This window comes from Chenopodium album, chromosome 15 (assembly GCF_948465745.1).
Source record: "Chenopodium album chromosome 15, dcCheAlbu1.1, whole genome shotgun sequence".
Classification (NCBI taxonomy): Eukaryota; Viridiplantae; Streptophyta; class Magnoliopsida; order Caryophyllales; family Amaranthaceae; genus Chenopodium; species Chenopodium album.
The window spans coordinates 23844889-23916977 of record NC_137848.1 but is presented as its reverse complement, the minus strand read 5'-3'; the positions used below and the strand labels follow the sequence as shown (position 1 = coordinate 23916977).

General features: G+C 35.4%; 2 protein-coding genes across 2 annotated transcripts; one reads left to right on the top strand and one right to left on the bottom strand.

Moving 5' to 3' along the window:
- Window positions 1-29893: 29893 nt before the first annotated feature.
- On the top strand, window positions 29894-31743 carry LOC145581005 (protein FAR1-RELATED SEQUENCE 6-like). The gene is made up of 2 exons (XM_081638080.1): window positions 29894-30183; window positions 30585-31743. The coding sequence occupies exons 1-2, from the start codon at window positions 29894-29896 to the stop codon at window positions 31741-31743; spliced, it is 1449 nt and encodes a 482-aa protein (XP_081494206.1).
- Window positions 31744-54993: 23250 nt separating this feature from the next.
- LOC145581004 (uncharacterized) lies at window positions 54994-55995 on the bottom strand. The gene has a single exon (XM_081638079.1). It carries the CDS (start codon window positions 55993-55995, stop codon window positions 54994-54996), a length of 1002 nt encoding a protein of 333 aa, XP_081494205.1.
- Between the last annotated feature and the right edge of the window lie 16094 nt (window positions 55996-72089).

Below are 72089 nucleotides of genomic sequence, written 5' to 3'. Positions count from 1 at the left end.
GTCTTTTCTTCAACCAAATGGGAACTGTTTGGGTCTTTTCATAACTGATGCCCTTTTTCCTTAGTCATTGACTCATTCTCATTTCCCTTGTTTTGGTCCGTGGTGTAGTTTTTTTTTTATGATGTTGGGCCCTCATTATTGTTTGTATGGGGCTTGGTGCCCTTGGCCCAATAATGAATAGTGCAGAGGCATTTTTACCCAAATCAGTATTGATGAAGACAATGCTGATTAAACTGAAAGAGTTCTATAGCATCTGCCAAATAATTTTTATCTAAATTTAGTAGATTACAATATAAATTTTTAAACATGTTATTAGATACATAGTAAGAAATATTTACAATATAAATTTTAAAACATGTTATTAAATACATAATTAGAAAATAGAAATGTAGAAAAATTGTTACTTGTATGACATTTAAGACATTATATTAGTCTTAATCACTAATTAACAAGTGGATTGTAATCCAAAACGGGCGAGAGGATCCATTTATACATTATCATAGGGAATACTCTAAATTCATATATGGGTAATAAGCAAGATAGTATTTGATGTAAACTTAGACATGGCTAATACATATATGAAATAGTTGTATTGAAAGAAGTGGATACTCAGTGCATTCTATTCTAATTCTATTTTGATTTTTAAAATGTCTAATTATGACTGCCTTGAACATACATGAAGCATCCACTTAATGAATGAAACATAGACAAGGTATAGTGGAATCAAGAAACGGATCAAATGCATGCTTGTAAAATAAGCATAAACTACGGAGTATATAATCTTCGTTGTTCATAAACGGAAAGATCTATGACATGTCTAGAATCATCAATGGAACTAGGGAACATAAAAACTAATTAGATAATTCTGATAAAAGTTTACAGTTTTTTTTTTTTTTTTTTTTTTTTATTTTTATTTTTTTTATTTTTTTTTTTGGTAAATAGAAATTTTATTACCAAGAGAAATAGATACATCTTACAATCAAAGCTAAGACGCAACAACCCCAAAACACCACAAGATCTAAAAGGTCCAATCAACAACAACCAAGACAACACAAACCCCTGACAGGGCAACCAAACAAGACCAGAAGCAAGAGGCTACCCTAGCCACCTTCTAGGATGGGTTCCAGGAAGCCCCCAACCCCCACCTTTTCAAACTTTTTATCTATACTGATGAAACCTTCCAGGAAGGACCCACCAGAGAAGACAACAAGTTAAAAAAAGAACCAGAAAGACAGTAAAGAAAAACAGAAGAGATAGAGAAACCAAACCTAGCCTCAGAGTCAGCTAGCACTGACTAGATAGCAGGCTTACTCACGACTAGAACAAAGCTAGTTTAGAAAAACAACTCTAATCAAGAATAAGCAGTCTTCTATCAGCAGCAGGGCACCTACAAGAAACTGCAAACAAAACATCTCTAAACACCACTTCAACAGGTTTAATCACCAGTAAAAATCAGGGAATTTCTCTAAAGCCAAATGTTGTAAACTGTTTCAGCAAAACACATAATAAGAAGCTTGTATTTAGCACCAACTTCTCTATAGACTTTAGCAAGCCACTGAGCTTCAAAATCAAATGAACAAACAATTCTATTATAAAAAAAAAAGATTCAACACCCTCTGCCAAATACCCTTAGCAAAAGAGCAACTAAAAAACAAATACTGAACAGTTTCAACTTCTAGAGAACAAAGAAAACAGGTAGGATCAATTTGGATATTCCAAGTTTGCAGTCCGTCCTTAGTGAGCAACCTGTCTCTTAAAGCCAGCCAAGTGATAAAAAGACTCTTTGGAGAGGCAGGGTTATTGCAGATAATTCTTTACCATGCAACTTTGAGCATCTGCACAAAGGTTTTATGATAAACCTTTTTAATCTTTATTTTACTAGAATGCATAACTATATCCTAACCTCCAATTTTCTCAACAAGATCCAATTTTCAGCTGGATGGCAACAAGAAAACCTTCTTCGATGCTCGACACATCATCGAGCACAACTGGAGCCAGCAGCTGTCTAAGTCAGCCTCTACATTAAGCTTTCCAGACAGCTTCAAAAATACATCTGCAAGGAATTCTCAATCCTTGCATGAGAGCCATACAGGAGGCAAGTACGCCCATACTGGCCCTCAGATGATTTGACCAGTCATGTATGTGCCCCACATGCCGTACGGGGCAGTATGTCCTACCATTCATGCAGCCGACCCTCTTTGGAGGTCAGGTGGCACACAATGTCCAGCCCCTGGACTAGCAGCTCCGTCTGCTCAGACTTGGTGAAGAAATCTCTGCGTTCATCAAGAAAATAACCGAGGCAGCATAGCCGGCCAAGGTTAAGAATGTCTTGGTTGGTGCCTATGATGGTACCACCAACCCTGAGGATCACCTCATGGCCTACACTAACCTTATGCACATGCAGGGGTTGGAGGATTTTATGTGGTGCCGATGCTTCCCGGCTACCTTGAAGGGCATAGCCCAACAATGGTTTGACAACCTTCCAGTCGGATGCATCATTAGCTTCAGGAGGCTTCCTCCAACTTCACGATCAACATCCCTGCTAAGAAAACAAGTCTCGACTTGAGCACCATACGACAGGGAGATAGAGAAGGACTTCGCTCCTACGTCAGACGGTTCAATCTGGTGAGAATCTAAATACAAGGGTTGTCTGACGAGTTAGCTTGTACAGACTTCTTCAAGGGTTTGAAGGATGGGTCAACCTTTAAGTTTGACCTCGTCCGGAAGAGGGTCTTCACCCTATAAGAGGCGTTGATAGAGGCGGAGAGCTTTATTCAAGCCACCAACCTCTACTCGTCCAACCATCAGTCAGACTCCAAAAAGTCTTACAAACAAAAAGACAGTCGGTCTGCTCAACCGGCTCAGAAAGCTGAAGAGAGAAAAAAGAGGAAAGAAGTATGGGCAATTGATGAATCTGATCAGCCGACCCAGAAGAAAAAGAAAGAATTCAAACCGTACGTCCCAAAGTACGAGTTTAATAAAGACTGCTACTCCATCCTCATGGAGATAAAGGAGCGGCTGACCATTGAGAAGCCAAATCCCATGAAGAGTTCCGTCCAGTCGTGGAACAAAAATAAATACTACCACTTCCATGAGAAAGTTGGCCATGACACCAAAGACTACTATAGCCTCAAACGGACGTTGGACCGTCTGGCTGACAAGGGGGTGCTGAAATCTTACATCTTGAAGTCCAAAGCGACTGTCAAGACGAATCCGGGACAGTCATCCAAGACTGTCCAGCCTGCTAATACTTCGGACACTGACAAAGAGCCGGTCTACACCATAGCAGGCGGATTCGCAAGCGGTGGCCCGACTATCCGAGGCACCAAGGAGCATTTGAAGAAGATGATCCATGCTGTTGATGAGGGTCAGGCGTTTGCCAGCGGTACCTTCCCAAACGTCCTCATCAATGAGAAGGATCGAGGCAAAGTCCGCCGGCCGCATGACGACCCGGTTGTCATTGAATGTAAGATCGCCAACCAACTCGTTGGTCACATCCTTATAGACACGGGTGGCTCCTCTAACCTCATCAGCTACAAGTGTCTGTTTAAGCTAAAGTACAAGCTGGATAACCTGTGTGACGTCTCCTACCCTCTAGTTGGTTTCGGGAGAGGGGTCGTGCACCCAGTCGGATAAATTACCCTACCATCCGGCTGGGGGAGAAGGGAAAAGGGCGACATATGATTTCGGTTTTTGGTGGTTGAAGAGCTGACCGCCTATAAAATCATTCTGGGTCGTCCTACTCTGAACGAGTGCAAGGCCGTCATCATCCCAGCTCTCACGTTGCTAAAATATGAAAAGGATGATGGCTCTGTTGGCTCCCTGAATGGGGATCAAAAGATGGCTAGAGTGTGCTACCACTCAGAAGTCAAACCAACGATTGCAGCAGCCGGTCTTGTAAAGGAGCCAATAGATCTTGACGATGTCAAGGACTCTGACCCAGCCCCACCAGCAGCCGGAAAGAAAATAAAAGTTGATCAACTAGTGGAGGTGAAGAAAGAGAAGAAATAACAATCACAGACCCGGGAACGGTCAGATGAACTCCGTCCCCAGCCGGCTGGTGATCACATTGATATTCCTCTAGATGACAGTCGTCCGGAGTGAACTTTTAAGGTGGGGACGACTGCTTTTGAGAAGTTGGGTGCGGACTTGCACCTTCTGCCAAAGGAATTCAAAGTCATCTTTGCCTTTGAAATGGAAGAGATGCTAGGCATTAGCCCGGATCATGCTGTCCACAAAATCGTCATTGATCCTAAAAAGAAGCCCATCCGGCAAAATTAAAGAAATCACGGTGAAAAGAGAAGTTAGACGGCAGCTGCCGAGGTCAAAAAGCTGTTAGACGCTGGGTTCATTCGGCCATGTAAATTCCCTGATTGGGTTGCAAACGTTGTGCTTGTAAAGAAGCCGAATGGTACCTGGCGCATGTGCGTGGATTACACTAACTTGAACAAGGCATGTCTAAAGGACAGTTACTCGCTTCCAAAGATCGACAGATTGGTCGACTCTACAGCCGGGCATGCCTTGATGAGTTTTATGGATGCCTACTTAAGTTTCCATCAGATACCCCTGTGGAAAAAAGATCAAGAGAAGACGACTTTCGTCACCGATCAAGGATTATTCTGTTATACTGTGATGTCGTTTGGCTTGAAAAATGCGCCTGCTACTTTTTAATGAATGATTAATACTGTCTTCATTAATCAGATTGGGAGGAATGTAGAGGCCTACATTAATGACATGTGACAAGAGGAAAATGTAGGTCGTTATCTACCTCTCCCTAGAGCCAAACCTAATTTGTAAACACTCGACCAACCTAATACAAGTATATGGTAAGTCAAGGGTTGAACACAAAGGAATGAGTAGGAACGATGCTATAGCCTATGTCAAGCTAATTCGAAAAATATAAATGGTTGCGGTTGGTAACTAAGATGTCAAGAAGCTAGGCAAATCAAAGAATTCAATATGCTAAACACTAGGGATATAGGTTCCACATGCAAGCTCAATGATTATGCTAATTTATAGATCACTCAATCGATTCAACATCACAAGGGAAAAACAATAGTTGCAATCAAAGGAATCCAAAAGTTATCTCCTATAAGCCAAGCTAGGGTTCACTATGAATGGCTAGCAAGGAAATTCACAATCAAATTCAATCAATTAAAGCAATTCTCTAATCAAGGGTTCATGTCATTGAAATTTGCAATGCAATCTAGATTAATCTTATAGGTTGATCACTCCTAGTTTAATTAATCACATGCACAACTATGTCAACCAATTTAATTGCAACAATCCAATCAATTTAGTATCATCAACTAGCAAAAATCATCAATCAAGCATGCTTCCCCTTCTCACTAACAACTAATCTACTCACTAATCATGGTGAAATTAAGGAACAAAAAAAAATCAATCAAATTCATATTCATTTAAAGCTTAATCAAAAGAAAATCAATCAAACAACAAATTCTAAAGCAAGGAATGTAATCTCAAACAAAATTCAAGAAACTAGAAAGAATTGCATTAAAAGTAAATCAAAGGAAAGAAATCTTACAAACTTTCATTGAATTGAAGAAGGAATTTCAAGATCCAATTGAAATCTAAGATCAAATTCAAGTTTAAACAAGTAAATCTTAAGCTTCTGTGTCTACTTTCTCTCTCTATTATTTCTGGAAAATTATATCTCAAGTACAAAAGTTAAGCCGTAAAAAAAAAAGAAAGTCAAAAGCTATAAATAGAAAAATCGAGCGAAGGGGGCTGCACAGGGCCGTGCGCACGCACCGACCAGCCGCGCGCGCGCACTCCTGTGTGGTGCACGAGGCCTTGGCTCCTTCGCTTACTTGATTAAACTCCGCGCTCCCGAGCATCCTCATCATCAGTGCACTCGCGATCATGCCCGCGAGCAAGGCAGTCCCAAGTTGAGCAAATTGACTTGATTATTCACCTACAAAACACAAATGAAACAAAGAGAGAAAGCATAACAAAATAAAACTGAAACTAAAACTATGAATTATCAACTAAAAATATGAAAAACTCGTAAAAACTAATCGAGAACCAAAGTGAATTATAAAAATGGTAAATCAAATAAAACTAAGAAAATTATATGAAAATGATGAAAGAAAATAAAGAAAATGAACCTAAATCTTATTCTTTTAAGCCCCATAAACAACGCTCATCAACATGATAATCAAATTCAAGCAACAGACGGATCATCTTTCTGACCTCTGAGAAACCTTCACCACACTCAGGCGACACAAGGTCATGCTCAATCCCAAGAAGTGTGTCTTTGGTGTTGAGTCTGGGAAGTTTCTCGGATTCCTGATTGATCAAAGGGGAATAGAGGCCAACCCGGAGAAGATACATGCGGTTATAGACATGAAGTCACCCCGTACTGTAAGGGAAGTCCAAAAGCTAACCGGTTGTCTGGCGGCTTTGGGGAGATTCCTTAGTCGGTCAGGTGAAAAGTGTCTCTATTTTTTCCAGGCGATCAGAAAGAAGATAAGGTTTGAATGGGGGGATGATGCTGAGGCGGCCTTTCAGAGATTAAAAGAAAATTTAAACTCTTTGCTAAGGCTTGTTAGCCCTCTTCCTAAAGAGACGTTTTACATGTACTTAGCTGTTTCAGATCATGCCCTCAGTGCTTTTCTCCTTGCAGAGAGAGACGACATTCAGCTCCCGATCTATTTTATTAGCCATGTACTCAGAAATGCTGAACTGTAGTACCCCATGGTTGAAAATTTTAACCTTGCTCTTTACATGGCTGTCAAGAAGTTGAAACCTTACTTCTTAGCACATTCGGTAGTGGTCTATACTGACCAACCTCTCAGGCGGCCAATGACAGCCTTGGAGTCATCCGATAGAATGCTCAAATGGGCTATTGAAATGCAAAGTCCTGAAATCACTTTCGAACCGAGAAAGGCAGTGAAGGGTCAGGCGTTTGCCAACTTCATTGTCGAAATGACAAGGCTGGTTGCTCTGGACAATCCTTATCAGGTTTGGAAAGTATATGTAGACGGGAGCTCTACCATGAACGGCTGTGGTGCAGGCATAATCTGTCAGTCTCCTAAGGGGGACAAATACGAGTATGCACTACGGTTCAAGTTCCAGGCCTCAAAGAACGAGGCAGAATATGAAGCCCTGCTAGCTGGTAAAGCGGCAGGGCAACAAAAATTGACGCCTACTCTGATTCACAGTTGGTCGTAAGCCAATACCATGGTGACTATGGAGCCACCTATCTAGAAATGATCAAATACCTTTAGGTGGTCAAAGCTGAAGCTGGGACACTTGAAGAATTTCATCTAAGTCAGGTGCCTAGGACTGAAAATAATTAGGCGGATGCATTGTCAAAACTGGCATCATCCGCCTCCTGTGATACGCCTCGGTCAGTCTTCTGGGAAGTTATGGAAAAACGAAGTATTGCTGAAGAAGAGCCCATTAGAGTACTTCACCGAAGCTCTACCTAGATGGATGGCATCCGGGCTTACCTCCAACACGGCACGCTGCCTAATTCACCACAGGATACGACTGTCTTGAAAAAACGAGCTGCAAACTTCGAGATAAGATACGGAGAACTCTTTCAGGCAGGTTTCTTAAAGCCTTTGTTGAAGTGTGTTACCCTAGAAAAGGGGCAGGAAGTTCTCGAAGTGTTACATGCAGGATACTACGCCTCTCACATAGGCGGCAGATCCTTTGCTGTCAGGGCCAGGCGGCAGGGTTACTTCTGGCCCACTCTTGAGTCAGACTCCATGGAGATGGTAAAAAAAGTGACAAGTGCGAAAGATTTGGGAAGCTCATCCATCAACCGGCCACTGACCTGACAGCAATTCATAGCCCAGTCTCGTTTGCTAAATGGGGCATGGACATCCTAGGACCGTATACGCCTGCGCCAGGCGGAAAACGGTACATTCTGGTGGTTGTGGATTATTTTACCAACTAGGTAGAGGCAGAGGCAGTTAAGAACATCAAGACAAAGGATGTCATCACTTTCATCTTGAAGAACATCATCACCCGGTTTGGAGTACCTATATCTATGGTTTTTGACAATGACCCTCAATTTGAGACAACTCAGATTAAAACTTGGTTCGGAGATCAAGGGATCTCACATTGCTTTGCATCAGTCGGTTGACCCCAAGCAAACGGCCAAGTTGAAGTCTTCAACAAACTCATCTCAGACGGCATTAAAAAGAAGATTGAAAGGGCCGGTGGCTTATGGGTAGAAGATTTAATGCACGTCCTATGGGCCATCCGAACAACAGAAAAAAGGGCAACTGGTGAAACCCCATTTCTCATGGTTTACGGTGCTGAAGTCATCTTTCCCATCGAGCATTATGAGCCAACTCTACGACTCATGCTATATGATGAAGAGGCAAACTAGGAGGCCATGCGGCTAGCATTGGACTCACTCCCGAAGCACAGGGGTAATGCCGCCTTACGTTATGAGATTTATCGTCTGAGAATGACTCGTGCCTACAAAAAAAGAGTACACAAACGACCCCTGAAAGAAGGTAACTTTGTGTTACAGAAAATGGAGGCAACCGGTAGGGCCAATGAGCAGGGAAAGTTAACTCTTAAGTGGGAAGGTCCCTACCGGATTTATGAGGAAGTGAGGAACGACACCTACCGCCTAGAGACCCCAGGCGGTAGGCGGCCGCCCATAACTTGGAATGTAGACAACTTAAAAAAGTACTACTTCTAAGAATTGTAAATTTTTGTAAATAAAAAGCCTACCAATGAAAAAAGTTGCTTTTCGTTTTCAATTCTGCTATTTATTTATATACATGCGTAATGTTTCAAACACCGCCTAAACGATGTATAGACGATTAAATTTCACGAACTAGATTTAAACTATGTTGAAAACTCAGTAGCTAATGTCCAAGAGACATGAGGCCAATGGTCAGATGATAAACTAAGGTAAAAACTTAGTAGCTAAATAAATGTCCAAGGGACGCGAGGTTAACGACGGGATGATAATTAATTTTATAAATTCGTCTGCTCCAACATGAGTACGGCGTCCGACGACGCCTATCCGGGTGGAATCGTCGCAAAGAGTATCTCCCATCCGGGTGACAGAGTGCTCTACAAACGCATACAGACGGCAAAGATTGAACGACCTAATTGGTCAACTCATAGCCGTCTGACCAGGATAATCTAAACAACGACTAAGTTTACAAAAATCGGATGTCCAAAATGATGCGCGTCATTTATGGCGCTCAATAGAATAGTTTTTAGTTCCTTTTTCTATATTTTCTTGCTTAATTTTCTATAAATCTTCTAAGTTTTCTTTTATTTTCCGTCTTAATAACTCATTTTGGTTTTCCAATTACTTTTATGAGTTTTTCATGATTTTAGTTCTTAATTTGTGATTTTAGTTTAGTTTCATTTCATTTTGTTTTCTCCCTTATTTTTACATGTAATTTTGTAGGTGAAGTTTCAAAGTTTAAGTTGTCGCGCTCTTACGGCTGCGCTCTAATTGATTTTTGGTGATGAACACGCAATTATGTGAAGAACAAGGGCTGCCCTACTCGTGAGCATCATCATGAGAGCGTCGTCGATAAGGATGCACGAGAGCGCTAGGAGTGAGACTTCACACAAGGAGCCACGAGCTAGCAAGAGGAGCCACACGTGCTGCAAGAGTGCAGCAGGGGTGCGCGCGCGCAGGACCCCCTGTGCGTGCACGCAGACCCCTGCGTGCTCGTGTACAGGGCTGTTGTGCGCGCGCATCGCCGCCTTCCATCCCCTTATGTTCGTTTTACTATTTATACCCCCTTGACTTTTCCTTTTTTGGGGATGACGTTTTACTTATACTTGAGACATTTTTCCAGATTTAGTAAAGAGAGAAACACTAGATTACTTGATTTTTACTTCAAATTACTTCTTTAAGCTTAGATTTCTTCATTAATCAATGAAAATTAGTGAGAATTTCTTCCCTTGAATTTACTTTTTGCTTAATTCTTCCTTTAATTCTTGAATGTTTGATTTGATTGTTTATCTTTGGTTTGAGAATTTGTTTGATTTGATCTTCTTTTTGATTAAGCTAGAAATGATGATATTTGTGATTCAATTTTCTTTGTGTTTCAATTTCATTATGTTTTGTGAGTAGATTAGTAGCTAGGGAGAAGGGGAAACATGCTTGATTGATGATCTTTGCTAGTTGATGATTCTTGGTTGATTGAATTTTTGCAATTAAATTAGTTGACATAGTTGTGCATGTGATTAATTTGATCAGGAGTGATCAACCTAGATGATTAATCTAGATTGCATAGCAAATTTCAATGACATAACATGAACCCTTGATTTGAGAATTGCTTTAATTGGTTAAATTTGATTGTGATTTTCCCTGTTAGTCATTCATAGTGCACCCTAGCTTGACTTATAGGAGATAGCTCTTGAATTCTATTAATTGCAACTATTGTTTGTCCTTTGCAACGTTTGAATCAATTGAGTTCTTCATCGATTGGCATGATCATTGAGCTTGCATGTGGAACCTTAATCCCTAGTGTTTATCATATTGATTTTCTTGATTTTTTTAGTTGATTGAAACCTTAGTTACACCTCAATTTAACTCTCAGTCTTCGAAGTAGCTTGACCATAGGCTATAGCATTCTCCGCCTCATTCCTCGTGGTTCGACTCGGACTTGTCTTATACTAGGAATAAGTCTGATTTTCTTAATTGTTTGATTGGTGGTGCTTTAGATTTCAACGGCCTAGATTACCATACATCACAAGTACATTAGCCGGTTGCCAACCAAAGTTCTAATTTAGATTATTTTCCGAAATTATGCAAGTCCTCCCGATGGGGCAAAAGGACATTGAGCGTAATTGGATTGCAAATATCCCAGGCGGAGTAGAGGAAGTTCATTATAACTATTTCACCGCATGGGCTAACGACTGCTTTCTTGTATGATTAGACGACTGTGTACTTGGTTTGGGGCAATCACTACTGTGATTGATTGACTTAGGAACAAACCTATACTCCTTAAAGTATCAAAATTTCCCAAGTCAATCAATTAGCAAAGTATTGAAACCAACCACACAGCCGCCTAGGGGCAAGTACAGCCGGTTTGTCATTTGCCGCATGCCATTATTGAGTTAGGAAAAAAATTCAAGTATACATATGCAAAATTTAAACTCAAAAATTGAAATAAAACTTAGGAGTAATTGAACAAAATCGACTCAGTCGACATACTACATAGATTTAAAACCGACCAAATTGTCGGGTGATAGTGTTAACTGGATATGCATCCGGCTAAAAGCAAAAAATAAAATTGTTGATTTACTCGACTCCTTAGTTGGTAAAGATACATAGACACACGACACACAGGCAGGAGAAAATACTAATGGCATACTATCGCTGAAAAAACTAAGGCTGCTGAGTCTGCTTCGTCTGGGTTTTTCCTGTTGGGAGGTTTGCTTTAGTCTACTCGGGTTGGACCAAGTTAGGGTCAATCGGGGCTTGGGGCTTGATCAGTCTGATCCCCCGCCTTCTCTTCTTCCTTATCAGAGGCAACCTCAATGCTTTGTTCTAAGGCCCATTCCTTGAACGGAGGCGGTTCCTGCTCCTGCAAGGCCTCAGCATCATACACCGATGTGGCGTATTCATACCTCAGGCGAAGATACTCAAATTCAGACCTTGGGTGAACAAGATCTTAAGCCAGCTTGAGGTGGACCTCAGTATCTTTCTCGTTCTTAAAAACCAGCCGGTTTTGCTCCATGGACAGCTCCTTCTGGTGATGGTTCTTCATTACAACCATCTCAATTTTGAGCCGGCTGTTCTCTTCCTTCAGCTGGAGGTTCTCCTGGTTCGCCGCCTCCAAAGCCTTCAGTTTAGACTTAGCACTTTTTAGTTCCAACTCTAAGTTGGTGGCTTTGGTGTTAGCTTTTTCCACTCTTGAGCTTCAATTTCTATTTCACTCATTGTATTTTGATATTGAGTAGAGTTGAGAGCATCCTCGGCCCTCTGTTTAGCGTCATTTAGCTCCTCCTACTTTCACCTAAACGGAGTCTTGAGCCCGTCCACCCTCAGCATCGCCTGCTCGATACAGACGGCAAATCAACTAACTCAAGTAAAATCAAATAAAAAGAATACGGAAAAACTTAAAATAAATTCTAAGTTACCTCAGCCAGCAGGGCAAGTATCTGGTTAAAGTTGACCACCTCCAGCCCAGGCACTTTGTCCTTCTCTAACCTAGTGAGGGTCCTAAGCATCCTCTTGGTGAACTGCTGGACATAAGGTCGGCTGCTGGAGGCATCTGCACCACAAGAAGTACTTGATGAGAGGGCAGCATAGACGACACCTATGTTGTGCCGGCTGCTAAGTGAATCTCCAGCGGGCTAGCTCGAGTCTTGACTCTCATGAAGTCAAGCGGCCAAGGGGGTTCAAAGCAGTTATTCTTACCTTGGTCCCTAGGTTGGGAAGTTCCTCCTTCCCCAACCGCTACATTACCGTTTACAGCTTCAAGTGGCACACCACTCTTCGACGTCATAAAGGCATCCGACAATTTCGCAGTCGGACCTGAGCTTTCGCTCAAGGCCTTAAGTATAGCCGGGCCTTTACCACCGGTTGTTGGGTGTGTAAGGTTTGGCTGGGTAGAAAAATTTAGTCGGTGGGGGGGGGGGTTTATTTCCCCACCTTAGCCAGGGTCTTCTTTAACTCATCCCCAGGCCGCTTGAACATCTTGCTGATGGAGCGGGGGATGGGCTTACTGCCACTCTGTAAAACAAGAAAGGGCTTTACAATCGACAAATGAGAATAATACAAGTCAAATACAAGAAAGCATGGCAGGCGAGACTTACCCCATCCTGTTTGGCGTCCAAGGCCGCCTTTCTCTTTTCCAACTGCTCTTTCCTCAGTTGAGCAGCCGGTTTAGCAGGCATCTTGTTAACATCAACCATTTCTAAAGCTTCTTCTGGAAAAGGCAACCGGCTGGTTAATTACTTTACAATAAGTTTGTTAAAAACAAAAATTAAGAAAATAGCAGCCAGAATGAATTACATACGTCTCTCAAACATGGTACTAAGACCACAGGCGAAGAGAAATGCCTCATCTTTCAAAAGATCCGGGTGAGGTACCCAATTCTTGGGTACAATTATGTGAGTCCCATCATCTAGAGGGGTAGTGGTGGTCTCAAAAAACCCCGGCTCTATTATTTTCTCCCAAGCCTTGGGAGGAATGTGAGGAAGGGCGCACTTTTTACCCAGCAAAGCCGGGTCCTTATTGTACCGGTGCAGGAACCGGTTGTGGCCCAAAGTGGGCGAAGAGATCAAGTAGAACTTCTCCTTCCAGCTGATCTACTTAGAAGGCTTGTCCAACGTCATCATATACTGCGGATGCGTTGTCATAGTGTACCATGCCCCCCAACCGCCTAGAGCCAGCTCATGTAATGCATGTGAGCAAAGGCCTCAAAGCTAGGCTCAATGTTTTGGAACTCACAGGCGGCAATGTAACTTAGGATATTAATCCATGAATTGGGGGTGAGTTGTCAGACACCTAACTTATACCCCTTTAAAATCCTTTTTATTCCCTGTGAAGAGGGAAGCGGAGGCCGGCTCTAATCACATCCTTGTAGCAGCCGAAATAGTTATCGGCATTGGCAATATCATCGTCCCAGGCCACCGTCGCCTCCTTAGGCGGTACTACTATGTCCCAGCCGTCCCCTATTGGGTGTTTATCTTTAAAATCTTTAAAGCTGCCCTTCAAAGTAGCAATGTCCTTAAGGGACATGCCCGCATGTGTGGGGTTTGTTATAGATGGCCCCCTAGCCGCTTGCTGATACGCAGCAGCAACATCTTCTTGGTTGGAGTTGGAAGCTTCTGAGCCAGATCTATCAGCGTCCTCTTCGCCGTGTGACTCGTCATTTGGACCGTGAGCCGGGGCGGATCCTTCGCCATCTAATCCCTTAAGATCCCATCACTAGGGGTGGTCGGGGTGCCAACCGAAGAAGATCTTGCTTGCTCATCCGACCCCTCAAACTCCCCATCTGGAGTAACTTTGTCGGCAGGCACTTCCAGAGCTCGCCGTCTTCTTGGCTTGATAGCCATCTGCTTTGTTTTAGCCATTGTGTCCTGCACAAGCACAGAGAAGGAGGAATTCGAGGATGAGCAAGGTAGGTCCAAATATCCAGAAAAGGCACCCCCGGTTCTAGACTCAACCGTATTAGGAGACCGGCTGGTTGACCTAGGCAGTGCCGTGTGTGTCGATGGAGAATCCATTTTATTTAAAAGCCTTATGTATACAAACAGAAAAAGTGTGAAAAACTTGAGAAGAGAAGAGGCGGTTACCTTTTGTTTAGCTTTAAAAAATTCTAAAAACAGCCTCAAACGGTGACCAATTGTGTCCACTAAAAAGGCAGAAGGAAGCTTGATAAATCAGCTACAGGCGGAATTAGAGTCTCTCTCGTTAGAAAAATGCTCTCTTTCTCTCTCTAGACTTGAATAATGGTCAAAGATGGGGAGAAAAAGGGGGGGGGGGGGTAAAACCTTATTTATAGAATGGGCATCCCCATCACTCTACCAGAAGGTGAATAATCTTTTAACTGTTCACCATCCACAAGGGGACGCGTGTCACAGGTGCCCCTTGATCTGCCACGTCACCCCTGTGAAGGGCAAATGTTTAGGGTAAATATACCCTAGACACGTGGCCTGATCAGAGAGGGACACGTGTTAATCCTGGACAGGTCCAACATGGGCCACTCACCATATGACACGTGTCAACCTCAGATAACAGATCGAATTGCGGCCTTCAGGATCCAATTCCCAATAGCGCCGCAAAATGGCATAACTCATTAGGTCATCTTGACCTAATGAAGGGCACTTTTTCCAATGACCCTTTTCCCTATTTTTGGGAGACAATTCATTTATTACAACCCTACATTCTCTCACATCAGAGAAAACACCTGATCTCGGAATCCGAGAAGATCTCACTTTTACCTTTTTTCGCACCTTTTCGTATTCTTCGACTGATACAAACTTGGTTGCCGGAGGCGGAGCTCCTACCAACCGAATTCTCCGTGTTTTGCAACTACACATCGCGCCGGACCAGTCTTGGTGACGTAACTCTCTTGAGGGACAAAAGCACCCAAAACAACTCCTATACTTAGGGTTGGGTTTGGTTATAAATTTGGTTTTAATCGGGGATACTTAGAAATCAACGACCTAGGTTTTCCTCGAGTTAAGGGGGACACCCAGGTATCTAAAAGGGATAGTACCAGTAGCAACCCCAAGCAAACCTCTAAGGGAATCTTGATATTCAGAGGGAATTCCACCAAAATAAACTTTACTCTTGTCAAGATTGGCAGCCAACCCTGAAGCCTGAGAGAATTTCTTAAAATCTTGGAAAAGTAAGACAACAGACTTAGTGTCAGCCCTAGCAAACAGCAACAAATCATCTACAAACATCAAATCAGTCAAATGAAGTTTTTCACATCTTGGATGATACTTGAAATTAGGATTCAAAGAGGGATCAGCAAGGCATCTAGTGAAATACTCCATTCCAATAGCAAAGAGAAAAGGAGACATGAGATCACCCTGTCTAACACCTTTTTTGGCAGGAAAAGGCTTTGAAGGAATGCCATTAATGAGGATAGAGAAGGAGACAGAAGTTAAGCATCCCATAATCCAACCAATGAATTGAGCAGGAAAACCAAGCTCAGCCATAACAACTTCAAGAAAACACCATTCCACAGAGTCATAAGCTTTCTTGAGGTTAATCTTCAACATGCACCTAGCTAGGGGTAATATTCTTATGATTGTACCCTTTTATGAGTTCAGTTGCAAGAAGAATATGAATCCAATATGTTTTCCAGGGATAAAACCAGCTTGAGCATCATCAATAACATCCCCCATAACTCTAGCAAGCCTAGAAGTTAAGATCTTCGAAACCAGCTTATACAGGACAATACAACAGGCAATAGGCCTGAACTCTTTGGCATGAGAAGGGTTCTTAACTTTAGGGACTAGAGTGACAGTAGTGCAGTTCCATTACTTCACAATTCTCCCAGAAGAGAAAAAAATCAAAGACTCGAGCATAGATATCAAATTTTACAATATCCCAAGTTTTCTTAAAGAAATAGGAATTAAAACCATCTATCCTAAGAGCTTTAGAGTTATCAATACCTTTAAGAGCCAAATCAATTTCCTCAATAGTAAAAGAAGCAGTCAGAATCTGCTGAGCTTCTCTAGTGAGCTGTCTCCCCCTTCTCATAGTAGAAAGATCAATACTAGGGAGGGAGGTAGCTTTAGAACCAAGGAGATTTTTGTAAAAGTTAGTAATTTCAACTTTAATGTCATTAGAGGTCTTAACTCCTTGATCATTTCAGATAGAATTAATTCTATTTCTGCTTTGCCTATGTTTCATCATAGAAAAGAAGTACTTGTTGTTGATGTTTCCAAGCTGAATCCAGTCAACTCTAGACTTTTGCCTATATATGCTTTCTTGAATGCTTAACTAGTATTTAACTTGAGTTATAGCTTCCATTTCCTGAGAAATAAGAGCTTCATTATTCAGGTCACTAGAAATCTGGTTTTGAATACTATGAAGATGATCTTGAGCTGCATCAATCTTCTTAGAAATATCACCAATCTTCTGAGTATTCAAAGCTTATAAGGAATGTTTCACACATTTAAGCTTTAACCAGACATTATCCATAGCATTCTCAGCCCCAAACTCAGACCAAGCCTTAATAACAGTGTCAGAAAAAGAATCATGATTAACAAGGAAATTAAGGAATCTAAAGGGCCTACCCTTTTCTGGCTTAGAAGCACAAATATCAAACAAAAGGGGACTATGATCAGAAAGAGAAGAAGGAAAATAGTAAGCTTCAACATGCCCATAACAGTCAATCCACTCCTGATTTACTAGACCTCTGTTAATCCTAGAGTAAGTTCCAGGACCCGTATGAGGTTTGTTGCACTAAGAGAAAAATGAACCTTTACTCTTGATCTCAGTCAAAGCTAAATCATCCATAAAATTATGAAAATCCCTAGTCTCATAATCTATAACATCAACCCCATTCATTCTATCATCAGAAGAAAGAATAGAGTTAAAATCTCCAGTATAGAGCCAGGGGTGAGATATACCAGACAAATTTTTAAGCCCATTCTAGAGCTGCAACCGATTAGAAACAGTATGCAAACTAGAGACAAAAGTAATAAACAATTGAGTCTACAAATCCTTAGAAGAAATAAAACAATTAACATATTGTTCGGTAGAGGACAGAACATTGAGGTTTATGCAATCAGCCTTTCACCCTATCTAGATTCTACCCTTAGGAATATTAGAATAATTACAATGCCAAGACCAAGCAACCCCAAATTTCTTTTGCAACAAACTACTCTTATTCTGTTTGACTTTAGTCTCCAAAATACAAATAATATCACAATGAGAACTAGAAAGCAGCTTCTTAAAATCAGCTACTTTCCTAGGGTCATTAAGACCCTTGATATTCCAAGAGAGAACAACCATGACCCTAGAGGGGGATTACCATTACCCTCGACAGGTTCAGCAGAAGTTCCCTCATTACCATTAGCAGTTAAAGCAAAAAAGGGGTTAGAATTTACCACACTAGGTACAAAATAGGAGGAAATGTAACTTTTATGCTTCCTTCCAACAACTCTCCAATCCTTATCTGAGTTATTCTGTTGAATATTTGGAGCATGAGTAATAGTTGCAACACCATGAATAGTAGCATCACTAGTAGTATCAGTAACAGGATCAGGGATAACAGCAGCCACACGCTAAGCCTTAGGAACCCAAATCCTAGTTTGTTGTTTCCTAGTCTGCTTCTGCTGTTTTTCTTGTGCTGCACATTTAGCAGGTTTGTCACAATCATGACCAAATTTGCTGCACTTCTTGCAGAATGGAGGAGCCCATTCAAAAATTATTTTCTACTCAACTAGATTTCCAGCAAGGCTCTCAACCCACACAGTAGTAGGAAGAGGTTTAGTAGCATCAACTTCTATAAGGAGTCTAGCAAAAGAGACCCTTAACTACGTAGATGTGCATTCATCTACACAGATAGGGACGCCAATGACACTGCCAAGTCTACTGAGGGTCTCAACACCCCAGCAATTTAAAGGAAGATTTGGGAATTTGACCCAAAGGGGTATAGTTCTCAGCACTTCATCATGAAAGTTAAATTTCTCACACCATGGTTTAACAATAGTAGGTCTACCATTAAACATGTGAGGGCCAGCACTCAATATGGTATTCAAATCATCACCATTTTTCAACTTAATCAAGAAGTAACCATCATCATGCACTAGTAGAAAAAACTAAATGGCAAGCGGTTCATACCCCCTAATGGCAAGCGCTTTTGAACCGCATGCGCTTAGGGGGCTTGCCATTAGCCTTTTAAATGGAAAGCGGTTCAAAACCGCTTGCCATTAGTAGAGAAAAGGCAGCGGTTTTGGCCTCAAACCGCTGCCATTTGCACTTGACATAATATTATGTCAAGTGTAATGGGAAGCGGTTTTGGTGCCAACCACTTCCCATTAAATTTTTTTTTTCCAAATTATTACTAATTAATAATAATAGTATTAGTGACCTGTTTTAATATAAATAGTTATCTGTCTTAATTATAACAGTGACCAGTCACAATAATATTAATATTATGAATTAACAATATTATTAATATTATTAATTAATAATAATTAAAATATTACAAAGAATAATAATACAATAACAACATGAAATAAATATATATATATCAAAAGTAACATCAATAATATATTTAATTAACAATAATATGTAAGTACACCAAAATACACAAAAATAACACTCACAAATACTACGTACTAATTATAATTAATATAAATATATATATAAAAAAAATATTGTTCATAACAACTAACCTCAAGCTCACTAATTAATTTGGTGTGTGTGCACCCACTCTGACAATTCTGGATGCCATCAAATGTCACGATAAAAGCCCACATGTCGCGAATTTCATCAATTTCTTTGTTTGTTAACGGGCCTTCCCTTTGAATCTTGCAAACCTTTAGGAAAAAAAAAATAAAACATTATATATCATGCGAATTACAAAAAATTCAAACCAAATGTATGTCAAATATTTCAAAGGCTATATATATATAAGTTTGTTTCTTTCACAAAATGGCCCAAATAAGGCCTACATGACTTCTACTTTGCCCATTTTCTACATTTTCTATCAAATGAACTATTTCTCTTCACATAGCATGCCCATATTACCTAGTCTTAGGTGTCTAAGGTTTGAAATCACACCAAAAGAGCATTTACTAAGTTTTAGGACGGTTTTTATCCAAAATGTCCCAAATAAGGCCTATATGACTTCTACTTTGCCCATTTTCTACATTTCTTATCAAATAAAGTATTTCTTTCTCATAACATGATATTACCTAGTCTTAGGTCTCTAAGGTTTGAAATCACATCAAAAGAGCATTTTACTAAGTTTTAGGACGCTTTTTATCCAAAATGTCCCAAATAAGGCCTATATGACTTCTACTTTGCCCATTTTCTACATTTCTTATCAAATGAACTATTTCTTTCTCATAACATGTCAATATTACCTAGTCTTAGGTCTCTAAGGTTTGAAATCACATCAAAAGAGCATTTTACTAAGTTTTAGGACGCTTTGTATCCAAAATTGGACAAATGAGGGATATATGACTTCTACTTTTCCCATTTTCTACATTTTCTTTCAAATTAACTGTTTCATTCTCATAGCATGACCATATTACCTAGTCTTAGGTGTCTAAGGTTTGAAATCACATCAAAAGAGCATTCTACTAAGTTTTAGGACGCTTTTTTTTTCCAAAATCGGATAAAAAGGGATATATGACTTCTACTTTGCCCATTTTCTACATTTTCTTTCAAATAAACTATTTCTTTCTCAACGCATGCCCATATTACCTAGTCTTAGGTGTCTAAGGTTTGAAATCACATAAAAAGAGCATTTTACTAAGTTTTAGGATGCTTTTTTTTCCATAATCGGCCTATATGACTTATTTACCAAATTCACTAACAATTACGCACCAAGTTCACAAAATTTTACCAAATTGACAAAATTTACCAAAATTCAACATAATCCGCACTATCACCATGGCTCGGCTACTCCCCGGGCTGCTGCCATGGCTGCCTGGGCAACTGCCTGGGCTGCTGCTGTAAATGAAACATCTCGTTCTTATGGGCATCAAAAATGGAAACTCTTTCATCCCACATCTTTCTCAAATCATCAATAAGGGGCTCAAGGTAAACATCAATGTCGTTTCCAGGTTGCCTTGGCCCCATTATCAAAAGTGTAAGCGTTATGTATTTCCGTTTCATGCACAACCACGGAGGCAAGTTGTAAATCACTAAAAGTGCCGGCCATGTGCTATGTTTGGTACTAAGAGTGCCAAATGGATTCATACCGTCCGTGCACAGCCCAAGCCTTAAATTTCTAACTTCATCACCAAATGCCCTAAACTTCATATCGATGTTCTTCAATTGTGGAGAGTCAGCCGGATGCTTCAACAAACTGTTTTTCTTTCTTCCCTCTGCATGCCATCTCAAGTTCTTAGCATCTTTTGGAATTGAAAATAGACGCTTGAACCTTGGAATAATGGGAAGATACCACAACACCTTGGCAGAAGGTCCCTTCATACCAGCATTGCAGCTTGTTCTCTTGTAACGTGACTTACCGCAACGTGCACACTCCTCCAACTCTTCATATTCATTTCTATACATAACACAATCATTAGGACATGCATGTATCTTCTTATACTCCATACCAAATGGACACATGATTTTCTTTGCATAATAGTAGGAATTAGGAAGTTCATTCCTATCTGACAACATGTCACATAACGCAGTCAACAAAGAGTAAAACTAGTGTCGCTCTAATTATGCTTTGACTTAATGTTAAAAAGTGTTAGCACGGCTGAGAGTTTTGTGTATTTTTTGGACCTAGGATACAAAGGCTTTTTGGCAGCCTCTGATAATGACTCAAATACATCAGATCGGTCACCAAATTCACCTTCAACATCACGCATCATCTCATCCAAGTGATCACCACCACCATCCTCGATCTCATCCCCCTCCTCATCCCCATCTCCACCATCTTCACTCCCATATTCCTCTTCCACATGAATCTCGACACTTTTATCATGCGTCTCATTCCCTACAACATTCTCTCTAAACATTCCCTTTTCACCGTGCCAAACCCACACATGATATTGAGGCCTAAACCCATGACATTGTACATGATCCATGATGGTATCAACACTATCGACCATTGTGACATTATTACAACTGACACAAGGACAATAAAGGTAATTGTCACCCGTTCGGAGCTGATACTGTGAAGCACTCTTGCAAAACTCTTGAACCCCATTAAAGAATTACAATGTATCAATTCTACCATGCATCCAATTGCGATCCATTGACGTTTTAAATAGCATTTAAACATACCAACACATTACAAGTAATTTATAAATGTAACATATATTATGTCAATCAAAGTACATAGCATATATATCATTCATATCGCGTAAAAATGAATGCTCCCAAAAGGTCCTTATCACTCCAACCTAAACCATCCTTGAACGTTTAATCTCACTAGTGAATGTATGTCAACTTTTCAATTTTAAGGAAAATTCGGCAGCATTTCCCCCTTGTTTTCCAAGTACACAATGTAAGTAATTACTTACCTACATATGCACCCAGAGAACATGGTGAGAAAATGATAAGTCGAGATATTCCTTAAAATCTTAAAAGAGACATACCTTCGCTACCTAAGTGAGATTAAACGTCCAAGAACAGTCCCAACCGGGGACTATTCAAGACTTTCTCCTATTGAGAAAGACTCGAACGGGTATCTAGGCAAATGATGATGCAAGCATTCAATAATGTGCATTCATTCATAAAGTAACAATCCATTCATTCATTCATAACAATCCATTCGTACATTATATTTTACTAACCAAATTTAACAAACTAACATTATTATATATATAAATAATGTTAGTTTGAATTTGAGTAACTTTAACTGTTTAAATGTTTTATATTATATAACATTTAAACAGTTAAAGTTACTCAAATTCAAACTAACATTATATATATATATATATATATATATATATATATATATATATATATATATATATATAACATTTAAACAGTTAAAGTTACTCAAATTCAAACTAACATTATATATATATATATATATATATAACATTTAAACAGTTAAAGTTACTCAAATTCAAACTAACATTATATATATATATATATATATATATATATATATATATATATATATATATATATATATATATATATATATATATATAATTGAGATCATGTGAGAACCTAGGTGAATAATGAGAACTAGGAACTCATCTAGGCCTTTGGTTTCGTTTGATCCGACGGATGAGATCTTACCCGCTTCATTAATGGCATATTTTGTAAATATAGCTTTGATGGTTTCTGGTCTTTTTTCAGTTCTTTATTTCTTCTTTCTCTCTCTTCATTTAACTTTCTCTCTCTTCTCCTACGTTCTCTCTAATCCCCTGTTTGATCCAAAAAATTCAATACAAATTCAATTAAAATTTCTTCTCTATACACATCTTTCACCTAATTGATCCAAAAAATTTGATGATATTTCGTTGTTTGAGGTATGTGAATTTTTTCTTTATTTTTTAGGGTTTTGGTTGAATTTCGAATTTATATCCTGATTTGTTCAAATCCGTGCTAATTATGATGATATTTTTATAAGGTTCCTTTAAATTTTGGTGTTTTATAATTATATGTTTCCTCATTTGCAATTTTGTTATTGAATTTCGCTCTATACCCGTCGAATCTTCATTATCTATCAGTTCATCAATGATTTTCATCAAACGCTTAATTACTTACTTGAATCTGAAGTAATGTCTGAAATTTGATCCAAATTGTCGATTTTTCTGTGTAATTTGCCGAATTTATGTTGAGAACTCTTAAAATTACAAGTAAACTTTGTAAATTTTATTTAATTTTATAATTTCTAAGTTTTTACTTTTTACAGTATTTGCAAATTTACTTTTATCTTCGAAGCATTGAAAAATGTCTGATTATAATTGTTTTGTGCAATGTGTACTATTAAACTATCAGACAATTTATTTTTTTATTTTTTTTTTATCAAATTCCATCTTGAATTTGCAGATTAAATTTTAAGTTGATAAGAAATTCGGCATGAATGTGGTCGTTGATTGGTTATTAAAGAAAGCAATAATGGCTCAAATAAAATTTTCTTGCCTCACTTGTTTTGTAGGGAATTCTAGTCACAATGAGATAGAAGAAGGTTTTTCTCCTGTTTGTGAAGGTTGATTCATCGAGACATCGCCAACACGCCAAGGATTCTGTAACAATCCTTACCCCTGATGAATATTAAGTGTTAAAGTAATAGAAAATTATGCTAAAGTAAACAAAGTAGCATTAAAAGTAAAGTAAATTTTAGATAATGGAGGCTTTTTTCAGCAGCCTTGAGAAGAAATAATGTGTTAGCAAGAATCACTTTATAACAAACATGCATGATTTAGGATTTAAGGTTTGGAATTTTACGTTGGAGGCATTGTAAAATTAGGTATAATTATTATTTGTTTTGTTCTCTTAGATTTGACATTATTACACTTCTTATTATGGATAGTTGGCTTGTGTAGTATACTAAGTATAAACTTTGTACTGTAACATAGTCCCTCCCATTCCCTATTGATAAAAGTTATCAATGTAGCATCGACGTAGAACTTCACTACTTATCTGAGTTCACAAACAATCTATAGCATCGATGGACCTACTATACTTCAACGAATAATCTGAAGCACTGATGTTGCTCATATAAATAATAAATTCTTCACATATTGCTAATTTAATTAACTGGTAAAATGCAGAATGCTAATTTTTAAATGTGTCATTTGAAAGTTACATTAATTTTTGATAAATGATTGTTTCTTAAAAAAAGAGGATTGATTGTTTCTTACAAGAGGACTGGTTGTTTCTATTTGAACATCCTAATTTCGTGATCTTTGAAGGTAGAAATTAACACTTGAAATCAGGGAAGTGTCATAGCTGAGTTAACCCCTCCTTGAAACCATAAATTATGCAGATTAATCTCATGATGTTTCGTTTATAGATTAAACTATTAGGGACAGGAAAATGTCTCATTAGCTATAAGGTGATCTGATGACTTTTTACTTGACAATTCTGTGATATCTATGTTTCTATTTTTTCTTGTCAAGCTGTGTTTCCTTTTTTTTTCCTCTTATCCATAGCGAGGAAATGCAGTAGAGGGACTGTAGGAGTCATACTAAAGATAATTATCAGATTGTGTTGTCAATGTATGGTTCAACTTGCCAAAATTAACAATATAGCAAATACATGAATGTTGAATCATATAGGAATTTATCAGATTATGTTGTCTATATGTTTCTTTTCATTATTCTTTGATAAGCTTACAACAATTGAACTTCTCGTATACAACGGTACAGCTTTATAATATATATATATATATATATATATATTATATATTTTTTTTTTACTTTTCAGATTTTTTTTATTTACTTTTAAATTGTTTTTCCTTACTTCAAATGCTTAATATGTAATAGCCTACTAGCTCAACAGGTAGAGCATTGTGCAAATGCACAAAAGATGTGGGTTTGAATCCCGCGTAGGTTCTTCTAACATTTCAAAATGCTTCGAACCATTTGATTTGTAAATACACTTTGGAGATTTTTATATTTACTTTTGAGTTTTAGGAATTTACTTTTGAGGAATATTATACACTTTAAAGTTAATACAAGTATTATTCATTTACTTTAAAGTTAATATTATTTTTTTACTTAAATAATTTTTTAATTTACTTAAATTAGATGAAACTATTTATTTAATTTTGTGTATCTGATTAGTTTTCTACCTTAAAAACTTCTATCTACTTTTTGTAGTAGATAATATAAAGAGATTAATTCAAATTTATAACTACTACTAATAAGTATAACTTATTATACTTAGAAAATTGCTTCTTTTGTACTTTCAAAATATTAACAAATAATATTTCTATTTTCCGCTCAAATAGACTGTAGTTTTATGAAAAACCTAAAAAGCACCTTATCGGATTTGAACCGATGACCTTACGCCTTACCATGACGTTACTCTACCAGTGAGTTAAAAGGGCCCTTTTTGCTAATTCTTGGCTTTAGTCATTATGTATATCCACCAAAAATATATCTATGTACATAGATTACATATAATAAATTATTATATTCACTTTTTATTTAAAAACCTTTACTTTAAAGTTTAAACTCGTATGCTTCTTTTATATGTAACAATCTTTCGTTTTGGTAAAGCGAGTTATGATTTGTCTCATTTTATAGCAATATAAAAGTTAATGACTCAGTTTCTAGGCTCGTGCATCACTTTTAATAATTTCATTATACATATACTCTTGAAATTTTTTATTTACTTTTGGTATTATTTTAATTACTTTTAATATGAAGACTTTAATGTTAGAGCTCAATATACTTCTATCTAATAACTTGACTCATCATGTAAGGATATGAAAGTTGATGAATGTTATAACAAAGTTGTCATAGTCACTAATCATTAATCCAAATATTTATTCATACACCTTAGAGCTAATATGAGTTACTTTTTAGTTATTTTGATTTACTTCAAATTGATTTATATTTACTTTTAGAGATAACCTATATAGGAATCGAAGCTACACCTCTACCACTTGTGCTAATAGGTTTACTTTAAAGTCTTTTCTTATTTACTTTATATTCTTTTTTATTTACTTCTAGAGAGAACCGATGTACTTTTCTTGTGATTAAAAAAAAAAAAAAAAAACTGATGTGATTCTCCTCATCTGAGAACAACGCTGATAAAGTTGAGCTTTAATCGGATGAGAACAATGTTGATAAAGTAGAGCTTTTATTGTATGAGAACAATGTTAATAAAGTACAAGAAAAACAAGAATACCACAAGACAAAAAAGCAGATGCATCACCTGCCATCAAAATCAATATGCAATTAAAACTTATAGGAACAATCAACAAATGAAAAACTTTGCTTGCTTCATTATCAAATTATTAATGCAGCAAAAATCAAACAAAACCCAACCTTATCAACATAGAAAATAAAGTATTATTGAGGTAAAATGGTCATCCAGCAGAAGTGCAACACCTCCTTTATATATCTAAGAACTATTGGATCATTATTAATAGGGTGATATAGAGTGTACAAAGGCATCATTGATTGTAGAGCTTCAAACTCAAACTCATTTTTTTAACAAAGAAACCGACCTTATATAATATTTTAGGGTAAAAAAAACACATAGAGTAGTTCATATAGTAGTGACCCAAAATTGTGCTAGTGGATAAAATAAGCAATCATGCAGTCACCCAGATGTAAAGCAACCAAAACAAATAGACTAGAAGGAAAGCAATAAAGCACTGAAAATAGAAAACACCAAAGCTAATAAGGGAGCCTAAGGGAGGCCCTTAGAGCACAGCAGCATCAGGTCGAATGGGAGTTCAAGCTCATATTTGATTTACTTTAACTTATTTTGTATCTACTTTTATTACTTAGAAAGTCAAGCTCACTTGTCCAAGGATTATAAGATATAACATAAGGTTTTGAATCTTATATCATAAGCATTCATAGTAATTTCTTGATTTCGAAAGTAAAAAAGGTAAATTACATTTCTATTTACTCTTAGAAATATTTGATTTACTTTAATTTATTTTGTATCTACTTTTGTAAGGATAAACCCATTTATATATAGTAGATAAGTAATCAATTAATCATCTCTCTAAACAGTACATAATCAATATCCAAAATTCAATTTAAAAAAGTAGTAAAAAAAAGAGCTCGCCCCCATTGATCTTGTTGATCAATTTAACTTTCCAATCAAAATGGCTCTTTTGTAAATAAAGTGAACAACAAACTGCCACATAAGTGGAGCTATGAATGTTGGCAATTAGTTAGCTGCTGAGTAGGATACCAAATGGACTAATAATGTTAACGGTTGTTGCTGCCGTCTACCTTCCTCCGTCATGTTTGTAGAGCAAGGTCATAGTGCAAAAATTAAGTCCATTCTCACCACAAAGAAAAATTTTTAAAATGTGAAGGATTTGTCTTATTTATATCCACATATGATGTTAAAATTGTTTTGATGTCGTAGATTCAAAAATACAAACTTTCTTCATATCCATTGTTCTAGCAAGTGAGTTCGGAACCGGAAGCTTGATGTGAGTGATTTTGGTATCGAATCAGGCAAATTGCTGGGTAAGTCGAATACAAAAATTTGTTCAAAATTTGAATGTAATTAGATTAATTTAAAAAGGTTTGTTGTTCATCTCTAAGTAATGTAACCAATATAAGTAGATAATAATGAGTATATTTGAATCATTTATTTTAACCTCAATTGGAACTTTTTATGTTTTATTAGTTAACCTTAAATGGAATTGTAAAAAACATTGGTCGATGTTAGAGATTTGTTACGAATCTGATACGTAATATTTGTGTACCTGTTTGCAAGTTTTACTAGGAGTACGTAATTTCAAGGATGTATGATTAAGATGGACAATAGCTAATTTATTGTAATTAATGATTAAGTTGGAGCTGGGGTGATTTGGTGGATGATGGTAAGTCTGGCGTATATTTAGTGTTTAATAGGGAAAGGATTTATGCTTTGATCGCGTGGTATTAAAGATGTCTAGCAAGGATAAATGAAAGTGATTAAAAATGTTATAATTATTTCTTACATATGGGTTGATGAGAAGTATTACTGAGTTGGAGATAGGGATGGAAATGGATCGGGTTCGGGGCGGGTGGACCATCACCCGCATCCATCACCCGCCTCCATCCACCCCACCCGATCCATCCACCACCCGTTATAATATCCACCCGAATCCATCCATCCATCACCCGCGGGTGAAACGGATGGTTCGGGTGTTAATCGGATGTATAATAATTATGAAAAATAAGGCAGAAAATTCGATAATTCGTGTAGAAAATGGTAGCAAATTCTTGAATAAGAAAGGCATCAAATTTGTTAAAAAAAATGGAGCAAATTCATAAAATTAACCCTAAAAACAAGTAGCATTATTCAAATTAATTTCAAATAAAAAATGCAGAAATTAGCAACAACAATTACAATAACTCAACAACATATATAATTGAAGTAAACTAGTAACAAACAAAATTCATATGAACAAATTAATTTTATTTATTTTTGTATGAACAAATTACTTACAAAATTCGTATGAACAAATTACTTAAAAATGGAGTGAGTTTAGAATTTAGAATGGAGGCATTGTTTTCCTTGATGTTGTTGCTCCTACCGTCAACCCACCTTGAAGCAGAGTCGCAGAGAGCAGCGCGCGAGACTGCGAGCGAGAGAGAGAGAGGCAGTGAGCGTTGTTTTTTTCTTTGAAATGTTAGGGTTTAGGATAGAGAATAGAGAGGCAGAGAGAGTTAGGACATTAGCTTCATTTGGGCCTAGCCTAGTATAAACAATTCAGAATTTTTTTTCATAATTTTTTTTTAAATATTCGGGTGATGGGTCGGGTTAACGGATCGGGTGATGGGTGAAAATTTTCCACCCGAATCCGATCCGTCACCCGCATCCGTTAATCCATCACCCGCCTATCATTCGTTTAAACCGGGTTTTTCACCCATCCAATAAGACGGGTGGAGCGGGTGAGCGGGTGATCCACTGGATATTTCCATCTTTAGTTGGAGTATTGATATCTTCAAATCACATATTAGGATTACTGTTACATTTGAAAATAAAGATTATTGAGTAGTATATTCTTATATGTTTTATTGTTTATTACTTTCATCGTTGAAAATGAATGGATTCACGATGTAGATTTAGGTGTGAGATATTCGATACAATATGAAAGATAGTGTGATAAAACTCTTTTAATTAATTGGCCATTGATAGTATTGTTTTGGTACACTCTAACTAGAATTTGTTTGTGTGTGTTTTAGAAATTGGAAGACATTTATGGAGAAATGTAATGTCTCGCCCGTAGTTGGTGGCTTTGTTGATGGCTTGCAAGATAAGGGGAGTGGGGTTAGGTGCAGATGCATAGAGGAGCCTTGTCCGGAAGATGATGCAACACTGGTGTGAACTCGGAGAAGAAATTGTACCTTATGTAGAGAGGGAACTCAGTCCATCTAGCTATCTTGGATCACCTAGGCCGAATGATATAACCCATAAGTCCCCCATCAAAACAGTTGAGACGGTTGAAACCACTGTGTCTAGTAATCATGTTAGTGTAGTCACATATGTCGAGGCTCCTAAAATTGGAATGGTGTTCAACAATTGGCAAGATGTAGAAGCATATTACAAAGAATATGCCGGACAAAAAGGATTTGGGGTTTGTAGAGTGCAAGGGGTGTATTCTAAGGGTCCGAAAAGAGATCGTACAGCAACAACTTGGAGGTGTGAGTGTTGGGGGGGACCAGACATGAGGGCTCAGAAGGAGGCAAAGAAGAGGGCAAAATCAATGGATGTGTCTGGGTCTGGTGGAGTTGTTGATGGTGTAGTATGTGAGGATGAACTTAGTCGTCGAAAAAGGAGGTCTAAAAAATGTGGTTGCGAAGCAATGATATATGGAAGTCTTGATAAGGATGGTGTGTTGACTTTAAAGAAAGTCCATTTGGATCATACCCACTTAACTTCACCAAGCAAGGCAAAGCTGGTTAAAGAGTACCGGATGAAGAATTATACATCTAGGGTTAGGAGGCAGCTCTTGAATTATTTTGAGGAAGGTGTGCCAGTATCCCAAATTCATAGTTGTATGGTTAATGATAGTGGTGGACTTGAGAACATTGCATTTACTGTGAATGACCTTCAACACGAGGTGTACAAGGAACAGAGGTTACAAATGGTGGGGGTGATTCAACGGCGATGATGGCTTATTTTTCCAAAATGCAAGTTGGGAGTCAGAATTTTTACCATTCACAGAGGTTGGATGATGAAGGACGACTGAAAGATGTATTGTGGGTTGATGCTAGGAGTCGTGCTGCTTATGAAGAGTTTGGAGATGTCGTGTGCTTTGATGCTACATATTTGACAAATGAGTATGATTTACCATTTTTCAATTTTGTAGGTGTTAACCACCATGGACAATCAATTTTGTTGGGTTGTGCGTTGGTTTCCCGTGAGGATTGCGATACATACCACTGGATTTTTAAACAATGGTTAGAATGCATGAATAATTGTCCACTTGCATCAATTCTAACAGATCAAGCGGCTGCAATATGGAAGCCACTAGAGGAAATCATGCCATTAATAAGGCATCGTTGGTGCATTTGACACATAATGAAAAAAATTCCAGACAAGCTTGGTAAATGTAAAAGGTACCTTGTGTACCAATATGAGTATCATTGGTATATTATTATTTGATACACGTATGACTAAATTTTAACAATTAATGGAAAAAATCCTAATGTAGTATAACATTTTTGTATGTTGAAGTATTATTAACCAATCTTAACATGTGTAGCATTACAGGTGAATACCATTGTTATTAAATTATAAGATAAACCCATTTAGACCATCATTGTTGATTCACTAATTAAACCCGCTATGTGATTTTCAGGTATAAGGAGTTCAAAAATGAGCTTAAGGCTACTGTGTACGAAAGTTTTACAGTGAAAGAGTTTGAAAGCAGGTGGCTATCATTTGTAAAAGAGTATGCATTGCACGATAATGGTTGGTTGAATGGCGTTTACAAGGAACGACATATGTGGGTGCCCGCCTTTATGAAGGAATATTTTTGGGCAGGAATGAAGACAACACAAAGAGTGGAGAGTATCAACAGCTTTTTTGATGGTTTTGTTAATCGTCGGACAAAACTATTCGAATTCCCCCAAAAGTACTCTAGAGCAATGACAAAGCGGGTTAAGGATGAGACGGATGCAGACGTAAAATGCTCAAAGTACCTTAGACGACTAATCACTGGGTTCAATGTGGAGAAGGTTTTTCAAAAGCTGTACACTGACACAAAGTTTCAAGAGGTACAAACCGAATGTTGTAGGATGATGTACTGTTATCCTCGTGATGAAATTAGAGTGTCTGAGAATGAGATTCAATATGTTATTGAGGACCGTGTGTGGATAGTCCCCGAAGGGTCCAGTGAGGAAGTATTAACAGATCGACGTCGATTCTATTGTGCAACATTCAACACGGACACTAAGGAGATATTATGTGATTGTCGTAAATTTGAAACGCATGGTATCATGTGTAAGCACATAATAAGGATCCTTGATCTAAATTTTGTGAAGGAAGTGCCAAACAAGTACATTGTTAACAGATGGCGCAAAGATATACTGCGTAAGCACACAAGGGTGAAGGTGTCCTACCATGATCCAAGTAAGTCTATTGAAGTTATCCGCTACAATAGGCTTTTGAACGTTTTTGAAGGAATCTGTGATGAGGCGGCTATGGTTAACGATGAGACGGTGGAGATGGTGTTAGCATCGCTTGGTAGATTAAAGTCTGAAGTGACTAAGTGTATGACTAGGAAGCTAGAACAAACCGTTGCTATGAGTTACCCCGGAGAAGGTGCTACTACGGTTATACCTAGTGTAGAAGAAAGGGCGACATCATCATCAGTTCAGAAGCCACCTTCGAAAGCTCCTACCCATCATTCGCGAAATGATCAAGCACCTTCTGAACCACCTACTCAACAACCTTTAGGTGCACCTCCTGACATTGGAGTAGTAATGAAAGACCCCATTCCCAAGAAGAGAGGTTGAGGAAGGCCCAAAGCTGTACGGTACAAAACTCTAGCTGAAATTGGGTACAAATTACCTCCCAAAAAGAAGGTAAATCTATTATTTATGCAAACTACAGTTTAAATACGATTCCTTCTTCGTAACAACCTATTATATGTGGAGCTTATATGTGACACAGGCCAAAAAAGTCGCAACTAATACGAAAGAACAAGCTGATGACACGCCAACGAATTCCATAAGAAAAATTCACGTATGTCATTTCCTCTTTTTTAATCTGGTTATGTGAGTACTCTATATTAGGCTACATTTGATTTTAAATTGGTTATTGATGTGTTGATAGGTTCGTGCACCGATACCAGACAATGTCCTGCCTAGTCACTTGGATTATGTTCCCGAAGATGATAGTTTCCCCCAAAATTCTTCTACGTGTCGGCAACCTTCTAAAGCTTCATAATGACAAATCACACAATTGTAATAGTTACCGTTGAGAGTAGAGGCGTTGCTCAAATGTAATGGCCTTATTTTTTTACATATAGGTATATTTTGTGCGCCTTTAAGTTAGTATCTGTGTAATTCCTTAAACCAAAAAGTATTTATTTGCTTTTTTTGGATTTTATAGAATTGTCTGTTATTGTAACTTATTGCCTTTGTAAGATTTAAATGGATTATTATGCGGGCTTTTTTTTGTATTAATAAATGGTTAAATTAATGCCGAACGTTGTATGGATTATTACAACAAGTTAGTATAAAGACGATTACTTTTAACATTAACAAAAAATAAAAAAAAAAAGCAAAAAAAAAATACGTTTACTAATTAATATATGTTTCATATATTGTTTCGGCCACCCATCCCAATTTGTTAAACCATATTCCCATGTTAAACGGCCCATACCAGATATACTATAAGATAAAACCGAAACAAACACAAAGCGAATACTTTATACTACTGTTGGGTCATAAGGACTTAGCCCAATGACATCCAAAATAAATTTTGTGAAACCATAGTGTCATGTTCTCACGCCAGGTCACATTTGATAATCTGTACTCTCACGTTTTAGCAGATTTACTATAAAATAAGCCCAATACAAATATAAGCCCAATACAAATATAAGCCCAACTTCCTTTGGATCATATGCGACATAGCCCAAAGACACTCATAATTAATTTAGATTTTCAATTTTTTGATCATATTATCAACTAATGTAGTTATCTACTACTTACTAGTGTTATCACTCTATACGCATTACTTCTTCATCAAACTTAAACAAACCATGCAGGAGTGGTTTTGAGTAACATTGTCAAGTGTCTACTATCTAGATAAAACAAAGTTATCAATTTAAGTTGGGAATGTAGAATATTGGGGGTTTCACATCACCAAAGTACTCCACTGTGAAGTCGTGGCCAACCCCAAATTCTTCCTTTGATATCATGGACTTCACACCTTCCTTGATCATACATTCCACTACGTTTTTGCACAGATCATACTTAATCTTCATCGATGCACGATAGGAGTTGTTTGTTTTAGCAACTACGATTTCCACATCAGATGAATTTGGGGAGCCACTCAGGTTCTCCCTATCAAACACAATCGGAATGTACTGTCATTAACAATCAATAACTTAAAATTAGTAACTAACACGGTTTGGGAGTGAAGACAGTAGTAAAGCAAACAATATATGCATTCCGAAACTAACAAAAAGGTTGCATACTCTTAAACTCATACCATTCTCCCTTTGTTAATGTACTCCTCTGTAAATCGATTATTGAATGTAGGTGTGTCATTATCAATAGGAATTTTAAAGTTGTCATCTCCACCATTATCACCGTCCTCCACGCTTCAGACCTCACCACCCAACCGTCTCGTACTACTTTTGTCCTGAAATGACAAGATCCAAAATAGTACAACTCAACGACATCTCGTATTCGTATATCATTTTATTGTATGAATTCTGTCCATCCATCATCAATTACACACTTGTAATGCTTTCCCATTGATACCAATTTAATGGTAATAGGAAAAATTTTACCACGGTGTCCTGGGTGTCCTTTAGCTACGAAAAAATCCCTGATGTCGTTTGAATATGCTCACTGATCCTTTAAGGAAGGCTTTGTTAAATTTCAATCAGTAACCTTACTGTTTTGATTACATTAATAGTAAAACATTAAATACTGTAAACAATTTGTATTTTTTCAAATAACTCACCAGTCGTTGTCATCGTGACTCATCAACCATGAATTGAAACCAAATAGGATACATTTGAGCCTCTTTCTGGACATCACATAATGACTCAACATTATAATAGGATAAAATCTATTTAGAAACTGCATTTTAAGATCAGTTGAACCCCAAAAGCATGATTACATTGTATACAACATCAAATGTAAAAGAAATTGGAGTAATCGTGTGGCCTTAAGTAATCACAAGTTCATAACATAATATTTAAATAATTCTACGGCCTTATTTAGTGCAGAGTATTGATCACAAATCTGTATTTATACCGTAACAAATTGTAACTATTTAGTGCTTACATTGATCTACACACGTACTTTCCCTTCATTTGTATTCGACTGACATTTCATTTACAAGCACAGAAGTCCATGCGAAGGAGAGTTCATAAACAATGTTTTACCACTGCTCCATCACAAAAGGAGACAAACAGTTATCAAGCTACGGATCTATATGATGTATACAAATCAGATCTTATAACCGTTGAATTGCATTCATATCTTCAAACTATAAAGTGAATGTCACATGCATATCCAAATTATAACTTAGGTGAGAACACCAGCAATTCTCCATGATATTAGCCTATGAATGACTTGAACAATAACCAAAAACATTTTCATAGTTCAGGGGCTAACACATTGTTCCCAAAATTGATCACTACTCTGTAATTGCAATGTAAAATATTTTAACTATTGTATACTTTTCCTCAACATTTCAAATTCAATCTAAACTCTTCCTTAACACTTGACAAATAATTCAAACCATTTTACTTACACTATCAAAATCAAGGAACACACCAACAAATAATTAGATACCAAGTAACACAACATGCATTAATCACCTTGAATGCATTCCCAATCAATACCCATTAGCATACCACAAGTAAGGTTCCCAAGTAATAAGCCAAATCCATTGCCTTAATAAAAAAAAAATAAAAAATAAAAAATAAAATTTGTTGTTGAATATTATAAAACATCGAGATACCACAATACATCCCAACTAATAGTAGCCATTAAACTCAAAGTGCCATTAAACTCAAAGCAGTGGAAGATAAATTCTGCAATTACACCCCAATAATTTAAATCTCGAGTCACTTACATGAATTTATGCATGCTGACATCTAAATTACTTGGACATACAGAAGCGCACTACATAGGAAAGATTCGGAGGTGAGTTTATATGAAATTACGCTTTTTAATTAACACAATAAATTCAATTCATCAATCTATCAATATTAGCTGATATTACAACAATAATATTCGAATTCAGAGCATCACATCACTTCAATTACTCAATTAATATTCAATTGTAAATTAAAAAAATAGGTACAGTCATTAAAAACACAAAATACAGAATATATGTTAAAAATTGAACCTTTTAGCTTTGGAAGGACTGCTAGATTTCACGCCTACATCAATGATTATCCCCTGACTTGCCCCTGAGATCCGTCACTTCGTAGTTCGTGACTACGCACTGAACTTCATGAGTCCACTACCACAGTTAAGGAGTTGCGTCAATGTAAAAAGGGGAATGAAGAACAAGGGACGATCACCGAATCTAAAGGATTGTGAATATATAGGGGGCGAAGTGCGCAAATAGATGATGTTTTTTGGGATTTTAGGGTTGCCTTGATTCTTATTTCGATTTGTTTTTTGTGTTTTTTATTACATAATCTAAAATTCCCAGGCTATGTTACTAGAGGTGTAAATGAGCCAAGCCGAGCCGAGCACTACCTTGTTCATGTTCAATTTCATTTAATTTCGACGAGTCCGAGCACGATCCCGAGCTTTCAAACGAGCTTTAAAATTTGTTCAAGCTTGGCTCATTTAGATTACTATATGTTCGCGAACGATTCGTCTATTAAACGAGTTGATAAACGAGCGTTTCATGTACTTTTGACATTGAAAATCTTTAAATTAGCATAATAATTAAATCTTTATTTTTCAACCTTAGAATTAAATCTTATTTATGAAAAAACTTCAGAATTAAATTAACAATTGTGAATATATAAATAATTTATGAACATAAATAAACAAGTAGCTCGCAAACATAGATAAACGAGTTGTTCATGAAATTATATGAATGAGCATATCTATGTTCGTGTTCAATCTCATTTATTAAACGAGCTTCAAAAAAAGCTTGGCTCATTTATCAAATAAACGAACATTAACGAGCTTCAACCAAGCTTGAACCCGAGTAGTTTATTGATCGACTTGGTTCATTTATACCCCTATATGTTACACCAGACACATGTAAAGTGTACCAATATGGCAATATGTTCTTTTTAAATTATTACAAACTAATGTCAATCTTCCATCCAGAAAAATTCTACATCTTCATTTCATACTTCATCAATAGTAAAGTGTACTAACAACTACATAAATCTGGGTGGTATCACTAGTATGGTGAACAACTCCTGAACCTTACATCCAAGGTTCGAACCCCCCTATCCGATTCCTTTTTTTTTAAAAAAAATGGGATACAGTATGCCTCAAAGAGGCCTTCTACAAGGCCTACAACACATGGGCCGATTTGATTAATCACTACAATATCCAATGGTCCAATTGGTTTTATGTTTTACATATAATCCAAAAATAATGTTTACATGGGCCCTATTGCTAGTCGATGCCCTTTTGGTTAGATGTCCACTAATGTACAAAAATGTAAACGTTTTATACATACCTTTGAACATGCATTTTGGTATTTTTTGTGTAACTATTTTAATTTTTTTTTTGTTTTTTTTTTTTTACAAAACCTACTATTATAGAAAAACTGGATTACAACCTAAAAGAACAAAGCAACACACCTAAACAAACCCGCGCATGGGGCTTGCTACCTACCTTTAAAGGAAGAACGAATATTACACAATATTGAAATAGTCGGGCAACATACCAAAATCTGCGGGGCTTTTTAACTCTTTCATGGATTGAATATGAGGGAATAAAGGACTCTTCCCTTTAATTACGTTGAATTGATTTCCACCCTGAAAAAAATAAATATTAAGATTTTGGGATTTTTGGAATATTAAATTAAGAATTCCTTATTTTTTTCCCCTGCCTCGTTTGAACCGATTCCTTTACCAAACTCAAAGTAACACTAAATATTTACTTTAAAATTTTCAATAATTTGTACGAAAAAGCCATGTACGATATTAATATTACATGGTGAACAAGTTAGTCTATTTCCCTCGACATTATGTCTTACGTATAAATTGCACGTTTAGTAAAAAAAACAAGTCTTCATACAATTTTGTTGGGTTCCCACTGTTAGTGGACATATTCTATGTATATTCTCTACTAAGAACTTTTTTACTTCTCATCACAAACAGAATTATCAAATGTTGATGTATTTTAATTCTTCTTCAAATTACAATTAAAATGGTAAAGAAGGTTAAATTGCATTTGTCAATATTTTGAGCTTTTACCGTTACAGTGGATTATCGACATGGTAAGATTAATAATTTTGTTCCTCCTTTAATATTTGACGACTGATTTAAGGCTGTATCGTGTACAATATATTCAATTGCCCCACATTCTAGCATCAACAAATGTAAAAATATTCTAGCACCAACAACTGAAAAAAAATTAAGCTTCAGCATTAGCTCTACATCCTGAGTAAATTAGATTCTCTTGCATACGCTTGGCTGCCAAAATTTTTGATCATATGTACAAAAAAAAAATCATACCTTTGTTGGTTGTTGAGTTGCAACTTATTTTATGCTATCTCTTCATCTTATATTTGAGGGACTTAGGGTTTCACTTGTTTTTGTCGATAAACAAAATCTTTAAGATTAATTACAGAATGTTACATACATAACAATGTTTAAACTGTATGGACCTACTATGATTGATCGGTGTTGTCTGCTTACTATCATAATCACTTATTTCACATGTATTCGTTATAATTAAGTAGACGGTGACTACTAAATACTCTATCATTTTGGTCGGACTGACTCATTAACTCTATTTGTTCTAACCAAATACACCCTAATTTTGTCTTTATTGAAAATCGACCTTTTTTTTATTTAAAATTAACATCACTTGTGTTGTACATTATATTTTACTTAATCAAAATTTTGTCGGCCTAAAACGTAAATTAATTCGTGATTATTAACACCCTAAACAAATTGGTAATATTAATCGCACATATAATACGTAGTCCATTAAAACAAAACAAAACACATAGAACATCAACATTAAATCAACATACATAGGCCACATGATCCGATAACAAACAGGAACACCTACCACATGATAACCAAATTCAACAAACGCGTTACACATAGGGCATATAAAATCTATTCACAAATATTTTAAACTTAAACTTACTAAGATTAATATTACACAACAAACAAATCATACATCTATTTCTTCTAGTACGACATAATAACTTCAATATCTTCACACACACTTCATCAGCTGATCGACGTACATCTCACTTTGCACCAAACATCTGGTTCTTCACCTACCCCTTAGCGTTACTTGGTCCTCCAGCATCATACTACACAAATAAAATATAAAAATCTGGGTCAGTTAAATTGAAATATTTCAATTAAGGTAAATTAAAATACAGGGCCTAAATTTTTCAAAATCTAGTAATTATTTAATCTAAACAATAACCATGTCTCCAAAACATATCCAAACGCTTCACTTACATATTCACCCCAAAACAATCTACTTCATACCTTCTTAGCTCCAACACGACCTACCACCCGGAGCTCATGATTTGGGTTGTCAGACACCAGCACCTCTCCATTGACTCTATTAGCATCCCACATTATTACTGTGCCACCACCTAGAGTTTTTGTCTCTTCTAACTTCTAGCTCATAGTAGTTCCCAGCTGGTTCATCATCCGCTCACAAGTTATCTTCCCTACCCGGGCCTCAGTGATAATAAAAAGCACTGGATTGTGTGTTTGAATGGCCCACTTAAAATCATCCTCAAACGAAGGGCTTGTAATGCGCTTAGCGTTCCACAATATTATGCTTGTACCCCTTCCAATAAGATGCTTACGAGGCTCATTTTCTGGAGTGACTCTGATGACATGATAACGGCTTAAAGGGTTGCCATCTATGATTTCGGCGCGGACCATGAACGCAACGTTCGTCACATTAGCTAGAACATGCATAATTTGGAATGCATTAGTTAAGCTTCCAACTTCCGTGGTGTAAGTTGTCCTAGTAAGGGGGTATATTGTACCCTTACAAGGTATGATTGGCTTTGGATCGATTTTATCAACCAAAAGCTTCGAGATAAGCTTCGTCACCCCTTCATACTCAATGTTTTCACATTCTAGCTTCGAGATGACAGCTTGTACCTCTGGAAGTACAACGATGTCCTCAGTGTGTGGCAAATGAGCGGGAACGACCTTCCCGGACTCATTCATCATCATAAGCTTGTCCATCTTGGCCGGCAAGATCTTCTCAGGATTCGCAATAGCATTTCGCAAGTCCATTAAATCAGCTTCATCGAGAGAAATGCTACCATTTTCACTATAAAAATATACATAGCTATTAAAATTCATTTCTGGGACAGATCTATGCCCTCTAGCCCAAAAATATGTGGTGCCTGTAACAAGTTGTAGGTTGTAGCCTACCAAAAAGGTGGTAAACTAGCCATTTCAATTGAGGTTAAATGGAAGGGAAGGAAATTTTGATAGTTTTTTATTTTAAATTGGATTTTGTGAAGAGGGAATATAGTTGTGTGGTGAAGGTTTAAGAACGTTGTACACTTATATAGGCAATATTAGAGTTGGTGTTGGATCCACTTACTAATAAATTCTAGTTGTTGAACTCATAACCCATACAAGTTAAATCCTACCCCTAGTTAAATAACCATAGTTGTATACAAACCCTAATAGAGTCAACCTTGTTAATTAGTTACATCCAAAATCTGGTGAAATAAAAACCCTAATCGAATGTGCCTAAGGCTCATACTTTGGAAATTGTCTAGACTCGATTATTGAATTGATGGTACTATGTTCCTAATAAACAAATTAGTATTTTATATTCATTTACAGAGCATAACAAATTAAAATGTACAATTAAAAAGGATTAATGTGGATTGAATTTATGGGAAAAAATATAACTAATTAGATATTGAATCAGTACTATATATAGATACAACTATTTCATGGTTCTATTACTTATTCAGATCACTTTTTACTACAAGTCGTTCCATAAAATAATTGTCATAACTTATTAAAGTCACTTTTTATGGCCTGTTCTCATACGTTTATTTTCAGTTCAGTTCAGTTCATTTAAATTTAGTTGAGTTGAGTTCGGTTCACTTCAGTTCAGTTCAGCATCTTCATTACTTTGTTTCTCTTACAAAATATTTATATCACCTCATATCAGTTCCCCAAGGGACTTAAGTTTAGGTCCAATAAGTACATTTCATCTCTTTCACATTCTATTAAGTTCAGCTCAATTCATTAACTTAATGAAAACAGACCCTAAATGTGATATGATTTCAAATGATTATTGAACTTGTACTAGGTGCATGAACCATGTTGAGGGTTTAAGACTTGTATCCTCACATCTAGAAGCCATCATGGAAAATGTTATCGGAGTAGTATAGGTCGAGAATGAATTGGGATATTGGGTAGGGTCAATGTACGCCCAAAAGGTATTGAATTCATGCCTTAATTAATTCAAGTAAACTATTTGTACTCTATTACAATTTAAATTGACTCCAGTCTATACGATAATTTAGTTGATTAATAGTGTAGACGGGTTTAGGGTTACACTTTCATATAACACATTTACTCACTCGTAGTGTTTGTTGTATGATTCACTACTTGTTTTTTATTTTAATTTTGTTTTAAAACTTTTTTAACATTTTACAAATACAAACGGTAAATAGTTTTATGTGGATTATCGTGTTATTAAGTCCTACCTAAAACCTTTTTGTTTTACTTCTTTCAATTCATTTGTACTAAATTCAAGGAACTTATTTATCTCTAATACATGCGATTCTAACAGAAAAATTACTAGCAACATTGTCATTAAGCACATAATACATAAAATTCCATATTAAAACCACCACCAACTACCGTACATATTCTTAAAAATAATACTAACTACTACGAGTGAAGTCTAAATCCATGACAGTACTTACCTAATTAACTAAATTAAACTTACAACCCAATTGTTACATCCTTACATAAAGGCACTAGCAACTTGTATCACCAGCAATCCCACGTCAGACTTTTCTTCTTGGTAGGCCCCTCAAGCAGCTGCACCTTCTCCATGGGCACCTCGTTCAAGTTGATGGCTTCACCACCTGATCCCTTATAACAACTCGACAAGCTTTGACGTATTTTTTCAGTCACCCAAAGGTTTTTCCTCCATCTACAATTTACCACCGAATTGTGCTTCTTCTTTGACTTAGTCTTCCTCTTGTTAATGGATTTTGAACTTGCAAAAAACCTCCATTTTTCCTTAGTTGTCTCCGGAGAATCTGGTACACAGTTCAAGTCTCCAATAGTAACATACTTTTTGGTCGAAGATAAAGTGATTTTAGGAGACGCAAGTGTGATTTCACCTGGAGAATTAACTAGTAACTCGTTAGGTTGTGGTGAAAACGCTTCTTTTGGGGTTGAATACAGAGTTTCATCTCTACCTTCTTCTAAATGCGGAAACAAATCAAATTCCAAAGCGTCAACTCGCATCGACTCGAGTTAATCTTGAAGCATTTGATCCAAATCCATTGAAGACGGATTTGTACCACCCCTAGGCCCGAAACGGCATTGTGGAAGGAGTTTGTCGATCTGTTGTAAATCTTTCACGTACAAACGTTCTTGTGGATTCTTGTGATAGGGTTTTCTGCGCGATTCATCACTTTCGTACAATAACGAATAAAGAGTAGTAGTGTGGGTTGGGGTTGAAGGGCTTGAGTTTAAGGACATTTTCTGAAACTTGAAAGAGCACTGTTGTGACCCTCTCTGTAGTTGCTTTTTTTTATATCTAATTTGGAAGCAGTTGGAATAGGGTTCAGCAACACTATTTATAAAGGGACGTTGGAGGGAGGTGAACCATAATAGTGGGCCTTTGATTGTACTTGTATTAGAGTTGAGTAGATGAGATATAATGGTCTAAATTAATAGTTGGCTATCCTTTTGGATGTATAAAATTTTTTATTTTTTTATGATTGGATTTTTTTTTTTTTTTTTTACAAAACGATTAAGTATAGGACGAGTTAGTGTTAGTTTTTGTCACTGACTTTGGGTGATTAATGTTATCTTTACTATTAATTGTCAACATCATGTACTACATAACACCTTTTTCGAGTGGTGTGACCCTTTGGATAAAAGATGTACATGCTTTTATTGCTCATTTATTGTAAGTGTCTATTCTTTTATGTTCATAAAGTCACCTTTTTTTTAATTATTTTTTAAAAAAAAAAATTTCCCCAAATCATTAAGTCAAACTTAACAAAAACTTTTCAATACGTAAGTTGAGTTAATCAAAATATTTAATAAAATAAACACTAAATCATACTACGCATTACATTTGGAATAAATTATGCACGTAAAATGTTGTACAAGCACATAATGTATGAGAAATTGGTGTAATCATTTGAAAACTAATCTCTTAATTTAAATTTTGCATACTGTGTATAAAAAAAAAGGCTTGTTTCATATATATATACATTAAATTGCATAAAGGAGAGCAATATTGAAATACTTGTAGATCCTGATTAAAATTGAATCTGCTCAGCTTATCATGAAGTGACATTGAAACATTGTTTTTACAAGTAAATAGCATTATTTAAAAAACAAAATATTTGTAAACGATAACCTCACAAATTGTAATTGCAATTATTAAGTAACAAGAGTTCCAAGTTCCATGTGTCAGTGAGTGTTAAATTAATGTACAACTATCAATGGTTTGGAGGTCTTCAATTCTTTATAAACTTGTATCATTACATCTCTCCATGACTTAGGAACTTGAGTGACAAAACTTCATGTACTATTCTGGAAGTTTTATTAGACACTATGAAGGGGTTCTTACCAAAAAAAAAAAAAAAAAAAATTAAAAAGAATTGTACCGTGTTCAAAAGTTCAAATAAATAATCTCATATTGTACAAAACGACGGTCTTTCCAAATGCTCTGTCGCATTTAGTTATAATTGTTACACACTTATCCACTATTTTAGGACTTAAATTATATTAGTAATTTATAAATCAATTTATCAATATGATATCCGAATTTAAGCAAATGTGTCCTTAAATTATTTTTCTAATCATTCAAAGTTATGCCATATAAGGATGTAAATTCCTCATTTAGCTCACATAATTTGACCGTTAATCATTAATTTAGTCATAATTAAATCTTTTCTGTACAGTGATATCTAAAATTATCATTAGCTATAGGGATTATAATCATCACTTTTTTTAAACAATATTAACGTTTAAAAAAAATAATTTTGTGCCATTAAAAACCTGAAAATTCATTGGGGACGCATTTAATAAACAAAGAACAAGCAAAATAAAAGTCTTAATAACATATAAATTCAACAAACATTGTTCGTCAATTACTACCAAAGTCACAACATTATCATACTAACCACTGCCAAAATACTAGTGCAAATTAGGGAAACGTTTCCCAATTACAACACATGGATCATCTAAAGTTCTTTGACAACCATACCAAATTATTTTAAACGAAATGGCCTCTTAGCTTCAAAATGCGATTACAAATATTTTAAGGCCATACGATAGAAGTATTGATCTACCATTACTAGCTACTGTCGACTTCAAACAAAATGGCTCCAAAAGCCTTTTGATGCGCTAAATTAGACGTTGATATTGAATAGTCGACATTTTATCCAAAAGATTTACAAAAACACATCTAAACTCCCATACCACAGCTCCTCCCACACAGCACAAACTATATGTTTGCGAAGGCAAATACTTTATCCTCGTTGGAGATGTTTGCCACATGTGGTGTTTGGTAGGTGTTCAGATACTTCCGTTCCCGGAATAAAATCAGTCTATGTGGAGGCACGTTCAGTTGGGATCCCCAGTAGGTGTACACACCATATAAAGGCTCGTGAAGGGGCCACATAATTGTCAACTTCCTTGGAATGTTGCAAATCTCCTCAATAGTGAATTGCTTGAATCGGGTGTCTACATTTTTTTCAAGATCCTACAAGATACAACTGTTATCTCCCTCGAGTATAATGTAATTATTATATTATCATATCAATATAAAGCGAAAATTACTTATATGTTAGTTCAGAACAATAATTTGGAATATTTTTATCTACTTATTACTGAATTATATAATGAATTTACTTGTTGTAACCCTCTATACAAAAACAAGTAGTCGACTTCTTCAGTTTTTTGACTCTTCCTAAACACACGTGTTTCAACTCGGTTATTTTTTATTTTATTTTAAAATGAACTAATTCCAAGCTCTACATTAAAAACATTATTCAGTTTAGGCTACATTTACATGTAAGCAGCGTATATAGGAAGCAAACGCAAAAACCCTTTGAACACAAGAATTAAGCAGAATATATAAAATTTTGATACTTAGGTACCTTATTAATTTTTTACATGCAACATTGAATATTACTTATTATCTAGCTTTGATGATACTATTTTTTTCATGTGATTAAATTCCACCAACATAAATCATTATTGGAGATCATTAAAGTATTCCTTTTAGTGGAGCCATTCAATGACTTGATACTTGCAATTCCGTAACAAATCTGTGGAGATAACTATTACTTAATGGACATCTAACCAAATTGAAATATAAATGAATTAAAACCATAGTTCTATGAGTTCCACTAGGCATTATAAAAAACCTTAATACCATATAATTAAGGCACTTGACAAAAATAAAAGCAATATAATATACACAAGAACCCTAAAATATGAAATTGCAAAAAACAATGTAAATCAAAACGTACCTTTGGAGTCACGATAAGAACCTCACCATTTTGGATCAGGGCTCCAAAAGCCGTTTGAGTCGGTTGAATGACTTGATTTCCCTTGCTAAGAATTATCTGGTGTAATTCCAAGTCCACCTTTGCAACATAATCAGAATAAATATGTTGGAAAGTGTGGTCGCCCCTAATGGTGTACATCACTCCAAAGTCATTCAGATTGATAGATCTAACTCTCACAGTGAAAATGGTTATTGCATAATAGCGCACGGGATTATGAATTGGTGACTGGGCTGCTTGGCCATGGGTTGGAAGGAAATTGTAGAACACAGGTTGTGGGTTGCCATTCATAGTTACATTTGGTTGAGGTGGGTTGACATTGACAGCCAAAGTAGGATGGCCACCAAAGGTGGGGGGATAAGCTACAACATTTAGTTCAACCCTAGGCTCTTCTGGATCATCAGATGAACTGCTTTGTGGCCTTTGAACTGGTGACACAGGTTCATGGCTATCAAGTCAGCCCTGACCGGAACAACTTGGTCTGAACCGGTTGGACTACGAGCCCTAGGCAGGTTTCGCAGGTTTCTTAACATCTGTCCAGCTCTGAAATTTCTGATGAAGGAAGAACCACCATTCTTTAGCATGTTACGCCTGTGATACATTATTGATCGACGCCTTTTGTTGCACCAAAATCCACCACTGATTAGGCTATTTGAGTTTGGATGTGGAGGTTTGGGGGAGTACATGAACATGCAAAACACAATTGTTTGTGTTTTGCTTTAAAAGGAATGAAGTGAGTGAGATAAAACTTCACTTGCTGCCCCTATTTATAGCCAATAATCATCCCCAAGATAAAAATAAAAGGAAAGACCTATTTAGATTTTTATTGCTTTGTAGTTTGTATGGTAACATAAGCTAACATATTTTGGGAAACATTGGTAATTTAGAGTTTTCATGTACGTGCTTTTTTATGGTAACGTAGAATATAGGCTACGCATTTTAATAACATGGATTATATGATATTCCATAGTTAAGAATGTAAACACTACTGTTATAGTTTAATTATACTAGGGTTGACTAGGAAATTTTTAATAAGTAGATATAGTGAATTATATGAGTCGTTAAATATTATTTATTTATATTAGATGTTAACTTAATATTTTTATGATCAATTATTGTTATTACTTATTTCAATATTCAGATTAAAAAAATATGAAATAAGGTTAGATTGTGTTACAAGAATCGTAGTCAATCTATTAAGTACCCAATTCACAACACTTTACTAAATTAGATAATCGCCTCGTCTATCACATATTAGTAGTTAAGAATCGTATATGACCAACATATCACTTCCTCGGTCCCAACATGAAAAAGTTAAATGTCTGACTGTGACGGGAGGGCGAATTACAAAATTATACTAGGAATTTAATTTAGTGACAGAGTGAATAAGTCATCGGTCATTACTACGCTTTAAAATCGCATTAAATAACAAAATACGTTTCATTGCGGTGAAAGTGTCTTAGTTAACTACTCTTGATTAAAAGTAATCATTTGTGAAAAAGTGAAGTACCAATTGTCAATTCCAAAACAACTAGCTAGTATATATTGGTTGATTAAAAGATTATCCAAGCCTCTTCATAATGGTTATGCCATAATTATATGAGTTTTAGATGGATTTTAATGAGTATTGCTTATAAATGATTCGTATTCAAATTAGTTGTTACTAAATTAGGGAAATTTAAAATAAATTCTTTTACCACATCTGATTTGGTAAGCATATGTCTGTCAGATTGGGTGATCATTTCAGTTAAATGAATTATTTTCAATTTATCAGACTGCAGAACAGTTTGATATGGAATTATTATCAAGCCAAATAAAATGCGATATGTTTTAGTTCAATACAATTGACATTACTTTTTCATTATATCTTAGAACGTGTAGTGATGTTGTGCTAAAATTTAAGATATGGGCTTGGCCCTTCAAAGTAAACTAAACACAATTATTGCATGAGTTTGGTGTTGTAATGGGTATTATAATGCAGTTAATAAATATATATTAGCACATTAAAATCCGATTTGAAATTAATTGATCAACTCTGTAGATACTATGATTTATCTATACACATAAGTGGAGTGTCTAAAGCTTCAATTTTTGATGGCTAACACATTAGAGGCAAAAGATAGATCCCTTCCATTACATTGTAATTAGTACAAATTTGTTATTAGTCACAAGTAAGATTCTCAAAGAGTCTGACCTAGCATGAAGCTGTGTAAAGGGAAAAATGGTCTTACAAATCAAACAAAAAGATTTTCAAACCCTCACAAAATCCCAACTGCCGCAATGAATGCTAAGTTTAATACTCCTGACATTCGGCTATACAAGAGTATAGACTTCTTTGGTGTTTACTTGGGCAATTAAGTAAAGATTCCTTTCTAATCAATTAAATATTTAAAGACCATATTTTTTATAATAAGTTTAAGAGGTATATTTTTCCTACATCTTACACTTGCATTCTGTATTCGCCACAAGGGGTTTAGGAACATAATACAAATATTGTTCCCCAACTCCTTGATTTGTAAGTTGTAACGCAAGAGTATGTAATTAGATATATTATCGAAGTGCTACTCTTGGATGTACTCATACAGTTTTGATAATTTAAAAGATTGGAATATTTAAGAATGTCTTTTAATACTTGAAGTGATCTTATGTGTAAGATCTATTGAAGTTAATACACCAAATGTAATAGCTGACATTGTATGTATTAATATACTTTGCAAAAAATACATCAACAAGGCGGTGTCTACATGATTTATTACCGAGGAAAATTATTACCTCATTATGACAATAAATTTTTAAAACTAGACAGCTAAGCAAACTACTAATTCCAATCCGGTACCTAAGTGGTTTACGGCCTTAACTTGATTAGGCGATATGGTTTCAAGAGTAAAAGTGACATCACGAGTCACTATTATAGTTATCGTCCCCGTCTATTAGTATAACCAGTAGATAGCTAGATTACAGATAGTGTTTAATCACGTATGTTATCTGGAAAATAAAAAAGATTTATAATGTTTGGTGAACAAAGTTATCCAGTATTGAAAGCACAATCGGAATGCAATTTTTTTTAAATCAACTGTAGCAGTGTGTATAGTAACTAGCAGACACGTGATATTGGTGATTGTCATGGTCAACAAATTTTTATAAACTTGATTATGTCTACCTTAATCTCTACAAATATGTTTACATTAGCATACACTGACCAATCAATTGTGGTTTACTAAAACTAATGATGAAACCCCCTTAGATTTCATTTACACATATCCTTGTACATAAAACTATAAAAGTATAAAAGCTTCAAGCTGGGCTCTAAAAAAAAATGGGCAAAATAGTCAAACCAATTTAAGTTACACGCCCTTAGATTTCCCCAACCACCCAATGAATGCTCTTACACAAAACCTGTTATTCGGCTATGGAAGACTTTGTGTCATACTCTGCTTGCGCCAGCCGTTGGAAAAGACACCATTTATTGGGCACCTTCAACATTTTCAACACCCCATCACACACAATTCATATTTTTTGCAAATTGTGTTTTTTGATGAAATTTTTGTCTTTCAAAAGTTAAGGGATTATTCACTTTGATTATTAAGAGGTAAAATCACAAAATATTCTGAGTATGAAAATATATTAGATAATCATTAGACCTTAATCAAAATATTAAAAAAGGTCTTCCTTACGATAAAATAATAATCATTGTTTAATTATTAGACAAGTATACGCGATCTAGGTGGTTTTGTGTATTAATACATCAAAGAGACATGTTGTCGAGTCGTGTTATGAGATGACTACTATAGCTATATATTTGAATATAGGCACATGTATTGTGTATGTAACCTTGAATATGTCTTAAAGTAATCGCGCTTAATGTGGGGACATTCACAAGTACAATGCAAGTCGCCATGGTTAAAACTTATTGTATCTCACAAACGAGCGATTAACAATACAACATCGATGTGGTTTATATGAATAAGAACAAGGTCTATTATATGTGTAAGAAATTAATTCACTCGACAATCAGTTACTAGTAACTTCATAGTCTTATTATTAAATAATTGTATGCACTTTAATTGGTTTATCCATAACAACCCCTAATACCTAACCTGTTACTTATACAAACATCAAAGAATGAATGGTGAGACATTGATACAATTGAAAGTTGTTATAAATGTTGGAAAAACTTCCAACTACTTAAAGCTTTAGCACTAAATGTTATATCTATCATGAGTACATCACTATAACTATGAGTAATGTTGAGGTTTTAAGCTTGTTGATAATGAGGCCATGGAAAACCGTGTACTGAAATTGTGAAGTCTACTTTTCCACAAAACCCGCAACATGGAGGAGCAACTAATACTTAACAGGCCATGTTGAGGAGTCACCTCATCTTAATTTAGCTAAACAATCAGTAACATGACATCATCCTTCCGTCCTTAGCCAAAAACTCTTTGAAAAAAAAATCTGTAAAAATTAAATAAACATTGTGTCCTTAAAACTACGTCAAAACAAAAAAAATAAACATTTAACAATAACATAGTAATGGCTCCCAAATTCAGTGTTCATCAATTTGTCTATGAAATTTTTTGAGTAAAACAGTTATAACTTTGCACACTTGGAATGAATAGACGTCCCCTTATGGCATTATTAACACAAAACTCTGAATTTCCTTTTAAACGATTCGAGTTAATTTTAGGTGCTTTGTTAACTTGCAAAAATATATATGGGTTTTTATAAAGATGTTTTTGTTACTAATTTTTTTTTATGAATATCTATTTTACTGGTGTAATTTCTTTTGTTTTGATAAAATTATATGCCATAACTCAAATTATCCTACCGTTTTATTTAAACAAAAACCTAATACATCCATGTATAATGAAAAATAACATTCAAGATAATATTTGTGCACAAATCTCAAGATTTTTTGTTTTTTGTTTTTTTTTTTTTTTTTTGATGAAAGCTTAGATGTATTAATCTTTTTTACACATATTTTAACATCATACAAATTCTAATTTCAAACACCCAACTAATTTTTATGTTTTGAAAAAAATTTTATCTAAACCTAATAAATACAGAATTATATGGGAGTAAAAGAATAATGTTCCAAATATTTCATATTAGCGGATATTAATGTTATAAGTTTAAAAAAAAATTAAAGTAACCTTAAATGGTTTGAAGCTGTTACAAGTAAACAATTATGAACACGTCATGTATATTGGTTCCACAAATTTGTTTAATTTTTATTTTGGAATCAATCTTGCTCCACACGATTCAGCTTGGCATACATTAATTGAGGATATAAAGCTGAGCATGCACATTTATTTTTTACCCTAATACACTCGACCTAAGGCTAATTGGTATCCAGCTTTATAAATTGTTACGTTGTGCATTATGGGACCGCTGCATATTATTATCAAGAACTAACATTCTAGAAGACTAAAATTATAAACCAAAACGACAATAACACCTTAAAAAATGAAAAAATGACTCCTAAATTCAAAAGACAATCAAGTAATATGATAAAAAAATTGTAAAACACCTAAATCCACAAGACAAGTATGTTATATCCTTGGTTGGGTATGTACATTTTTTGTTAGAGTATTTTAGTACCATGTATGTATAGATAATATACTAGTTTAAAAGCAGTGCCCATTACATTATATTTAACAATTAATATAAAAACTAAAAAAAAATTATGTATTAAAAAATATTTATTTGAAAAAATAAACACATCAAATATAGTATTTCTACTGTTAAAATAAATTATATGATTTATAAGATTTTTCAAAAAATAATAAAGGAAATAATTTATAACACACAAACAAAGGGAAAATAAAAAACGAAAGACAATGTATAAATCCATCTTTGTTTTACAACAAAGGATTTCAAAGAGATCAAAAGAAAGCTTTTAGATACTCCGATAATTGTTGTGTTGTATTTCCTTCAGATTATGCGGGGATTTATAGTACCCTTGCATGAACAGTGTTTACTCGATATGTTAAACACGCAGTGAAATGTCTAATCGAGCATGAGGTTCTGAGCGGTGATATTTACTTTTGCATGGGAAGCTAAACGGTGATGTTTGGCGGTATTCTTAATCCGTTCATATTACGCAATACGGTGCGTATTACAACACTCCCCCTTGAACGGATTTCTATAGGGTGACTTCTAATTTACATGTATGTAAAAATAAATATTACCGTTATTGTACCTATATGTTTATCTGCCTCATCAAAACCTTGCCAAGAAAAACCCTGTGGGATAAAAACTTGGACGAAGGAAAAAGAGTACAGCACATATAGGGCTCCCCCTAAGTTAGCACAAATCACAAAGACGACGCATGCCGGTCATATGCACGAGTTCTTGAAATTTGTTTGGTGGTAATGCCTTCGTGAATAGATCGGCTAAGTTGTTGCATGACTGGATCTGCTTGACATCGATCTTGCCTTCTTTTTCTAAGTCATGAGTAGAAAAAAACTTGGGGTCGATGTGTTTTGTTCTATCACCTTTGATGTAGCCTCCTTTAATTTGTGCGATGCAAGCAGTGTTGTCTTCAAATATTGTAGTTGGGTCTTCTTCGACTGTTTTGATGCCGCTTTCTTTTAGTATATGTTGGGTCACAGATCGCAACCATATACATTCCCTACCGGCTTCATAAAGGGCAATCAATTCAGCTTGGTTTGATGAAGTTGCTGTTAGTGTCTGCTTGGTTGACTTCCAAGAGATTGCTGTATTGCCATAACTGAAAAGATAACCAGTTTGTGATTTTGATTTTGCTGGATCTGATAGGTAACCTGCATCAGCATATCCCACGAGAGTAGGATCTCCATTTCTTGGATAGAAGAGTCCTAAATCAATTGTTCCACGTATATAGCGAAGTAGGTGCTTTACTCCATTCCAGTGTCTGTTTGTAGGTTCAGAGCTATACCTTGCTAATAAGTTTACCGAAAAAGCAATGTCTGGCCTAGTGTTGATGGCCAGGTACATCAAAGCTCCTATTGCACTTAGGTATGGTACCTCTGGACCAAGTACAACTTCTCCTTCTTGTCGGGGTCTAAATGGATCTTCTTTGATGTTTAGAGCACGAACAATCATTGGTGAATTCAATGGGTGTGCTTTGTCCATATAAAACCTTTTTAATACTTTCTCGGCATAATTGGATTGATGAATTAAGATACCATCTCTTAGATGTTCAATTTGTAATCCGAGACAAAATTTTGTTCTTCCAAGGTCTTTCATTTCAAATTCTTTCATCATACATTTAGCGGTTTCTTCGATTTCCTTATGTGTTCCGATGATATTTAAATCATCAACATACACCGCTATTATGACAAAACCTTTTTCGGACCTTTTGATGAATACACATGGACAAATTTGGTCGTTCTTATAACCTCCTTTGAGTAGGTACTCACTTAAACGGTTAAACCACATCCTCCCAGATTGCTTTAAACCGTAGAGTGATTTTTTCAATTTGATGGAATGTAGCTTTCGAGGTTGTGACCTTAAAGGTTCAGGTAGTTCAAGTCCTTCGGGGACTTTCATATAGATGTTGGTATCAAGTGACCCATAAAGGTATGCAGTCACAACATCCATCAAACGCATTTGTAGTCCTTTGCATGCTGATACACTTATGAGGAACCTTAGTGTCGTGGCATCTACCACAGGTGAATAGGTTTCCTCATAGTCGATTCCCGGCCTTTGAGAGAAACCTTGGGCTACAAGTCTAGCCTTGTATCTTACAATTTCGTCCTTTTCATTTCTTTTTCGTATGAACACCCATCTATATCCGACGGGTTTCACTCCTTTTGGAGTCAGGACTGCAGGACTGAAAACTTCGCGTTTTGCGAGAGATTTTAATTCAACCTGAATGGCTTCTTTCCATTTTGGCCAATCACTCCTTCGTCGACATTCATCTACAGATGATGGCTCAGTGTCCTCAACATCAGTGATGATTTCTGTGGCAATTGAGTATGCGAATACATCATTGACATATGTTTTTACTCTATCCCACTGTTTTCTAGTGTGGACGTAATTTATCGAAATTTCATGATTGTCGACGATTTCATTTTCACGCTCCCCCTCAGATGTACCATCTGACTCTTTAGATTCATCTTGGGGGTTGATTGTTTTTTCATCATTTTTGATTTGATCCACTTTATTTGAGGGGTTTTCACTCCTTTTATTCCTCATTTTCACTCTTTTGGATTTTCTTGGTTTTAGGTCTTTAGCTCCGAGGGGTCTGCCACGTCTTTTGCGTGCTGCAATTTTATCTGAAAGTGGATCATCCATTTTCTTTGCTGGGATTTCAATCCTAGCAGGGGCATTTACTGAAGGTATATGTGACTTTGTTACTCCTTTTGTATCAGTGAATGCGTCTGGCAATTGATTTGCGATGTTTTGCAAATGTATTATTTTCTGCACTTCTTGTTCGCACGCATTTGTCCTTGGATCAAGGTATGATAGATTTTGGGCATTCCATGATATTTCTTTCCAGCATGGGCCCTTTTTATCTCCCCCTAAGGTTGGGAAGAATGTCTCATTAAAGTGACAATCTGCGAACCGAGCTGTGAAAAGATCACCAGTCAATGGTTCGAGATATCTTGTGATGGAAGGTGATTCATAGCCAACATAGATTCCCAACCTTCTCTGTGGGCCCATTTTAGTACGTTGGGGCGGTGCTATGGGAACATAGACTGCACATCCGAATGTTTTTAGATGTGCCAAGCTAGGTTCCTTTCCAACTACTAGTTGTATTGGAGATAACTTATGTGTCGTGCTCGGTCTTAGTCGTAGCAGAGCAGCGGCATGTATTATTGCATGTCCCCATGCAGAAGATGGGAGTCTTGATTTCATGAGTAATGGCCTAGCGACTAATTGTAATCGCTTTATTAATGATTCGGCAAGGCCATTTTGTGTATGAACATGGGCTACTGGGTGTTCCACGTCTATCCCAATTGACATACAATAGTCATTAAATGTTCGGGATGTGAATTCTCCAGCATTATCTAGCCTAATCCTTTTGATCGGATAATCTGGGAATTGAGCCCTTAAACGTGTGATTTGCGCGAGCAGTTTTGCAAATGCAACATTCCTGGTGGAGAGAAGACTAACATGTGACCAACGTGTTGAGGCATCAACTAACACGAGGAAATATCTAAATGGTCCACATGTCGGGTGTATTGGCCCGCAAATGTCTCCTTGTATTCTTTCTAGGAATGCAAGATTTTCACCTTCAAGTTTACCTTTTGAAGGTCTAATGATCAGTTTTCCAAGTGAACAAGCTTTACAATTGAGTTCATTTGATTGTGGGATCCGTATATTATTTAACGGATGTCCATTTGAACTTTTGATGATTTTTATCATCATGCTTGTTCCAGGATGACCTAAGCGGTCATGCCATATATTAAACATTTCCTGGTTGTCTACCTTGTGGTTAGACACCAAATATGTTTCAATTGGGCTGATATAAGTAAAGTACAATCCTGAGGAGTATGCTTCTAATTTTTCAAGAGTCTCGTTATTGCCAGATTTTCTTTTAACGAGATACAGATACTCCTTTTTGTTTTCATTAACGGTTTCCATGTGATAACCATTCAGACGTAAATCTTTGAAGCTCAATAGATTACGTCGTGTTTTGCTAGAATATAATGCGTTTTTTATTGTTACTTTTGTACCTTTTGGTAATACTACGCAAGCTTTTCCTGAGCCCTCAACCATATTGACAGTGCCGGCAATTGTGTTGAGATTGGTATTTATTGGCTTGATATGAGTAAAGTATGACTTGTTGCTCAAAATGCTGTGTGTGGTTGCGCTATCAATCAGGCATTTTTCATCATTTGTGTTGTTATTTTCCATTGTCTTCACATGAATAAAGAAAGGATTAGTAAAACTAGCATCATAAAAACACGTATGAGAGAAAAAAAACATCTTTATTATAACATATTTTACAATATTAAAACACACTTGATACTAGGAAAACATGTTTAAAGAAAACTTAGGATTCTGGATGAAAAGGAATAACAAATACAACTCGAAAAATATATGACAATGTCGATGAAGCAAACACCACAGGACAAGCACATGATCGATGTAGTCTAGACATTTTCTATGTCATCAACAAGATAATCGGCTACATCGAGCTCTGGGTTAGGGGAACTTTGTGTGACAAAATTATTTTCAGCTTGTTTCCCTTGGCCTTCCCTTGAGGCAACATATAGGTCCACAAGGTGTTTTGCCGTACGACAATCCTTAGCCCAATGACCTTGTATTCCACATTTAAAACACTTTTCTTGTGGCCTTCCTTGGTTTTGAAAATTTCCCCTTCCTCTACCGCCTCTACCTCTACCTCTACCTCTCAGGGTGGGAGTATTGGAAGTATTTTGACGCCAGTTTTGACGTCCTCTACCCCTTCCTCTACCCCTATTGGGGTACTGACCTCTGCCCTGAAAACCTCCTCGTACAATATTGTTATTCCAGCGCCTGCCTATTTTTGTGGCATTTGTTTCTGGTATTGCACTAGTACCTGTTGGTCTCTGATTATGATTGGACAACAGGATTTGACTGTTTTGTTCTGCGACTAATAGTATGGAAATTAAGTCACAAAACCTTTCACAACGCCTCTCTCGGTACTGTTCTTGTTGTACCATATTATTCGCGTGCATTGTAGTGAGAGTTTTCTCAATCATGGCTCTTTCAGAGATTGGTTCTCCACATAATCTCAATTGTGAAGTTATGCGGAGTACAGCGGAGTTATATTCACGTACTGAGCTGAAATCTTGAAGTCTCAAGGTAGACCATTCATGTTGGGCCCTTGGCCCAATTATTCTCTGTAAGTGTTCGAATCTATCTTGGAGGCAAACCCAAAGTTCTCTAGGATCCTCAATGAGAATGTACTCAGTTTTTAACTCGTCATGAATGTGGTGTTTGATATACACCAAAGCTTTAGCTTGTTCTAGAGGAGTAGGGTTTCCTTCTTCGGCGATAGTGTGTTCTAGGCTTTGTGCCCTTAGGTAGGCTTTTGCGTCCACCCGCCATTCCAGGTATCTTCCTCCGGAAATGTCTAAAATTTCAAAGTCCCGGTTTGCAATTCGGGCCATTTCTGATTACACGAAAAAAAATTTTAGAAATTAGTAAAAAAAAACAAGGGAAGTTAAATATTTTTTTTTTTGTACATATAAGGTTTTAAAGATTAGAAAATATCACTATGGAATGCGAGCCGTGGTGGTCCGAGTACCCAACTTACAAATAAGAGGTTGGGGGTTCGAAACTTGGTAAAAGCATAAACCCCGCAAAATTAATAAAGGCTGCATATTTTTAATTTATTTTAATTGTTATTACTAAAACTTTAATTATCAACTTTAATTGTTATTACTAAAACTTTAATTATCAAATTGATAATTAAAGAATTTTATACTACCTAGTGTAAAACAAAGTAGGTAGTATAAAATTGTACCGTTGGGAGTTATACACTAGGTAGTATAAATTGATAATTAAAGAATCTTATACTACCTAGTGTAAAACAAAGTAGGTAGTATAAAATTATCAGATTTGCTATATTAAAGAATTTTAAAACAAAGTTTTGAATTGTACCGTTGGGAGTTCCAACACAATGGACATTAAATAATTGTTGTATGCTAATAAAACAAAGTAGGTTGTATGCTAATATAATTGCATGTACATTACAACAACAAAGAAAAACAATGCAACTCTTCCAAGAAATGCATGCACGTGCATACATGCTTCCAAGACATTTGTATTAATGCATGTACTGCCAGACAAACTTTTATGTGTAATATATATCCGATTAGGGGACACATGCAGTTGAAAAGTACATATATTTGTAACAGTTTTATTTCCTCTCTTCATGCATTCTTATCCTTTCTCTTTATTCATATTCATTCTTACTCTCTTCCTTCCTTTTTTAAAGAAATATTCATACAAAAATAATTAGGAGAAGAAAATTGCTTGTAGTCAAAAAAATAAATTTGCTTCATAAAATAATAGGCAAGATTCATGTAATAAACGGAAGTTTTGTCTTCGTAATTCCGGCCATAAATTGCCTACCATTTTAGGTGGCCTTGTTCTCAAAATGAAACATAAGCCAACCATCAAGGCGGCATTTTGAGAGTTTGGCCCGTCCATATAGGCGGCTTAAAATGCAAATCTTGCCCTCCATAAAGGTGGCTAATTTGCTTAAAGTGGCCTATTGGTCGCCTTGGCGACGTTTACTACGAGTAGTAGCGGTTGTGGCGGTATCTGTTTCATCTCTTCCTCTCTTATTAGTATTTGGAGGAGGGGGTTCGGTTTCAGTTGGTGGTATTGGGGGATTTTCATTGAGGTTAGGGACAACTTGTGGAATTTCGACGGCTTCGGCGGCATTAGTGTTTCGGGCTTGATTTGTATTTCCTCGGGCTGGTTGTATTGTACCACAAGGTATGGCATTACGCTCTACTACGAAATATATATGTGAAAGTGATATATTATTCAAAAATGTATTGACGCCATTATATTGGTGTTCCATTTTTGAATGATTTGATAGTTAAATTCAAAATTTGAAAAAGCAAAACTACCTTTTGAGTAATTTGAGCAAATTGGTGCTGATAACGTGTTTTACAACAAAGGATTTCAAAGAGATCAAAAGAAAGCTTTTAGATACTCCGATAATTGTTGTGTTGTATTTCCTTCAGATTATGCGGGGATTTATAGTACCCTTGCATGAACAGTGTTTACTCGATATGTTAAACACGCAGTGAAATGTCTAATCGAGCATGCGGTTCTGAGCGGTGATATTTACTTTTGCATGGGAAGCTAAACGGTGATGTTTGGCGGTATTCTTAATCCGTTCATATTACGCAATACGGTGCGTATTACAACAATCTTGTTTTAAACTATTGATTTGTAGGGTTTTAAATTGAAAAGAATGGGAATGGTCATTATTTACCCTTGAATTTTATATGCATGTCTCCTGAGTTTACATGTGTCATCCTAAATCCAAATTCGAAGTGCGACATATTATAAACTTGTTACACTACTAAATTATTTTAAATTCTTATAATTGAAGAATTTTTTTTTTTTTTATACTGAAAGTCAAGATATTTTAGCCAAAATTGTCTATATAAAAAATATTTAAAAAAAATTGAAAAACCTAGCATATCTTCTAAACACATCTATATGATGACAAATAGTAGATTACAAACTTGTACATCAAAATTAACCATCTTTTAGAATGACAATAGTATCACTTGGATTATTAAAAGATAAAACAAACCATAATCGGTCAACCCTCACATGTATAGTAATATTTGCCTTTGCTGGAGTGTTTAATTTTGTGCAGTCGTGCTCTTGAGATCGATTCTCACCCCCGCCCTTGTGGCTATCTAAGCACCCGAAAAAAAAATTGATGCTAAAAGTGGTCTTAATTGGATATGTGATTAACCCATTTATTGTTGATATCTTTACAAGGTCAAGGAGGTAATAAAGCTCACAATTAAAGTTGTACACATTTATATATAAGTTATGATTTTATATATTAATAATTTATTAATTATACACTTTACATTTTTATAAAACGTAATAGCGTACGAAATTTGGCCAATTAGCCAAATTGGCATAAAAGTTAGCACCCGTGTGACATATGGGTATAAAAGTTATCGCCGGTGATAGATTGGTATAAAAGTTAGCAAGTTATGACAAATCGGTATAAAAGTTAGTCACCGGTGACATATTGGTATAAAAGTAACCATGTGATGACATATTGGTATAAAAGTTTATTAGTGATGATATTTAACCCTTTTCTTGTTAGAAGAATATGCGTACAAATGATTATTCTTATACTTGCTTGTAGCTTAAATCTATTGTTTTTCTTTACCTTTTTTTATTATTTTTTTTTATTTTTTTGCTTCAAAAATTGTATATATAAATTTTTTCGGACACTATTAAAAGCCCTTATAAAATTTAAAGAATTAAAATAGGGAAAATTAGGAAAATATAAAGAAATATTTTAGATTATGCAGAATCAAGAAAAATTACAAGATCAAACTCTTTGATTAAATATTTTCAAGATTATATCATTTTTTTATTTTTTTCAATATTCAATTTAATATGAATATATTTGCTCCCAACTTCTTAAATATTACAACCTATTACATGCCAATTTTAACTTTTGAGACATTAAATTATATAAATTTCTCTTTCCATTCATTTGAGATTTTTTTTGAACTCACAATTTTTTTTTTTTTGTTATTATTTGTCAATTACCTTAGGTGAATGAGCATGGAGGAGAGAATTATTTGGCATAAAATGAGAAGTAACAACCAAAAAAAAAAATTATTATTCGGCAAGAAAAGAAGGGTGAAATGTTACAACTTATTAATTTTTATACCAGTTTGTCGCAATTTGTTAACTTTTACACTAATATGTCGCCGGTGACTAACTTCTATACCAATATGTCATCGACGATAACTTTTATACCAATATGTCACACGGTACTAACTTTTTATACCAATTTGGCTAATTGGCTTACGAGATTTATGGTTTTTATCAATCACTCTAGGACCACAAACTGGTAAGGTTAACACAAGCCTTTTTGGTAAAGTACATTAAGATAATTATTCGAAACAATTTAGCAACGCTCATAGCCTAGGGTTTTGATTTATTCAATTAAGGTACTACGCTTTCATACCATATAGGTGGGGACGTGTGATATTTACATGATCTCAATGTGGTCGGCCCACCATTCTGAATGTATTAAAACACTATCAACTTATCTTATAAATGGGATGATGATAAGGGTCACTAGGGCACACCCAAACCCACAATGAGCTCTCGTACTTCTTCATCAGGGTCAAGTGCTACGCTAGTGGTTTGTGAACAGGGCGTACCAGCCAAAAGAAGCCAAGTTCGAAGGGGTCATAATGCTGGAAAAAGCTACCTCCATTGTCCTTACGTTCAGGTAAAAATTTCTTAATTCTTCAATAACATCATATACACTAGACGAAACACCTTTAAATTAACATAGTAATCATATAATCTACAGGATAACACGAAGAGATGCGGTTTTTTTGAATGGGAAGAAGTAGCTGAATCTGATAGCAAAATTATGAATGGTGAATTAACTGATAAGATAGAGACCTTGACTTATGAAGTGGATGAACTAAAGGCTGAATTAATCAACACCTTGTCATTGGTGGTTAAGTTGTGCAACGAGAACCTAGGACTTACTAGGCAAAACAACATTCTAGTTGTGGTACTTTTGATATCTTGGGTTGTGATTATTGCGAGTTTGTATTATGCATGGTGAGTAGTTATGGTGTCATAGTTATCAATATGGAAGTATAACATTGTCATTATGTACTATTCGTAATTATTATGCATCCTCCAAAAGTCCAAATTAAACATGCTTATTTTTTTTGTAATTCGTAAAGATTGATCCTATGAACAAGAGCTAAAAGTAATATTAGTAAGTGTGAACTAATATTTGGAAACTTGAAAAATCCATTAGCGGACTTTGTATTATTATTCAATAATTTAAGAGTTTCGATAACACTTCTACTTCTTATATGTCAAACTTTTCGAGCAATACAATAACAACTTAAGACACAACGACAATCACATCAAATGAACTAGGACCAAGCATTACAACTTTTTGGTGTCACAAAATCTAATTGGTAACTACATCTGAGATAGTATTTCACTTCTTCAGCCGATGTCGCAAAAGAACAACCACAGTTTAGAATAACACACGTCTTGGACTCGGATGACCCTGCAATTTTTCGTTACAAATTGATTAATTGATGTTAAGTTATATAATATTTTGTTATAATTGCCAAAAAAATTGATGTAAATAAACTTATGATTTTATGCAATTAATAACCTTGAAGTAGATGTCTGCCTTCACAAAGTCCGTAAAAATTGTCTTCTGCTCTCCAGCAAGGGCACCGTCTAGCCACATTACCACCACGCCACCACAAAGTCCATCTTCTAATGGTGAGTAGAAGTAACGGTAGTTACCAGGAAGTGAGTTGATAAGGGACTTTGTGTTTTCAAGCCCCTGCCTTGTTTCAAGCAAAACAACAACACCTGGCTTATGCAGCTCATATAGTATTTGGAAATGTTCAACAACAGATGGTCGTGCTAACCCTCTTACATTCCAGCACACAACTACTGTGTCTGTTGGGACGGCTACATTACTTCCCTTTGCAAGGTAGAGTGCCTTTTCACCTTCATACGTGGTCAAGTCAACCTTTTAATATCCTGGAACAAATTGGGCATATTCATCAAAGCCTACCCATAGGTGGAAAATGTGAGGAGATGGAGGCAACTTAACAACTTGAAAAGCGTCTGTGTATGGCCCAATACACAGCCGCACTGGCTCGGTACCTAAATCAAACATAGGGCCATCTAATTTAATATTAGGTTTAGGATCAAGAAGATGAAAAGCAGGTCTAACAAGGTGAGGGTTGAATGACCCTGATGGTACGGAACCTAAACACCAATGGAGGAATATGTGGAATTCACACCTCGTAGGGTAAGTATCAAAAAGGTTGGGTAGATGGGCAGGTTTAAGAGTTGTGTTGGTGCCTGACTCACACATGTATAAGCCATTAAACTGAGTGTGGTTTCGGCATGAAGGGTGTAGAATTAGTGCACCTATAGTCTCAAGAGACAAAACATGCAACTCACCCTTGTTATCTTTGAATAAGTATTCATAAGTGGTGAAATCCATTTCAGGAATCAATCTAGAAGGGGGACTCAAATACATGAGTACTAGAGTGCCATCAGGAAGTCTTGCACGTCTAGCCATTTGTGGAAGTTTTTTTTGTCCAAAACAAAAGAGTTTAGGATTAGTGGATATAAGCAAAGAAACAAGCAACGAAGATGAGGAATGTCTAGAAAAGGAACACATTGATAAGTCAAATTATCAACAACATGCTTGTGAAACACGGACAAACAAAGTGGCATACATTTGGCCACATATTCCATATCATGTTATATGTCTTTGCTCCAAATTGGAATGGTGGAAGTACAATGGCCATAATTTTTTATTTTCAATCGCGGTGTCTAGCTTAGGAGAAGCTTCCAAACACGTAGTCAAACCCAAAATACATAACTAAAAAAAACCATACACATAATAGTTAATGAAAAGCATAATCAGAAGTAATCTGAATTACACTATCAAATTATTGTTGACGATGGTGAGTCGTTGTATAAATACTTAAATAGTACTCATCGCATATGATTCGACCACTTGAAACTTGTTAACTAATTATGCACATTAGAGCAAAGAGTCATTGTTTAGGATATCATATTAATATATTAGTCGGTTCATGGGACTTTCCACGTTAAGGGATCGACAGATTGGTTGAAAAGGTAATTGTTTTATAATTTGAGTTCTGTAAATAGATATCTTGGACTACTTTAAAAATAGCCACGTCGGCGTAGTAGCTTTAGGCATATTTAAATCACACTTGCTTTCCTATTGTGAAAATTATCATACTGTTCTTCTTAGTATTTTAAATGTTTGCAACAATGCTATATATGTAGAGGACCTTCGTTGCAACAGTTACCAATAATGTTACATTTCCGTGAATGAATAAGTAGAGTAGTAGACCTATATTATGTTTTTTGTAAACGAATATGTGTTCTAAATAATGGAAAACAAGTTTTTTAAAATTTCATAGAAGATTAGAGACATGTATTGACGAGATTTACAAAATATATGTATTTGAGATTTTGGGAAATGTTTGAGACTCTTAATCTAATACATACGTGTAGTGGTTACAAGGGGTTTGCGAATACTACTCCGTAATTTGTTAGTTTTTATGTGTAGCAAGTATTATCAGATGAAAGATTTAATCGAAGGATAAATGTAGGTACTTCTTAATATAAACAGACATTGTACAAACACCCGCAAATTTATGAATTACAAAACATAACATTTTAAAACGAATACATAATTATAAAACACACTATATACATAGGAAATACTATTATATTTAGTTTTTAATTAGGATATATAAGTGCACGACAATCACCCCGGGTACCACCATTTTCCAAGGTGCCCAAATGCAGATCGATGGTAATTGTGGTATGGTCGCCTAATCCCACGATTCGGTCCCCGTTCATATCTGAATTGTGGATCCCAAGGTGCCTCTATTCCCAATTTGCCCTATAAGGACTGTCGTGCACAAAGAATGGAATAAGTCTACCCCATTCCCTACAAGTAAGCATGACTTTGGATAGGGTTCTCTCGGACATTAAACCCCAGATTTTTTCAATAATGTCCTGATGATTCCATATGCACACATTTGCTGGGTTGAGAGGTTCAATATCGTGAGAATTACACAACTAAAAGTACAAACCCTTTGGCAATTGTCGCCTCCATGTAGTATCGGAAGCCATAGCCAATAGAAGCTGAACGCATGAGCATTGATTAGTATCACTATGAGGGTAAGAGCATTCTATCAACTCCTTTTCGTAGGCTTCCCTGTCAAATTCCATCATGTACCAAGGCTGAAGAATGGGTAAGAGTTAGTTACATTCTCATTGACAAATTGGACAAATTAAAATTAGGTTAGGGGGCGCGCTTCAAAAAATCTGCAACACAAAAATAATGGAGTGCCACTTATCAACTTTAGCCGTCTAATTTATTTGCATTAGACCAAACATGCAGGAAATAATAAGTGTACGTGTAATAATTGAATTTTTAATTTTTTTTTTAAAAAAGGGTTGAATGATAATTTTGACAGGAACAAGAGTAGAGGCACTGATTTTCATCACAAAGGGCAGAGACATTACAAATGGAAAAAATTATTTTTAACATGGTAGCAAACCGCAGTACACGTGTACTTTTTTTTCCCTTTAGCAAATGTGCCACACCGACTTAAAGATCCCAACATGATGTTGATTTATAATGAAAATAATGTGGATCATTGATATGGACACGTAGACCAATTGATATGTATCAAAACACAATACAGAGTAATTACTGTGTAACATATTATTAAATAAAACAAATCAATCTTTATAAGAGGTGAAGTTGGGATTTTTACTGAGTTCCTCCATCGAAGAAGCGTATTATTGTCAACATCATCGTCCCCTCCAATGACATCATCCTACACAAAAAAAAAGAAAGGGGGGGAGTCATGTTTTAAGGAATTAATTTTAGTCATAAATAAGTGTTATTGATTACATGCTGTTCTAATTTAACTCTATACATAAAATTAATTCATATGCACTTTAAGACAAATAAAGTGTATTTAAGTCACAACTAATACGTCAGTTTTATTAACACATGCATGTTAAATCCCCAATAGACTATTGATGGAATATTGCCATATTGCCTAAAAAATTGAAAATGTAAGTTAAACCTTTGTCTGCTTTCCTTGAGATGATGACCCAACGTCGTCCTCATCCTTTAAAGCCCGTTTTCTTTTACGATCAATACTCTATCATAAGATGAAAGTTAAAAAAAAAAACAAAAAATGAACCAATAAAGACATATTAATAAATAATATTGTCACATAAATTATATGTATTGTTTTTTCCATTTACAGATACGAAATCTTTATAATTACATACAACGAACTTTAAGAACTCTACTTAAATTGCATGATCATCATCATCTTCGTAATTTCTATTTCTTGGACGTGAATTAAGTGAATAAATAGCTGATTAAGATGAATACTAAAGTTTAAACACAGAGGGTTGAGGTATGACAATACAGTGTTTTCCCAAAAAATGGAACTTCATTAAGAATGATAATTCACGATATAAAAAAAACGTATGCTATCACCGACGACGATGTTGTCTTCATCAGAAACCTCTTCGATTACCACCATGGTCAAAGAAGGAGAGAGCGTTTAGAAGGATGTGGGAGTGGAGAGGATGTGATCGGTGTTTGATGGTTTTTAAGTTTTACAATATGTTTATGAATCCAGTTTTGATTTTATAAGAGTAGCATGACAGTTATTATTATTTAAACAACCCCATGATTTTAACACTTTCGTAATTTTGGTTAAGTGGGTAGCTATTATTTTAACAAAAAATAGGGGGAGATAAGTATTGTAAAATTCGCATAAATAACTTCTGTAATTCGAGTAGTGCTGTAGTAGGAAGTTTATGTGACGAGATGAGAGTCATTTTGCAATTCGTATACCATGTACATTTGTAAATGTGATAAAGGATAAAATAGAGACAAATTTGAAAAATAAAAGATTTTTAGTAAAATAAAATATGCAAATAATACGATTTAAATGCATTACAATTTAATAGGTGTCTAAAAAAAAATTGGATGGGTGATTGACCCTTACATTTACACTGGACTCTAGTAATCCAATAACATATGTGTAATTTCAACCTTATAAATATATAATGCGAGTTGCAAAAATATTTAAGTAATTAAAATGAATAGGTTTCCTGAGACGAGAGTAAACTAAGTAAGTACGTACTATTTGTGCAAACTTCAAAATGATAATGCATAACTTCTTTTAAGCTTTACTCCGGAATAATTTTGTTACAAATAAATAATATAAGTATTCAAATCTCACATATCAAATATTCTGATGTAACACACACGTATCGGGATGAGTAACAGGTAATAGCTTTTGTAGGTAGGTTTAAGTCTACAGAAGAGTATTTATTCATTGATTTAATAGCTAATAAGTATACTCATATGGCAGATCTAGTCCCTTACATGAAGTAACAAAGGTGAACAAGCAGTTATGGGATTTAAAATATATTATAGGCGATGGCCGGAGAGATTGCCACAAGGATGGTCAATTGAAATGATTTAAGTAGTGGAAGTGAGGAATTCAGGATGACATTGTTAAATTAGTACTGAATAATCAAACTCAATACAATGTAATACATAATCATAAGATAAACCAATACCGGGGCGGTTATAAAATTGGATTGGGAATGTTGGACATATAAGGTGGGAGTGGGAATGGGTATTATTAGGTGGGAATTCATGTAATAATTCCAATCCCTTGTTTGGCATATTTTGGAAATAAGATTGGGAAATTTTAAATCCTAAGTTTGGTATGTGGGAATAATATAGGGATTAGATGCAAAATTTACAAGATTGCCCTTTTATTATAATAAAAAAAATAAAGTCAAGTATTAAGACCGCGAAATTAAGACAGTGTAATATTGTAGAGAATATTAAGACCGCGAAATTAAGACAGTGTGATGTTGTAGAGAATATTAAGACCTAGGTCTAATCTTGCTATATCTGAACGAGTTGGAGTCTGTAGATGTGATGCTTTGGATTGCAAATACTTATTATTCTTAGACAACTGCATACCTTACTATTTTGAAACATTTATTAACCTGATTACATTTAGGTCATGTTCTGTTCACCTTACTTCCACGTATTTCATGGTTGATAATTTCAGATACGTTTAGATAAAGGTTAATAAGTTGAGGTAAATAAATTATGGGAAAATAAGTTAAGAGTAGCTATTTTAAATAAGTTATGATCATTACGCTTAACAAAGGCTCCCCAAGTGTAATTTGTAACCCAAAAAAGTTAAAATTAGGGTTAAAGAGTTTAGAAAAGATCATATAAGTTCAGATAATTGGAGGTAAGTTCAAATAAGATCAGATAAAGACAAGTAAGTAAAAAAACAGTTGAATAAGACACAACCTCATTACATTTAGTTACTAGTATTTAAAGTCATAAGTGTATAGATATTTGTACTCCTACGTTTTACAACGAACGACGTAACTTTAGTTAGTTAAAGACTTAGCCCAATGAAAGGGATGGATTGTTATTTAATTTTATTAGGAACAAGGTGTATGAGTATTACCACATGTATATCTATAATATTATTAAGACTCAAAAAAGGACAACACCGTACCCCCATGTCTCACTGTTCTCTCCACATGACTTGGTGCCACATAACTGACATAAGTAATATATTTTAACCTTTGTGTCATAATTCAAATCACCCTATAACTCTTCATATGTATTTCCTTTGTACTTTAATATCCCATAAATCCAAAGTAATTGTACATTATGACATTAATCATATAGTATTTGACTAATTGTACATTATGACATTAATCACTTTGTACATAATGACATATTTTATAAATTAACAATTGATTAAGTGAAGTCAATGTGAACATAAAGACTATAACAAGGCAAAAATTAATATAATGTGTTATATAAATAGTTTAATTATATTGATTTCAACGTAGGTAATAACACCTGGAAATTAGGATGAATAATATGTAATGGATTTTATTGGTGTTAATTACAAGGTAAATATAATAAGTAACGGTAGCTATTAATTTAAGTTTATATTTAATCTAAATACCAAACTTTTGTTATAAACTTCTTGGATTTCATATAGGCTCAATTGTAACTATGGTTAAAACTGGGTTGGCTTGATAAATACTAACGGTTATTACATTTTTTTTTAATAACGTTAACCATTTAATTTGCTAGTAACATACGTGTTTAATGTTTATTTGACCTTTACAATGTTTTAGTATCATAGGTATATATTTTTCAGCTGCAAGAAAGTAATATACACGACAATAAAGTGTGAAGTGTTGTCCAGATTCTTCTAGTCCAAAGGATATATAATGGTGAACCAAAATAAATCCTATATCATGATCATCGCTAATTAATAACTGTAATTAATTTCATATTTAACCAAATCTTATTCAATGAATAATTTAATGTACAAAAGTAACAATAAAGCTATTTTTATGGTGATTAAAAGGGGTAATTAATAATTATAATAAACTGGACTGATGTTAAGGTTATGATTAATCAATGTCATTCGTTGTGGAATAGATCTCATTTAAGTTTTAATAGGATATTAACACATAGGCTTAATGGTTTTTACTTACTCATACGTGATATTATAAAAAATAAAAAAAATAAAAAATAAAAAGTTTGTTGACCCGGACGTTGCCCTGGGATGTTGAATTTTGGTACATTTTATTAAAATTAATTGTTTATATAAAGTGTTATAAATTTTTAGTAATATTAATTTAGTCAATAACATGTACAAATTGAAAAGAACTGATGAAAGATTAATATGGGTTTCATTTGTTTTTAGTTTAGGTGTGTTTTTTAATTCTACATTTTACATTTATGTGGATTCACTGAAGCATAAATAATTGCTATTTCAGATGGCAATGCGTGTGGAATATTATATATGTACCATGAGGTTAGGGGTCAGAACGTCTTTCTAAGCTTTTTGTTGTTAACATTGCCTTTAAATATTGTATCGAGACGTGGCAGAATGTGAATAACAATTAAGTAGTGACGTGGCACTATGTCTTTGATTAGAGAGTGGTGACTTGACAGACGTGACTGTAAAACATTTTGTAGATCGGTTTTTAATATATACGAATAGATTAATAAGTATTATGAATAATTTTTTTTATGAGCCCTAATAGAATATGTACAGTAGCAAGCAACCTTTGCCTCTTGGCAGGAGGTTCGCTGTCCCCCTCCTTTCTGGTCCGGCCGCGGTACGGCACCTGAACTCGAAGCTACGATCAGAGTAAAGGTCATTAAATTTTATTGGGATACTTATTCAATTAAAAAAATTAAACGTCACACAGATCGGATTATGTAGTCGTAGTTTGATTATATACAAATTAATTAATATAAATGAAATGCATAATTTTAACACGTTAAATTTACGTGACATCATGTTACTATGTCATACATTACTATTGTCCAAAATAGATTTAGTGAATAAGTGATGCTGTCCTTTAAAAAGAAAAAAATATAAAAATGGACTCTATAAGGTTGTCATGGTAAAATACTAAAAATAACATTTTCAGTAGTAGTACAGAGTAAATACTCAAATATCTTTTTCGACTTAAATAATAAAAAAAAAAAACAAAATAAAAACAAGTATCTTTTGTCTCACTTGCCATTTAGTATCACCATCACCCAATTGAACCCTACGTCCCTAAACTTGCATATTTCCAAAAAATTAAATTAAAATTTACACACCAAACCCAAGAAGAATTCAACTCCTTCTTCAGTCTTCCGTGCCCTCAAATCCTCATCATACTCTCCTCCCAAAAATCCGCTATTTATTGTTTATCTACATTTTTCGGTGCCTACCACCAATTCAACTACACCTCCAGGTGCGGCGTTTATCAACGGACCTCCTTACAAGTTTCAAGTATACAACTACACCCAACGACCAATAAAGTCAGTGACTTGACGATGATAGACCCAGATCCGCGTTTTTTGAGTAGTTGTGTCCTAAAAATTCAGCTCCATTTTCATATTATTGTTGTTTAAGTGTAGTTGTTTGAGTTGCTAAATACATTTTTTATATTTACTCTCGTTATTTTGTCGGATCAATTAGATGTTAATCATTTCATTATTTGGAAGGATAAAGAACTTGAATGAGGATCTATACCCTTGAATTTGCTGATTTTTGCCTAATTTTAAATATAGTATTTTATGGCTTCGATTTAATTTAAAGCATCTCTGTTATTTCTTATTAATTTTTTTTTTTAAAATAAAGTATCTCTGTTATTTGGTGCATGTCAATTGCATATTATTGATGCATGTCAATTGAAGATTATATTATGAAGTATACTTAAGCTATGGTTGTTAAATGATAAGGGTCTGACAAATTATTACAAGTCTTTAGGAATATAGTGTTAAAGCCTTAAAGGTGAGGTCTTCGTAGTTGTATAATTAGGTTTTTAGCCTTTACAATAAGGCATTTATAAACCCCACCAAAAATCTCTCACACAATCACAAGATCTATGAGTATGAATGCTTGAGATTACTCTTAACAGGAAAAATTATAATATAGGTTCTATATATGTGTATTCTGACAAATGTTTCCTTTTTTGGAATGGTCTGCTTTTGTTATTAAATTAAACAATAATAAAAAAAAAACATTTTATTAAGTATAATAAAACTATTTGTTTGGTTTAATATGCACTACAGATCATTCGCATATATATATCTTGGATTTTTAGGGTTGCATTTTAGCCATTCCAAAGACTAATCTCTAACTTTTACTTTGAAATATTTGTCAGAACTTATTGTATGACTAGATTAATTAGGATAAGGTATATATAAATCAAACTTTTGTGCCACATTATCATATCTTTTTTACAGTTGTGCATGACAATATAGTTAAGATATGATTTAGTTGACTTAGTAATCCCACGGACCAATTTAGAGGAAATTTAGAGCGTTCTATGTATTTAGATGTATAAAGATATTTAGTCCTCTATGTGTATGTAGCAGTAAATGGATATGAAGGCAGTGCAATGAATATTTTGTTATTTTTTTGATATGTTACTTATCTAGAACTTATGTGCTTGAATATTTTCTGTTTATTCACTGCATAATGATGGCTAATTTGCAAATTACTTTAATCAGGATATCATGGCGGCAAATAACAATTTAAGCTTTGATGTTGAGATCGACAATTCAATGTTTAATACATTGGTGAAAGTCTTAGCCTAATTTTCTTGGTTGTGTGGGTATCTCATTACATACTTTGATGTTCTGATGCTAAATGTTATGCACTTTTGCAACCAATACCTAACAAAGTGAACAAGCTTGTTAGAGGAGAACCAGTTGTCAAAGTGCACCAAGGAGAGGATACTGATAAGGAGTACTCTATCTATTTGCTATACATCTCCTACGGACATCGGGTGAAAACACACTTTGGGAAAGGATGGGAGGTATTCATGGATGAGAACGACATACTGGTAGAAGACAAGCTTGAAATTACGTACGAGGGAAGTAACAACTTCCATGTCACTGTGTTTAGAGATGGAGTAGAGGTCCCCAAAGCTAATGACTCAGACGTGATTGTCCTGTCTGATGGTACTTCCATTGATTATAAAGGCTCCCTCTCTGTTGGGACTACAAGTGATGGTACTGACCCTGATGAGGAGGTGGAGGAGTACCCAAAGTTCAGGGCAAACTTCACACAACCCTACATTAATATGGGTAGACTGGTAAGGGTTTTGCTTATGAATGCATCCTTTTCCTTTATCTGGATACCCAGTTATTATGCATGTTTTGAAGCAATTTTTTATACACAATTTGCGTTGATTCAACACCAACTTCATACTTAATAAAAGATTAGCTTCAATAAACCATAATATCAATAAGGAATGTGGTGTTTGATTAGAGTCTTGTAACTAGATAATGTAAACGTATGTAATAATGCATACACCTACTTTAGATTGATGTACTGTCGCAGTGGTTTGCACTATTTAATATCATGATCAAGCCACATTATATTCTTATACTATGATTTTATTTTGACCTAAAAACTCTCACAAACCAAATTTCAATATAAAATATACTTAGTTTAGGGGGTCAGTGATTATGCGTTGGACTGCACGAATATAGATGAACTTTGTCTTATATAGTTGGAATATATTTTATTATCTCTGTTGTACAATCGATGTTGTAGAATGTGCCGCTGGCCTTTGCTAGATCTCATTTGGACTCCCTTGGGCCTAGAACTAAAGTTAAAGTATGGATGAAAAAGAAGTACCCAGCTTACCTGCATGTTAAAAGGAACGAGAGTGACAAGATCAGACTTTGCAATATAAAGGAGGGAATTTCAAGCATGATCCACGGTCAGAATATCGTTAATGGGGAAGAAGTGGTGGTTCAGATGATCTGCAAATTTCCTCCTGCTTTCAAGTTCACCAGGGCATCTGAATTTGTGTAAACATTAATCGTTTAGGATTTTTCAACAAAACTGTTGATGTGTCTGTTAACTTTTAATAACTATTTTCAGCCAATTGTGGCACAACTTTGTATATTTGTAATTTGGTGAACCAGTGGTTGGATGGTCTTGAGTTTTGATGTCTAAAACTACTAATTAATCCCCAGCTTGCAGCGTAGCAACCTGTGGTTGGCGGTTGAAGCTCTTTTGACAAAAAACCTGGTAACTTTGTAATAATCTAGCTACTATATTTTATGTTAATCTATGCTCAGTTTACTAACTCACAAAAATACGTGGTACTAAAAATTGACTAGGTGTGTTTCAGTTGAAATCTAGCATGTTAGAGTAACTTGACAACATGGATATATAAGATTTAATCCCGAAATAAGTAATTTGTACCCTATGAATTAGTTTAGTCCAGTTAAATGCCCCTAATACGTTATTTACTACGGTAGTGGACATTTTTTACAAGATATTTGTGCAACTTGTAT

Bases quoted from the DNA above. Each gene is read 5' to 3' on its own strand.
- LOC145581005 (XM_081638080.1), top strand. From the start codon at position 29,894: ATGGCTTATTTTTCCAAAATGCAAGTTGGGAGTCAGAATTTTTACCAT. The intron at 30,184-30,584 runs GTTAGAATGCAT...TGTGATTTTCAG, and splicing joins CACTGGATTTTTAAACAATG to GTATAAGGAGTTCAAAAATG.
- LOC145581004 (XM_081638079.1), bottom strand. From the start codon at position 55,995: ATGGCCCGAATTGCAAACCGGGACTTTGAAATTTTAGACATTTCCGGA.